Source organism: Impatiens glandulifera, chromosome 4 (assembly GCF_907164915.1).
Source record: "Impatiens glandulifera chromosome 4, dImpGla2.1, whole genome shotgun sequence".
Classification (NCBI taxonomy): Eukaryota; Viridiplantae; Streptophyta; class Magnoliopsida; order Ericales; family Balsaminaceae; genus Impatiens; species Impatiens glandulifera.
Genome location: NC_061865.1, coordinates 3,010,959 through 3,073,614, shown reverse-complemented (window position 1 = coordinate 3,073,614; position 62,656 = coordinate 3,010,959). Strand labels below are relative to the sequence as shown.

The 62,656-nt window shown below is 27.8% G+C and overlaps 6 protein-coding genes and 1 pseudogene across 7 annotated transcripts; 1 reads left to right on the top strand and 6 right to left on the bottom strand.

Moving 5' to 3' along the window:
• The first annotated feature begins 8,030 nt into the window (after positions 1-8,030).
• LOC124933841 (cysteine-rich repeat secretory protein 1-like) lies at positions 8,031-8,528 on the top strand. Its single transcript, XM_047474282.1, has one exon. It carries the CDS (start codon positions 8,031-8,033, stop codon positions 8,526-8,528), a length of 498 nt encoding a protein of 165 aa, XP_047330238.1.
• A 1,827-nt stretch (positions 8,529-10,355) lies between these two features.
• On the bottom strand, positions 10,356-13,006 carry LOC124936030 (annotated as a pseudogene).
• A 5,284-nt stretch (positions 13,007-18,290) lies between these two features.
• On the bottom strand, positions 18,291-19,384 carry LOC124935799 (NDR1/HIN1-like protein 26). Its single transcript, XM_047476226.1, has 2 exons — positions 18,781-19,384; positions 18,291-18,707 (listed from the first exon to the last, which is right to left on the bottom strand). Exons 1-2 carry the CDS (start codon positions 19,198-19,200, stop codon positions 18,375-18,377), a joined length of 753 nt encoding a protein of 250 aa, XP_047332182.1. The 5' UTR covers positions 19,201-19,384; the 3' UTR covers positions 18,291-18,374.
• Positions 18,800-21,103, bottom strand: LOC124935798 (pyruvate, phosphate dikinase regulatory protein, chloroplastic-like). 2 transcript variants are annotated; one of them, XR_007099076.1, is made up of 4 exons: positions 20,625-21,103; positions 19,820-20,453; positions 19,582-19,744; positions 18,800-18,934 (listed from the first exon to the last, which is right to left on the bottom strand). XR_007099076.1 is itself a non-coding variant. In XM_047476225.1 (3 exons), exons 1-3 carry the CDS (start codon positions 21,066-21,068, stop codon positions 19,641-19,643), a joined length of 1,182 nt encoding a protein of 393 aa, XP_047332181.1. In that variant the 5' UTR covers positions 21,069-21,103; the 3' UTR covers positions 19,533-19,640. The 2 variants fall into 2 exon arrangements, 1 of the variants encoding a protein (XP_047332181.1); XM_047476225.1 differs by lacking the exon at positions 18,800-18,934 and having other exon boundaries at positions 19,533-19,744.
• A 1,415-nt stretch (positions 21,104-22,518) lies between these two features.
• LOC124933840 (gibberellin 2-beta-dioxygenase 8-like) lies at positions 22,519-23,422 on the bottom strand. Its single transcript, XM_047474280.1, has 4 exons — positions 23,343-23,422; positions 23,059-23,148; positions 22,830-23,007; positions 22,519-22,749 (listed from the first exon to the last, which is right to left on the bottom strand). The coding sequence occupies exons 1-4, from the start codon at positions 23,420-23,422 to the stop codon at positions 22,519-22,521; spliced, it is 579 nt and encodes a 192-aa protein (XP_047330236.1).
• Positions 23,423-24,361: 939 nt separating this feature from the next.
• On the bottom strand, positions 24,362-24,829 carry LOC124936531 (gibberellin 2-beta-dioxygenase 8-like). Its single transcript, XM_047477036.1, has one exon. It carries the CDS (start codon positions 24,827-24,829, stop codon positions 24,362-24,364), a length of 468 nt encoding a protein of 155 aa, XP_047332992.1.
• Positions 24,830-30,137: 5,308 nt separating this feature from the next.
• Positions 30,138-34,080, bottom strand: LOC124935703 (gibberellin 2-beta-dioxygenase 8-like). Its single transcript, XM_047476122.1, has 3 exons — positions 33,587-34,080; positions 30,687-31,008; positions 30,138-30,599 (listed from the first exon to the last, which is right to left on the bottom strand). Exons 1-3 carry the CDS (start codon positions 34,048-34,050, stop codon positions 30,369-30,371), a joined length of 1,017 nt encoding a protein of 338 aa, XP_047332078.1. The 5' UTR covers positions 34,051-34,080; the 3' UTR covers positions 30,138-30,368.
• Positions 34,081-62,656: the final 28,576 nt, after the last annotated feature.

Sequence of the window (62,656 nt, the reverse complement as noted above, 5' to 3'; positions counted from 1 at the left end):
ATTCTATTATTATTATTAATATTTATTATAATTTTTATTATTCTTTTTATTTTTCATATTTTTCATATTTATTTTATTATCTTCTAAAATTCATGATTTGGTAGAATTATACTCAAAATGTACATGTCATTGTCATTCTTCTTAATAATACTTTTAATTCATATGAATATAATAATAATAAATTTAATAAATATCATAAATATAAATATAATAATAATAATAAAAATAAAAATAAAAATAAAAATAAATGAATTGAATATCAATCAATATTAATATTTTATTTTTATTATTTTATTTAGTATTATTATTATTATTATTTTTAGTATTATTTTTATTATTATGTATTATTATTATTATTAATTTTATTATAATATTTTTTTATTATTGTATTTTTATTTATTATATTTTTATTTATTATTTATTATTTTTATTTATTATTTTTATTATTATATTTATTATTATTATATTTATTGTTTTTAATTTTAATTTTATTATTATTATTATTTTAATTATTTTTAATATTATTATTTTTATTATTTTATAAGAAATATAATATTAAATATAATAATAAATAAAATAATGATAATTATAAATATATAATAATAATATAATAATAAATTTATTAAATTTAATAATAATAAAAATAAATATCATAAATATAAATATAATAAATATAACAATAATAAATATCATAATAATAAAAAGTACCTACGTTCAGTCTAGTAATAAAAAATACATACGTCTAGTCTAGTTAGTTGTACAATTAAATACGTTGAAGTCACGTTCTTTTTCTTTTCAGAAGGTTAAAATATATTGCTAGTTTTATTTCGTTATACCCTATGTAAATCCATCATTATTCTAATCATCATTTGTCGTAGATAGGGACTAAGCAAGAAGAGCAAGAAGAGTTAGTTTGATGCTATATTTACTGGTGGTAGTGCATGTATCCACTATGAAAGTGCCACATGTACAAAGAGAAAAAAATTAACAAATAAGAGAAGTGATGCTTTACTTTGGTGTATAGATGTCACTTAATGAGTGAAATACAGGTAGTACTTCTACATGTAGTATTGAATTAACCAGCGAGAAGAGACGATAAAAGCCGTCTTCTTTCCGTGTTGCGCGATAGTTTCCGCGATAAAGACTCATGCAAAATGTTGAAGAAGTTATTACCAACCAAAAAACCCTTAAAAGAGGTATGAGTTATCAATCAATATTTCTCCTACACTTCGGCATCATTTCCAGCTGAAACTAATTCAAGATAGAGTGTTTCATTTAATTTTCTTTGAATATCCAAACTCAACTTTTTTATACAACTCTATAATTGACTATGAAACACGGTTTGAATGATAATTGATGCCACGTAAACAAATGGATTGAAAGTCAAACGGTCAATGTAATATTCAATTCAATGTTGTAGAAAATTTACAATTAAATCCAGGCCTTAAAATCTTTTACGACATCATATCTCTTGTTATTTTTTCCCCTTAGTATAGCTATATAATTTATTTTATTTGAAAATATAAAATTAAACTTCTCTATAATAGTTAAAAATGTTGTCAAATATTGTCTTAAGCCTTTTTTTAGAGGGCTTTCGGATAGTTTGGTACCGGCTCTCGGTAATCTACGAAAGAATCTCTTGTCGGGCTTGACAGCACCAAGTTGACTTGCCGCTCGATCCAATCTTGCGATTTCCGATGATGAAACCAAGAAGGTCTAGACTGATTCGACTGCTCTCACTGGCTCAGCTGCTCGATAGAATAGGAAACTGTTCCAATCACTTCCACTTATGCGGGACATTCACTCTCAAAAGAATGATCGTCACTCTAACTCGTGTCAAATGCCTCTCTTGAAAAAAAAAAATATATATATATATATATATATATATATATATATATATATATATATATTGTCAAATTGATCTATATCATAAAAAAAAAAATAATGTAGGATAATAGCATGACCCTTAGATACATAATTTTATTTAAGACGTTATAAGTGAGTATTAAATTCGTGAAATTTGATTTCTTAAAAATTACTCTGGTCACTTGAGCTATCTTACTGGATTAAATTTAAAATGGCCAATGTATAAGTGAGCTATCTTACTGGATTAAATTTAAAATGGTCAATGTATGTATTAAAATTAGTTTAAGCAAAATGACAATAAGAAAATAAGGGAAAAAAATACAAACTTACACAATAGATTATCAAGTTAGGAAGTTATTGAAAAAAACGAATAACTCTTTCAATATTACTCTGTTTTTCTAAAATAAATATAAAAAAAAATTCATCAAAATAATAACATTATGAAATGATACGAATCACACGACTACAATCATTTAAGGTTCGACGATTTCTTTTCAAACTAAATATTTCACTAGAAAACAATCGAGATGGTAACCCAAATATATATTATTCTCGTATCAGTTATCTCTATTCAAACTTCAACTACCTAAAATTGTTTGGAAGATTCAATCCGTCAATGTATTGAAATGTCACTAATTCACGTTGAAGAAAATGAAGCATGCAAACCTATGCTTTTTATCAGATTAAATTCAGAAATTGCTGAATCATAACGAACATTTGGATTTAGAAGATGACTTTTCCCTTCTCATCTCTGTCCACGGCATAAAACAGAGGAATCTTTCTCTCACTAGAACAGAGGAATCTTGCAGCGCATAATAGCGCCGCTAATATGTTTCGACGCTTACATTAATATTTAGCAACGCATGATTTTCTATTTATGACTTTTTTAAGAAGCTGGGTTTAATACAATGTTTTAATACTTATTTTTAAATACTGTTAATATTTAAAGTATATATTATAATTGAAGATGTTTTTATTAATTTCAATCATTAACAAACAAGATAAAGTTTATGTATACTAATTATAACAATTAAATTTTATATAATTAAACTTGTTTATATAATTTATGCATTTCACTATAATTGAAATTCTCTAATATATCTTGATTTGCTCATAACTACAAAGTATTGAATTTGAAAACCATTTTCAAAAATTATAATTGAAATTATTTTTCACTGAAGTGTTCTCCAATCGTTGGTAAGTTTTCAGATTCACTGTAATTCGATTTGTGATTTGAAATTGAATTTTTTCAAGTTTGATCGGGTTGATCATATTTAGGGTTTAATTATGTAGTTTTTTATTTGAAATCATTCCATAGATGATTTATAAGCTTTCTACCGAAAAAGATTTGACCAATTCAACATAAATCGAAAAAACTCAAATTTGATTTGAAAATCTAGAAAATTTGAATTGTATGTTCTTCAGCTTTTTAGGCTTAAATTTTGATTCAAATAGTTGCTAAACATGTTAGGATGATTTCCAAATTATAATATCAACATACCGATCATGTTTGATCCAACTGAAATAAAAAAAAAAAGATTTGAATTTCAGTTTTAAAAATGGTTAGAGAGCTTGATTGATGTTCTTGTTTTGGTTGTGTTCGACTATAATCATTTTTTCAAAGCTGGAACAAGAATTAGACTATGAGATGCCTAATTCAAAAGATCCAAATTTTGCCCTAAAAACGAATTTGAGAAATTCTTTGTAGAGACCGATTGATCGTGAATAGGGAGAGATGTTATGATCCCTACATTCATATAACAGATCACGATTTCATAGTCTGAATAAAAAGATACAAATTTGCAATTCTTCATACCAAATGAAGAACAATCGGTCCTACAGGACTAGGATCGAGAAATAGGACTAAGAATCCTCAATCCTAACCGAGAATCCTTGGTCCTAACTAAGACCGATGACCGAGAAAATTGACCTAGAACCGAGACCAAGGAATGATATTCTTGAGTTAGGACTGAGACTAGAGACCGATGTTCTTGAGCAAGGATCGAGGAGTCTGACATAGGTTTTTAGCCTAGGACCGAGACTCCCAGGTCCCACGACTGAGAAAACTAGACATGGGACCGATCCTCCTAGACCAAGGACCGAACAAACTAAGTTCAGGACCGAGCCTCCTGAACCTAGGAGTCCGGTCACTTGACCATGTATTTTGAGCCCTAATCTAGACCACCACAATCTGGACTAAGCCCGTCCGAGCCCATATCGATCATAACTGAACCCAAGCCCTAGGACCCCGGTCCTAAGGCCTGTTTGGTTCCAATTTTCAAAATCTAAAATTATTTTTTTAATTTTGGAACCAATATTCAATTTCAAAAAATCTCGAAAAATCAGAAAATAAAATTTAAATATTATTGGGATATTTCTCAAAGAAATAGTATGGCCAATGCCTTGTTTGAAATTTATCTTTAAATTCTAACACTTTTCTGATATTTTTCAGAATTTTACCCAGTGTTATATCAACACAATCGCAAATACCCTTTTAAATAATTTTGTAAAATTATTTATATAATTTAAGTATATCCTTACATAGATACTAATTAAAAAAAATTATATGGTTATGAATATATATATGGTTAAGAATGGTCATCTGAATGTTAAAAATTCAAAATATGTTGAGCCAAAATAGTAATTAATTAGTTCACATGAGGAGTTTATCCTCTATTTGAAAAATAAAAATTAATAAATTGAAATGCCTTTCATTCTAGTAAAAATATTAGACTTTTAACATTTTGAACGAATTACAATTTCTTTTATAACTAATTAGATTAGTTAAGGTGTAACATAATTGTAGATTTTTGCTAGTTTCTTTTATTTAAAAAAAAATATATATATAATTCATCACGTTGGTTCTTTAAATTTTCAAATAGCCTCCGTACCTTAGGTGGGAAATCAACAAAGCCCCTAATTTTGGAAAATATGTACATGACGTGCCCAATTTTGATAATAGGATATTTGAATGTAACGAGTTATTTAGAATTTAACAAGTATTTGAGTCAAGAGAATATCTTTTAATTCTCCTTAACTAAAAATAATAATTATTTAAGTCAATTAATTTTTTAATAATTTAATATATATATATATATATAATTTATTTGATGAAGTACATATTACTTTATAATCAATTATTTAATTATTTCTAATAAGTTTTTAAAATACTAAATTTGTCTAGAGAAAGAATGAACAAGTTAGGGTGACTATTTTAAATTTGTATTCCCTTTTACGATAATATATAAATTAGTACATCATGATGTGGAAAGGACTTGAAGGAGTAGTAGTCTATTTATTTTCCTTTCAAAAATTATATTTGCCAATTAAATATTTGTACTTTTAGTCATTTTTGTTGGTTTGAATCTTATTTTTTTAGTTAATATATTTACCCTATTTAAAAATAAAAATTAACTCTTATTATGACCTGTAAGGCCTTGTTCTCTTTGAGTTTTTTAAAAAACTCATCCCAAATTAATTTTTCAATCAATCACTTTTCAACAATCACATCACTCATTTCATTAACTAAAATACTAAAATACCCTCTATTTTAAATTATTATTTTTTATTTTATTCATATATATCAATACCTTTTAAGTCTTTTTACCAAAAATAATCATAACATCCTTAAAACCATCACCAATCATTACAGGGTTTTTTTTAAAAACTCCAATCCGAACAAAGCCTAAGTTTCATATATATATATATATATATAATCAAACAACCAAATAAAGTATGCTCAATTGAGACTCAAATTCTCTACTTAGACTTAAATATTGTGTTTCATTTGAAAATCAAACTGAAATATTAGTAAACATTTTAATTAAAGTTACTTACCATTAATCTATTTGAAGTATAGAAAAGTAAAAATTTATGTCAAGAACTTATTTAATAAATAAATTAAATAATAAAAGTCAATAACATATACATGAGCTTTGTTTTTGTCCTTTTATTGGTGGCATATGTTAATGTAATGATAGTGATTATCTAATTAATCTTATGTTTACTTTAGTCATTCAATAATTGTTCTTTTAATAACTTAAATTAAATTTATAATAATATATTTTCAAAATACAAAATTTGTCTAGAGAAATATTGAACAAGTTAGGTGACTATTTTAAATTTTCATTCCTTTTTAATATAATATATTGTACATCATGATGTAGAAAGGACTGAAAATAAAAGTCTATATATTTCCCTTTAAAAAATTATATTTGCCAATTAAATATTTGTACTTTTAGTCACTTTCTTTCTTTTGTATTTGTACGATCTAAAACAAAATAATAATTTTATTCTTATCTATTTATCGACTCATTTCCGCCAATCAAATAACATACTTCAAATAACATACTTCAGTCAACTAACAAACTTGTTTTTCCGACAAACAACAATATTATTCTCACTCACCCACCAACTAACTTCCGTCAACCAACTAACATATTCATTAATACTTCTTCATAATTATTACAAATTTACATCGGATGAGATTCGAACTCTCGCTCTTTATTATGTAGAATGAACACTTAATCATTTCACCACTTAATATTGATTTATTTTATAAGTTTATGTATAAATATATAATTTATATGACTAACAATTATATAAATATATATAGAATGTTATATATATATATAATAAATTATATAAACGAATTTAAAATATTATTAGTTTAATTATTTAAAAGGTTGAAGTTATATTATTAGAAATATTATACGTTCATCATTTTTAAGTTATATTTTAAAATATAAAGTGGTATTAGCCTAGTTGGTTAAATTGTTAAATTTATATATTGAGGTTACAAGTTTAAAACTTGTGTATATCACATTTTTTATTTAATTTTTCAAACTTATAGGTGGAAGGATTAACTCACGACCCGACTCAACAATCCAGACACTTTAAAAATTATAGATGATGTAATTAAATTTCTTATTTGGTTAAAAATATACATGAATACAGTCAAACAATTAAATAAAAATAGTATTTAAGACTCAAATTCTCTTAAGGTAACCCTGAAATTAACAATGAAATTGGATTTGGACGGTCTAATTCTAATTTTAAGTTTAGTCAATTTTTTAATATTAAAAATTAGAATTAGAATTTTAACCGAATTCAATATAGCGTAATTTTATCATTCTCAATTTAAATTTTTTTAAAACAAAATAACTTAGTAGTAGTTCGATACCTTTCATTCATAATGTTTTCATTCATAATGTTATTACTACACCACTTTCATATTCGTTTCGAAAAGTCGGTAAAGTTATGAGTTTTCTTTTTTAAGATTCTGTGTTATTTGGGTAATTTATTTGTGAAAGGATCGGTTGCGTGACAGAGGACATCACATTACCATTTAGTATATAATTTCAGATTGATGCAAGTATCTGGATTAACTAATTAAAATGACTTCTCATTTACTTCTTTCCAAGGTTTTGAAAACCGTTCCGGTCACGACCCGAATTTTTTTAGCAAACTTCGGTCCGACCGGTCCAACCGGTTAAACCACTGATTGGACCGAATTTTAATTATCTTTAAAAAATAAATAAATTTAAATATATTAATACGTAAATTGTATATATAATCATTTATATATCTAAAAATAATCAAATATATACTAATTAAACTAAATATTTTAGAAATTAAATTAATATCTCTATAAATACATAATTTCATGTAATCAAAACAAAACAACTTAGGAATAATGATGGGAGGTGGTTGATATGTCATAAATGGGACATTGAAATAACCGTCATTGACAGGTTCATTTTCACGTTTCATCCACCGAACGCTTTCTCTCTCTACCCTCGCCGCCGAAGATCTGATTTAGAGGAAGAACTATCAGGTCGCCGAATTAGAGGAAGAACTATGTCAGGTCGTCGAATTAGAGAACTATCCAACATATTGAAACTAGAATAATGACCTTACGAACCGGAAATTTCCGGCTCAGATTTTCGGTCGAACCGAACGGTCGAACCGGATTTTGACCGGTTCGAAAGGTAACTGTATTTAAGGTAAAAACCGGACCGCTCATTCAACCGTATCGCGGTCGGACCGGTTAGACCACCGTTCGAACCGCGTATTTTAAAACCTTGCTTCTTTCTCTCCTCCTCCTTATGGTCGAGCTCCATACTAATGTCGCCCGACCTGCTCTATATCCAAACGCGTCCATAATGTATTGCTCACAGAATGAAACAATTAGCAGCGAATACATATCTAACATCGAAATACTTTTCAACTCTATGTTAATGAACGGCAATTTCGTCACCGGTTTCTCCAATTCGAGTTCCGGCACCGGTGAAGCTGTCTACGGTCTCTTCCTCTGCCGCGGTGACGTGAGTTCGTCAACCTGTAGTAAATGCTTGTTCCTTGCGACACTCACTATTTGTCGCAAATCGAAGAAGGCTGCAACCTGGTTCAACGACTGTATGTTGAGATACTCTAACGAATCCACATTCACAAAGCTGGATCAATCGGTAAATCCACATGTTGATGGTTGGATTGAAGTAACGAATTCAACTCGGTTTATGGAGGTGCGTGAAGATGTGGTGAATCGAGCTGCGAACAGCGGACCGTTGAAGAAATCCGCTGTGGGAGAGGTTAATTTTACGACGACTAAGGTTACCGTTCACGGACAATGCACGCCAGACATTTCCGCGGCTGACTGTTAAACTTGCCTTCGAACAGCCAATGTCAGTCTCAAAGAAGGGGTTATCGGAACATTTTACCCAAGCTGTGTTCTGTCGTTTGATTCCGAAGATATTCAATTGACAGGTTTGTTTTAAATTAAACATGTTATTATATATTACTATATATCTTGATATATAACACTGGAGTTTAATTATATACTTTATATTAGAATTTCCTACAAGAGGTGGTGTGAAGAATTCAACAAAAAGATTTGTACCGGCTATAATTGTTAGAATTCTTTGCTGGTTACATCTAGTTATAACTTTATTATGTACTTAAAAAAGAATAATGAATGGTGTTAATTTTTCTGTTATTTGTTAAGTATTAAGATAATTTAAATAATTAGTTTATTTTTTAATAAGATTTATATTTTAATTTTATAAATTTCATTTAGAGTAATTATTTAAATATTTATTAAATAAATGCGCTAAATTAATAATAATTTAGAATCTAATATAACAAACACAAAAATATGAAGAACATAATACAAAAACGAACCCGTTGACCCACAAAAATATCAATTTACCGACAAAATTTACATCTTAATGGACATCATTACTCTTTATTTTTCTTCATCAATGTGAAGCATACACCAAAAATCAGCGGCTTGTTTTTTTCTCTATAAACAAACTTAGGGCACTAAAACACTATTACCCCCTTCATCTCTAAATGGATTTTCATCTAGTTAAAATGTGGTTTGACACAAATTAGATTTTTTTTTTCAAAGTTGGGAGCCCAACAAAAAATCCAAACACATTGAAGAAGAAAGTAACTAAATATGAAGAGACAATAAAAATCTATTTACCTTCTTCCCCTGTATGCGACAATTCCCGCACAACAATGACAACCACAAAATTTTAAAGAAGTTATAGATGAAGAAGCTATGTGCCCCTAATGTGGTTTGATTTTCATAAAACTTAGTTCGATACAATTTAGAAATGTGTGTTCATGGCGACAATAATGAATGGTGTTAATTTTTCTCTTCGGTAAGGGAGACACACCTTGAATTGAATTTTTAAGTTTATTTATTTCTCATGCTAGTGGAGCAAAGATAAAGACTTGATTGGTCCAGGCGCTCCAAGATTGTGGGAGGAATAGCGCGAGGCCTCCTTTATATTCACGAGCTTAAAATTATACACGCGATATATATGAAAGCTATTAATGTCCTACTAGACTCATATATGAGTCCAAAAATATCTGATTTTGGCATGGCAAGACTATTTAGCATTGAACAAACACAAGCAAATACCAATAGAATTGTCGGGACATATTGAGTACTTTCTTATTCAAATTTGTCAATTCTTTTTTCTTTTCTTTATGCATGATAATTTTGATTGTATCATGAACATTGTTACATGTCTCGTGAGTATGTAACACATGGATATTTCTCAACAAAGTACTATGTATTCAGTTTCGGTGTTTTACTAATTGATATCGTAAGTGACCAAATAAATAGAAAGTTCTACCCACCCAAACCAGCGATGACCTACTAAGCCACGTGAGTTGAGTCGAGTTTCTACATTCTTTTAAGTTAATTTTCCATATCATGATTATGATCTTCCCTTTGACGGCCTCTTTCTTAGAATTTGTGGACTCGATGTTGGGAGTTTCGTATTCGATTATCATATTGTTACTCCTTTTCTTAACTTAAAATGGTTTGTTTTGTATAATTTCTTATGTAATAATTGAGATTGGTTGAGAATTCGCTTTCATTTGTCAAGCTCAATCTTGGTAAAGAAATCAATTACCGTTTCTTATGTAATAATTGAGATTGGTTGAGGATTCACTTTCATTTGTCAAGCTCAATCTTGGTAAAGAAGTCAATTACCGTCGCTAAAAGGTTATTGTTACTAAAACAATCTGCCAATTACATAAGAGGTGGACACTTGAACAAAATTAAGGAGAAAATTAAATATATTACAAACCAGTATGAGTTGACACTATGGTACTAAATTTGAATTGAAATTGTTCACAAACTATCTTGGATCTAGTTCGGTAATCGATACCTCGTTACCCAAAGAGGGCACAGAGCTACTCGTCAATGGCTCAAAAGTCGACATCTTTCCACGAGTAAACGTCGCAGGTTGCTGAGGCATCGACATTGTGACCGACTGACTGCTCAGCATTATAACCACCTTTGCCATCGAAGGCCTCTCAACCGCCACTTCCTGAACACACGACAATCCTATGTGCATGCAACGAATGATTTCGTCGGCCGAATACTTATTATCATCTATACTCGAATCCACGAAATCCAACGGTGTTCCGTCTTTCCAAAGCTTCCATGCCTACATATAAGAGATCCCATTAAAAAAATACAGAAAAATAACAAATTAGATGCATGCGTTTTGAATCGCTTACGTAGTTGAGGAGATCGTTGTAACCCGTCATGCTAAAACCGCTATTCTTCTTCCCACTTATTATCTCGAGAATCAATACGCCAAAACTAAACACGTCTGACTTCACCGAGAAGTACCCATACAATGCATACTCAGGAGACATATAACCGCTAATCATAAATAGCAGGAAACAACACTAGTCAATAGATTATTTGGAGTTTCTTTGAAATAATACAAGGTTTTTCAAATAAAAAGTGAATTTTTCGAATAATCAAAATTTTCCAGCAAACTTACTAAGTTCCAACAACTCTACGCGTCTTCTCTCCTGTTTGATCCGCATCAAATATCCTCGCCAAGCCAAAATCCGAGATCTTAGCATTCATCTTGGAGTCCAACAAGATATTACTAGCTTTGAGATCACGGTGTATGATCCTAAGTCGTGAATCTTCATGAAGGTAAAGAAGGCCTCTAGCTATTCCTACTACAATCTTATACCTACTCGACCAATCCAACTCTTGTCGTTGCTCAACATCTAGTGTTACATTAGATCAACAAACTCAATTCCACTATATCGCGAATTCAAATAAATAGTCTCTTAAGAAAGACATACCAAATAGGAAGTAGTCGAGACTCCCATTCGGAACAAATTCATACACGAGTATCTTCTCGGGCCCTTGCAAACAAAATCCAAGCAACCTCACCAAATTCCTATGTTGAAGCTTCGCCATTAAAACTACCTCGTTCTTGAACTCCTCTGCACCTTGTTGTGAGCTTGCAGATAATCTCTTCACAGCCACACCTTCACCATTAGGAAGTTTACCCTATCATAGTAAAGAAAACATCAATTCATCATTAAGGATTAGTTCATCAGATTGAAGATCACCTTGTAGACACAGCCGAAACCGCCTTCTCCTAGCTTAGTTTCGTTCGAGAAGTTATTGGTAGCTGTCTGAATAGTGCTCAATTCGAACTGTAAGGATTCTATTTTAATAATTTCAGTATCTACATGAAGAACAAGATTCGAATCAACCCAATTACAGATAGAAATGAATGGGAATTGAAATTTACAGATGTTTTCTTACCGATGGTATCTTCTTCCTCGACCAGGGGTGATTTCTTCACTCTCTTCCTCTTGTAATAAACTACAGATATGAATAGCAGCAAACCCACAACTCCGATCGGGATAATAATGGCGATAAGAATCCCAGTTGGATTTCCTTTCTTTTCTATTGATGAACAGAGCAACCACCATTTTCAGAATTCAGGGTTTTTTTACTACTTCAGTTAAATTCAGGAATTGTTCTTACCCGAAACGATTTGAGGCGGCGGCGGTGGCGGTGGTGGGAAAGCGGTGGAATTATAAAATAGGTACATCTCGTACCTTAAATTACAACTGGGTAACAGAACCCTAACGCCGCGGCTGCCGGAGCAGCAGATTGGGAGGCTGGAAATTGCGTCCTGGAGACATTTGGTGCAGCCGGAGACTGTAAGGTCCGGCGTACACTGAGCCATGACGTATATTGTCTGCAAGGCTGAGTAATTCAATTTCCCTAACGCGAACTTCTTTCCGTTCAGAGAATCGCCGCCGCTCGCCGCCCGCGTTTCGACGTCTCCCAACACCTCCGACAGAGCTAATGAGAGTCGTCTTGGATCCGTTACGTTCTGGGTATTGAAAAGAGTGGGGCGATATGTAAGATCGGCGAAAGAGAAGATGGGTAGATCCGAATAACGAAGCATACATTCTTCGTACCAAATTACGACCCGTTTTTCTTCAGGGCAATAGGATTGCACCACCTGTTTGGTGGCGGTGGAAACACAATCCTGACAAACGGACGAGGAAAGGTCGCCGCGGCAAAGGAAGAGGCCGTAGACGGTGTCGGAAGTTGATTTGCCGGCGGTGGCGTTGTAGAAGCCGCGATTTAGTGTTGCGTTTGAGGAAAGGAGGGAGAATATGGCGTTTAGGTTAGCTTTGAAGGTGCTGTTTGGGTTGTAAGTAGTTGTGTTAGGGCAGACATGGTAGGCGTAGGTTGGAGAAGCTTTAGATACAGAGCTCAACAAACAAGATACTAACAGAAGGAAGAAGAAGAAGACTGTACATCCAAACTTCACCATTTTTACACACTCTCTCTTTCTCGTACTATATTTTATTTATATTATTAAAAATTTGTTTGTTTTCAAATACAATTTGTATAGTTATATATAATGTATTAATAGCTCAATTATATTAGTCATATGTTTTATAAATAAAAAAATGGTCAAATGGTCAATTCTCACTAAGGTAAGAACAATAGTTAATTAAGTTTAAATGAGACTATAACTCTTCAAATAAAACCCTTATTATAAATTTATATTAGTGCAAAATGATATAAAGAGTGTTAGATTCATGATAAATAATTATAAAACAATTGAGAGAAAAACAATAAAAATCAGCTTAATACAAAAATGTTCATCAATTGAAAAAAAATAATTTAAAAATTATATAAATAAACAAAACATAACAAATTTTAATTAATGTTCATCAATGGAATGAAAGTCATCAAGAAGATAATCGAATTTCCCGACCGTCTCAATTGATTTACCTATTAAAACCTTCTCAATTTTCATAATAATAGAATTATAAATTAAATGAATCTGACAACAACGTGCATTAAATATCCTACGATTTTTCTAAGTCATGGTTTATCAAAAGATAAACGGGATAGAGACTCAAAACAATTAACGATAGACTCCAACATAACTCGCTAGAATTGAAAGCATTGTAAACAGATAATTCATTTACGTTTTTAGCTTTTATTCAGAATGTTACGACTTCAAAATCATTCTAGGCCTGTCTAGAATGATCTCTTAAACTCGTGGTTTTTTTTTCCCGTTTTTCAGGAACTGGAATTTACCGTTTTTTAAACTCACTAGAATTGAAAACATTGTAAACAGATAATTCATTTACGTTTTTAGATTTTATTCAGGATGTTACGACTTCAAAATCATTCTAGGCCTGTCTAGAATGATCTCTTAAACTCATGGTTTTTTTTCCCGATTTTGGGATTTTTAATGAAATTACGTTAAGTCGTTTTCCAGTCATGTTATATAATAGGCTTCAAATTGCAATCACTCAATCCAATCTATGATTGTAAAAGCAAGTGAGACACCGACTCCGTTTTTTTATGTCACATTCAGTAACGACTCACCATAATACACTATTTTTTTCATGAATCTATAATCTGTTAAAATTTCACTGACACTCCATCCAAATAGCGAAAATTTCGATATGAATTTAAAATTTCATATTTTCTCTCATATGAGGTCACAAGGGGCATTTTCCGTAATTAAAAAGTAATAATGACCAACCTAAAAATTATCAATATTTTGTACACTTAAATAAAGAAAGATTAATCTTTTTCTGCCTCACCTCGTTTTAACACTTTATCATGTGACTAAATAAATTAGAAGTAAATAAGATATTTTTTAAAAATACCGTGCAAGATTATTTGCTTACAATATAAACTCATTTTTTAAGTCTAAAATTTTTTATTTTCATATAATTCTGAGCTACTAAACTACTTTCTAAATTTCTATAAGGACTCATTGTAGGTGATTTAAAATAAATAATTAATTTGAAAATAATATTTTATGAACTTATTTCTAAAATAATTAAATTTTAAACTAATTTTAAATAAAATTAAAATATAAAAAATATATAATTAAAAGAACAGACTAAATGAAATATATATTTATTACTAATTTTATTTGTATTTGTATTGTATAAAAGAAACAAAAGGAAAAATAAAAAATATATAAAAAAAACGTTTGATTAAGCTCTAGGATTTGTATTTTGTATTTAGTTTAGGGCTAGTCTATGCTGCTTGCATGAGTTTGGTTCTAATAGGTATAGGAAAACTTTTTACAAGCTTAGAAATTGAATTGGGGTAAGAATTTACCGAATACGTTTTCATGCCAATATAGGGTTTTTTGGTTCAAGCTTTAAAAAAATGGGTGTCTAAAGGTTTAAGACAATCCCTTCCTCGGCCAAAACTCACATTCACTTTGCGTTCGAGTTGATTCCCGTGGTTCGCCTGAGCATCGAGCCAGCTTGCTAACCTTGTCCGCAACCAAGACATTAGCCAACGACCAATCAGTGTCCACACGCGTAACCTCCTTCCCAACTGGAGGCCCTTCTCCCGTGTTGACATGGTCTTTGGCCTGTTGACTGCAAGTCAGCCCACGCCTAAGCCCAGAGTCCGTGACCAGCGATCAAAACAGCTCGGGCCATTGGCCCTTAGGACTTGTTTGCATGCAACCTATATTTTAAATGTTTTTATTATTTTAAGGCTTTACTTGAAATTTTAAAAATCTCAATAAATATATATAAATACTTTAAAATAATTTTTAAAACAAAAACATAACAAAAGATTTTATTTAGGATCATTTTGGTTCCTTTTATTTCTTTTCACTTATTGTACATATTAATTGCATTTAAAAAATTTCAAAAATCAAAACATGTGATTTGTTTGAAAACTAACTTTTGTTGGTTTATTTTTCAGGTTAAAGTTTTGATCCAATCCTATCTACATGTATATTTTAAATTATAAATTTCAATATTTTTTAATAATTTCGGATTTGGATAAATTTTCAAAACTAAAAAATGTAAAACAATAATTTTAATTTTTTTTTCAAAAATTTGAAATAGAAGCAGTTAATCTCACAGACAACAGACACACAACAGACACGGAGGACAAAACGCGAAATTTGTTTCCCGTGTAAACAAGCTTGACCCATAAAACATATTCTAAAAAAATGATGTTTAATAAGCAAAATTTTCTTTCTAATTTTTTAGGAAAATTAGGTGTCAACTCTGCAAACCTAAAGCATAGCTTAAGTCAAATCTCTCCACCTATACAATTGAAAATAAAATTTCAAGTTACACTTATCAAAATTTCACTTTTAAATTTTTTACATTAATAAGGTGTCCTTTGAAGGAGGAAAATTAACCTAGAATAAATTGACAATAATGAAGCTAGGAACATTAATTAATATTGACCATTTATGGTTAAGAATTGTCATCTAATTGTTAAAACCTCAAAATATGTTAGACAAAGTAGTAATAATTTCACATGAGGAGTTTAATTATCATCTATTTAGAAAATAAAAATTAATAAATTGAGATGTCTTTTAAGTAAGGATGAGATTGAAATTGTTCTGGTAACCCAATCAAATTGTCTCATTTTTTGGAGATTTATCCCCGGTTTAACCAATAATTGACTAGGGATGGTATTTGTGTCTCTCGTCCTAAACCGTCCCGATTTCACCTCGATTATGTCTTGAATATTAAAAACACAATTAATTATATAAAATCACAATATATTTATTTATTAATTATATTTTATAAGAGTTTTAAGTTTATTTTTTTATAATAATATAAATTTTTAATATATTAAAATATATATTATATTAAAAAAATTCGTTTATATAATTTGATTATATAAAAAAATTATTTATTTTTGAGAATATGATATAAATTGTGTCTCGCGAGAATTCTCCGAAACTGAATGAGTCGGATATATTAATAAAAAAATTCTCGAAGTAAAAACGAGAAGGAGATAATAAATTCATTTCCTACCTCCATTGCCATCCCTAATATACTAGTCAAATAATTAGACTTTTAACATTTTGAATGAATTTTAATTTCTTTTCTAACTAATTAGATTAGTTAAGGTGGCGTAACATAATTGTAGATTTTTGCAAATTTCTTTTAATTAAAAAAATAATATATATAATTCATCACGTTTGTTCTTTAAATTGTCAAATAGCCTTCGAACTTAAGAGGAAAAATCAACAAAGCCCCTAATTTTGGAAATTATCATTTGTATATGACGTGCACAATTTTGAATTGAATATATAATATATATGGGATATTTGAACGTAAATAGTTATTTAGAATTTAATGGTTATTTGAGTCAATTAAATTTTTAATCATGTAATTGATGAAGTACATGTTATTTTATCATCAATTATTTCAAATAATTCTTATCAGGTCTAGAGAAATAATGAACAAGTTAAGTGACTATTTTAAATTTTCATTCCTTTTTAATATAATATATTGCACATCATGATATGTAGAAAGGACTGAAAATAAAACTCTATATATTTCCCTTTCAAAAATTATATTTGCCAATTAAATATTTGTACTTTTAGTCATTTTTGTTTCTTTGAATCTCATTTTTTTAGTTAATATATTTACTCTATTATATATAATTTAGATTAACTTTAATAAAAAAAAATTAATTCTTATGACCTGTAAGTTTGAGATATAATTGTTGGATGTCTTATTTGATTAAAAATCTATATGAAAACAATCAAACAAAAGTATGATCAATTGATACAATATTTTCAATTAAAATTTTCATCATTCAATGTTTAAAAAAAATGTGACTAACAAATGCCAAAGAAATGTTTAATTTTCTTATATATTTTATAAATATAACTCAATTAATATGTGATAGAGACTAGATAAACAAGTCAACTGATCTTTTACTTACTTAAATATTGTGTTTCATTGAAAATCAAACTGGAATATTAGTAAAGTAAACATTTTAATGAAAGTTACTTACCATTAAACTATTTGAGGGGTAGAAAAGTAAAAATTGATATATCAAAATTAAATCTTATTTAATAAATAAATTAAATAATAAAAGTCAACAACATATACATGAGTTTTGTTTTTGTCCTTTTATCGGTGGCATAATATCAATGCAAATGCAAAGTTTGTGTTTATGTTAATGTAATGATAGTGATTATTTAATTGATATCAATTAAAATATATTATACTTCATATCTAATTAATTATTTTGTATTTCATTAAATCAATGTTTACTTTATCCGTTCTATAATTGTTCTCTTAATAACTTACATTATTCTTAATAATAAATTTAACTTGTAAATTTTGATTTATCTAACTCAGTTAGGTTATATTACAAATAAACCAATCAAACCATGAAATTCGGTTCAGTCTGAACCGAATAATCGACTATTTATAAAATTGTCAAGCGGAACTCAAAGGTTGGTTCGGTTTAGTGACGATCTGGCGGTCAAATTGACACACCATACCTATCCTAATTAAAATTTAAAAAATACATAATTTAGTTAAATTTATAGCTGATACTTATTAGTTGATATAAGTTTTTCAAAACAAATTTAATGTTTAATAATATATTATTTAGCAATAATTCTTGACAAATGAATTAAAGTGATAAACTGAACCAAACTAATAAATCAAAATCGATCATTTAAAATTTTCTTCAACGATTTGATTATACATTTCGATATATCTTATACCCATAAGTAATACAATTATGTAAAGATATTTATATTGAAAAAATAAAATGATTGATAATGAATCACAAGTGCTACTTAATACATTAAAATTAACCATAATAATCAAATAATTAAAAAACAAAACAAAATGAAAGATAGAAATGAGATACAAACAGTAAATCAACTGAAATAAACAGGGCATTTCTTGATGTTAATATATCTAGGCAAAAGCAATCCATCAGGACCAACACCAACCTCGCAATTAACGTGTATCTTATGGCTGTGACTATTCCAAGAAGACACCTTGAAACGAATTGTCGACGACACACTAAGCCTGAAAATAACCGCTCCTTTGGCTCGATCAGCCTGAAACTGCATCCATCTCTGGTTGTTCATCAACAAAGTTGGCCCGCTCAGAACCCCATAGAGAATCGTCTCGTTCTTAGGCTCTTGAAGGAAAGGATGCAACAAAGTTGTTGATCCAATATCCTCATCTTGATAATACAACACTACCTGCATATACAAAGTGCGATTCTTTTCACTTATCCACGTTAAACTAAAAGCAAATTTATATATATATATATACCTGCATGGCGTCGTCGTAGTAATACCCGACGTTCAGATTAGGGTTACGGGCAGTAATGTTGAAGATTACTTGAGCGCCATCGAACCCGTTTGCTTGAGCCAAGGCTGGAATGGAAAACTCGCGAACGTGGAACTTGGGTCGGTGGGGGCGAAGGCTGAGCCAGAGAATGAATGTTAAGATGCTGATTATGATAAGAAGACCGATGATTACTGCACATATCAATTTGGAAACCCTTGTTGTAAGGGTGTCATGAACCCGATCTATGTAATATTTAGCGGAGTGGGTCCTATGAACTTGTCGGCGATCACCCACATTGTTTTTCTGTACTGGTAGCATGTTTCCACCCGAAAGGATATAACAGAGAGATAGATTGTGGAGATGATGAACAGAAACTGGCTTAATTAAAGGAGAGGAGTTCATAAAGGTGACATCTTTGTGGTTGCCCAGAAACCCTTTACTATTTGGGGAAGAAAAGAATAAAAAAGCTCATATTATAGTACTTAGATCACTAAAGAAAGATCCTTTTTGCGCATCACAAGCAAGATGCACACTACTTAGTATCGGAAAAAAATAAGCATTTTCAAATGAGGCTCATAAAATGTAACTACTCTTGGAGTAAACAAAAAGTCATTCCTTTCTTTTTGAAGATAAACTATGCAGGTTTGGATTGATTCTATTCCTATTCCTATTTTCCTTAATCATCAAATCCAGACCTAATATCCAGTGACTTAACCAAGGATGGACAAAGATACTAAACATATACACAGTATATTTCTCCATCAAATTAAAACAGTTATGTACCTCACAACAAAGATACACATCCAAGATACATCTTAAACGCGTATTTGGGGAAGAAATCTCTAATAGCGCTTTGAAATTCTTGGCATGGTACACTTGTTCTTACGATCATGGTAAAGTCTCAGAATAACTGCCGCAGTTTCTTCAATGGCCCTTCCAGTTACATCTATTGATGACAATGATAAATTAAGTCAGACTGAGATTCATAAATTTATTTTTGTTTTTGTATCTGGAAACTCACCAGTGACAGGCCAGAGAGGGTTTTGGGCGAAAATTCTGGAGGCATACTCCAGCTCTAGTCGGACATGGTCCATCTCAGAGTAGTTAGTCCTCACTTCATCACTAAATCCCAAGGTTTTGGCTCTGGCTCTTCTAATAGTCTGTAGGACAACAGGATTTATGGTTGTACCGAAAACCTTACGATAATCTACCTCGAAAATGGTCCTTGGAAGTGCCAATCCCATTACAATTGGCACATTCGCCACTTTGTATCCTTTATGTGCAAGATACGTTGATAATGGTGTTTTCCCAGTTCGCGAAACTCCAGCAAGTATAATGTCTGCTTTGTGAAGATTCTCCGGTAAGGCTCCATCGTCTTGCTTTATGGTGAACTCGATTGCCTCGATTCGACGAAAGTAATCTTCGTCGAGGTAAACTTTCCTAGCACCACGCGGAAGGCCGGAAGGTGTTACACCAAGATGAGACGAAATCGCCTCTGTTATTGGACCTAATACGTCAGTTGAAGGCACACCCCATAATTCACATACTTGTTTGACAGATTCAGCCATGTCTGGATCAGCTAGAGTGTAGACTAGAATTGCTCCTTCTTTGGCAGCTTGCTTTATGATCTCCATAACTTGTTCTAAATCATCAATCTACCAAGTAATGATCATTGCAGAAAACAAAAGTGGTGGAGAGCTAAAGACATCAGATTAGTCAAGTAAAAAGAAATTGAATACTTTCCCAAGTCAAACTAGTACATTTTTAAGCTAGGCATTTCGTCGAACAGTATTGACGCAACAAAATTGTGATTCTTAATTTCTTACCCCAGAGAAAAGGTGAGTACTGACTGAGCACCGCCTATTAATCAAGCAATGATCGAACTGTCCTAAAGCCGCTTGAACCGAATGCTCCGCCGTCCATCCCGTTCCGTCGGAGACCATGTATATCGATTTCCCTGACGCGTCTTCATCTTCGGGCGCGCTTCGCTCTGAGGGTTGCACCAGTGTGGTGAGATCCGCGACGGCAGAGATCCGGATGTTCGAGCGGGCTAACTTCCGGCCGGATCGTAAGGCCCGAGCTCTGGACCAGTGGTTGAGACGAGGGCTAGCCTTAGATGACCGGAGATGTGATTCAGCCTCCGCGTCGGAGTTGGGTTGTTCATTAGATTGAGTAGATTTGCGAGGCGAGTTGTTGATCCGTTCGGAAGTCGCCGCCGGCCGCCGTACCGGAGAGAAACCGGTAATGGACCAGTTAGAAGATGAAATCATGATTCTTTTAATTCATTGGGATTATTGGTCAAGACTTTTATGAATAATCTTCTTTTATTCTTAGCCATTTATTCAATTATCCAAATTCATTTTTAGTGTGAAATTGATTTTTTTAATCATTTTATTTAATTAATTAATTTTAATGTAAAAACTAATTTTACCCTCAATATGAATGACCTTGCTCTCTTATAAACTAATATTGAATCAATTATTTTTTAAATAACTTTTTTAACATCTAGCTATTTTTTTTTATATTTGAATCGTTTTTAATAAATAAGGAACTTTAAATTGTATTAAATAGAATTCGAATTATTAAATTTTTAACCATTTGAGCTTTTTCCAAATTGATAAAAATATTTTTTAAAATTTGAGTATTATTTTTTTGGAGTTACACCTTCTAATTTTTTAAAATTGGTTTGGGTAATTAAAAAATGTGTAATCTAAAAAAATATTTGAAAATATTTAAGAAGAGATAGATTTTTTTTATTTTTTTTTCAAAAAAAATTAAATGGACATAACTTTTTATACAAATTTGGACATATTTTTATTTTAAATTGAGTATTTTTTTTTAGATATACACGTTTAAAATTGTCTAATACGATTTGACAGTTTTAAAAAATATGTAATGTGTGAAAATAATTAAAAAAAATAAAATAGATAATTGTTATTTTATTCTTACAATTGTTGTAATTTATTTTTGAAAATATCCATGTAATGTGAGTAAATGTGGTAAATTAATTTAGAAAAATAAATACTAGGTTCATGCGGTTAAGTTTTTTCAACTTTAAATTACTAAAATTTTGATAATTTGAGTTAATGTTATACAATTCAAAATTTGAATCCATCTTATAAAAAATATTCAAATTTAAACCTAAATAGCAATTTAATCAATTTTTAACATCTAAGTTATCCTACAGCTAATTTAAATAAGATTATTATTTAAAAAATAGTGAAAATTTTATATTATTTTATTGTAACAAAACCAATATTTATAAATAAAACAAATTACTCTAAAATATTGATAAACTTAGGAATATATATATATGTGCAAAACTTTTTTTTTTACTCACTACCTACTGAGCAAACTTAAGACATTATTGCATTATAAAAAAAAAAAAAGACATTATTCCATGCTTTATTTGGAAATGTTAAAAGGTAAAATGAAAATGAAATTGAAGTTGAACAAATAAATATTATTAAATTTATTAAAAATATATATATATATATATATAATTAAAAAAAATATTTTAAAATATCATTTCATCTAAATTAACAACTCAATGAATATTATAAAAAGTATAATTTTTGTTTAAATAAAAAAAAAATAGCATAAATCCAAATCCAAATCCGGAAAAAAGCAAACCGAAGCATTTCAAATCACAATAATATTTTTAAAAGACTGCAAAATATAGAGAAGCATTTATATGGTCTGGTTTGGGCAGGGACATTTTCATAGAATAAACCTAGGAAGCCCAATTTTGTTTCCCTGCTTTTTCACATCATCCTTAATTTGTTGTAGGTACTCTCCAAAGCTAAAACTTCTATAGACTTGAGGCTCACCACAACTTTGTATTATTGAATCCTTTGATGGGGTGAAAAAGTACGCCATCGAGAACCTCTCCTTGTGTCGGTTCGCCAAAACCCTATGTTTCACACTCTTGTAAACGTCGTTGCTCCACGCCTACAAAATTGGATTCGTTTAGATTTATTGAAACGACAATGGGCTTAATATTTTGACAATAAGTTTAGGCTTATGTTTACTTGAAGTAAGTCTCCGATATTGATAATAAGAGCATCCTCATTGGGCTTGACTGCAATCCATCTCCCGTCTTTAACCAATTGTAGGCCTCCAATGTTGTCTTGGTGAAGTATTGTGAGGAAATCGCTGTCGGTGTGTGGCATCAGTCCGATAATCTTGGAAATCGCACATGGTGGGTATCTGTTTAATCGAAGGATACATGTGCTAGGCAAACAATGTTTTTTAAAGTACAAGGGATCTTGACCTAACTTCTCAGCAAGAATTTCTCCTAGTTTTTGTGCCAAGTCCGATATCTTTGTTGCAAATTCCTCTGTTGTCAAGCTGAGAAGTGAATACTCTTAATATTAGTACAAATTTCATTTAAATAAATAACAAATCAATTGAAGTATTAGACTTATAAATTGACAATGTTGTTAGATATTTAAATATATTTATTCTTAAATAAATAAATAAAAATTGCTACTTATGAAGAAGAAAGTGGCCATGCATCATGCATGCAAAACCTGTAATTTTACGTACTCCAAGTACAAATTAGGGCATGACCACGTGGCATCAAATTAGTGAATGATTCCAGCTTTGGTAGGCCACGTGGCATAACCAATATAGATCTTGTTTAATGAAAGGATTATTTTTAGGTTTGATGAAAATTAAAAAAAAAAACTAGTTTTTGGGGTTTCTTGACCAAATTACCCATAAATTATTTTTTTTCTCTTTTGAATAAATTAATTTTAAATAATTAAATAAAAGATAATTTTAATATTTTAATAAATAAATGAATTGATACTTAAATATTGAGATATAAATGATTAAAAAAAACTTAAATAAATCTCAAAATAACTCATTTTTTACTAAAATTCTTAAAATAATCCTACGACCAAACAAGTCCTAGGAAAGAAGGATTATTTAATAATGAGTGTCAACTTTATGTCTCTAGCTAACTAAACATTATTTCATTAATTTTCTCATTCATTCTATCACTCAATTCATTAACTAAAATAATAAAAACATCTTATATCTTAAATTATTATTTTTTATTTTATTTATATATTTTAATACATTTTAAGTTAATTTATTAAAAAAATAAAATAAAATTAATCACACCTCTCATTATTTTTCTCTCTATCCAAGTTATTCAAATAATACCAACCCAGATAAATGATTTTAAAAAAAAAAAAACAGGCTCTTTAGGTTCATGAGAATGAGAAGATATTTCTTCTTCTCAAATGAAAAAAAAAGTGAGAAAAGATTGATTGAAAGTGATGACGATTAATCATTATTTATCATTTAATTGCATTTCCATTTATGTCGATATTAATCATCGTATCATTTTTTTCTTTGCCCGCAAAATTACATTTATTATAAGATTGGACGTACCAAAAATAAAATCTTAGCATAAAAATGATTTCCATGATTTTTATTTTTAGTGAATTCATTAATTAATTTTCTTAACAGAGCATGCGGTTTGATAAGAAATATACGAAAATACCAATATAATTAATAGGTAAAAAGGAAAGAAAAAAAAGTAACTTAGTGTTTACCTGGGATTGTCCCGACCGGTTAAGCAAGATATGTTAGACATAGGCACATGAAAAGCTTCCGACCAAGAAAGCTGACTCAGAGAGGTGGCATTCGGCGATCCCCACCGGTAACTTCCCACCGGAAAATCCATGCATGCATCATTTACTTTCTCCATAAACGGCCTTCGAAAAAGCTTCACTTCTTCGCTCTTCATTCTCTCCAAAACTTCTCGAGAAATTCCATGGTTCACTACTTGAAAGAATCCCCATTCTTGTGAAGCCAAAGCAATTTCTCTTTTGCATTCTTGTTCCTCCTTTCCTCCCAAGCTCAAACGCCCGAGGTCTATAAGTGGCAATTCCATTTCCTCCACTCCCTCGGTATTAAAGGTTCCTTCTCCGTGTTCAACAGTATCACTATTCGAATACTTACGAAAGAGATCCTCGTATTTCTCTTCTAAAGGTGGTTCTGATGTTAACGATCCCATGACTGTCGGGCTCTGAAAGTTGAGAGAAATTTAGAAACTATAAACAAAAGACAACTTACTTAGTGCTATGGAGAACTAATTTTGCATTTGGGATCTAATTTCTTGTTATATCTTTCCTCTTCAATGATAATGATAACTCTAAACATTTGAACTGAATTTTTCATGTGTCTTGTTCTATATAACGTTCTTATAATAATTATAATATTGATGAGTAATGATTAAGAATAAACAAGTCTGCGCATATTCATAGTCAACCAAATCAATTTAAAAAAAAAAAACTTAAAAGATATAACTAGCTAGGACATCATACAAGTGATCAATGGAGATATTATCAAGGAACAATATGTTTCCCAAGCCACTTCACCAAAACAAATGGATAAATGTTTGAGATTTTTTTGAAAAATCTTCTTACACAACTTGCTTATATCAATTCTCCAACAATTAATTAGATTCATATCTCATACTTATATGGTTGTTGATCCATTTATGAAATTTGTATAAAAAATAATATGAAGTTAAACAAAACGTACCAAGTTCGAGTTTGATACATCTCTATTGTACATTCTTTTAGCAACCAAATTTTTGGGAATTGAGGAGGGGAGAGCAGAGGAGAGGAGAGGAGAGGAGAGGAGAGGAGAGGAGAGGAGATAAATGATATATAGAATCTACATTAAAAGTAAATAAAAATAAAATAAAGTATTTTAGTCAAATATTTAATATATATCTATAAATATATATATATATATATATAGATACAGATATAAATATAAAGATATATAGATATACGTTTGACAAAATTAAATTCTTGATTTTTCTTGATAAGGTATATAGATAAAAGATTATATATATAATAAATAAATAATAATTTAAAACTATTATTAATTAAATTTATATAAAATATATATAATAATAATAATAATTTTTTTACTAATTAATCTATAGTTTCCGTATTAAGACAAGTAAGATAAATTGTAAATTATCTCTCATATAATTCTACTCATAATATAAATATATATTAACTCTCATTAATAATTATATTTTCTCTTTTCATCTTATTATCTTAAATCACACACACACATATATATATATATATATATATATATATATATATATATATATATATATATATATATATATATATATATATTTTAATTATTATTTTTATATTTATATAAAATTCATTTTAAACATAAGGTATATAACAATAATTTTAAAAATATATAATAATTTATTAATTATATACATGTATATATTAATTTAAAAAACTCTACAAGCTTTCATAAAACCACTTCTCTCCTAATTAATTTATAATTTATTTTTATATTTTTTTATCATAATATAATAATAATAATAATAATAATAATAAATTTATCAATTAATTTACTAGCTTTCATATAAAGGAACTTAAAATAAGGTAAAATATCTATATAATTTATAAATTTTTATATATTTTAACTCTCATCAATAAGTATTTTATTTTATTTTAATTTTAAAAAATATATATAATTATTTATTGATTATATAGTTGTATATTAATTCTAAAAACTTTATACGCGCGTTTTTCATATAAAACCACTTAATATAAGAGGTAAATCTTCTGTACTAATTAATTTATAATTTTATAAATATTTTTTTCTCTCTTAATATAGATATATAATCAATAATTATATTATATATATATATATAATTCTTTTAATATTTTCTCTCTCATAATATAAATATATATTAATTATATTATATGTATATAATTTTTTTAATATTTTCTCTATTATAATATAAATATATATTAACTTTCATCAATAATTATATTTTCTCTTTTCATCCTATTATATTAAATCACATATATATATATATTATAATAATTAGTTTTATATTTATTTAAAATTCATTTTAAACATAAGGTATATAATAATAATTTTAAAAATATATAATTATTTATTAATTATATAATTCTATATATTAATTTAAAAAACTCTACAAACTTTCCATAAAACCACTCCTCTCCTCTCCTAGTTAATTTATAATTTATTTTTATATTTTTTCTCTCATAATATAATATATATAAATATATATATATAATAATAATAGATTTTTTTATCAATTAATTTACGCTCTTTTCATATAATGGAACTTAAAATAAGGTAAAATATCTATACAACTTATTAATAATTTAAAAATATATATATAATAATTTATTGATTATATAGTTGTATATTAATTTTGAAAAACTTTAAACGCTTTTCATATAAACCACTTAATATAAGAAGTAAATTTTCTATACTAATTAATTTATAATTTTTTTATACTTTTTTCTCTAAATATTTTATATATATATATTCTCTAATCAATAATTATATTATATATTATATATATATATATAATATTATTTAAGATATATATATATATATATATATATATATATATATTCTCTAATCAATAATTATATTATATTATATATATATATATAATATTATTTAAACTATGGTTAATTTGAATATATATATATATGAGAGTAAATTTATACTTTAGTCAGGGTTGAACAGCCCATAAATTTAAAATGATTAAAATTATAAATTAAAATACTATATCTATGTTTAAAAGTTAGAACATAAAAAATAAGTACAACCTTTAACTAATTAAGTTAATAAAACTTTATATTTTAAATTTAACACCAAATTTGATGAAACGTAATATTCTTAACCTACGATATAAGTTAAATTTTTAACTAACTAATATATATATATAATAATAATATATGTGGTTTATTTGGATCTTAGCGTGAAAATAAATAAGTACTAGTATGAGTGGTTTGAACAAGAAAACAGATAAATTTTTTTATAATCGTTCTTTTATTTCTTTCTATAAGTAATAAATGAAATGATTAATCAATATTAACAATTTAATAAATTTTAAAAATAAAAATTTAATTTAATTATATTAGAATAATAAAGGTTCATTAATAGAATTTATATATCATTTTATATCATTTTTTATAATTATATAAATTCTATATATTTTTAAAATTCTATAAAATTTTATTCCTTTTTCATTTCTATCTTTAACTAATAAATAAAATATTAAAAATTCAATAATTATTCAATTTTAAGAATAAAAAATTAACTTAATTATATTAACCTAATAAGTATTCTTTCTTTTATATATATATATATATATATATATATATATATATATATATATATATAACCATCTATTTAAAACTTAATTTGAGATATATTTAAATAAAAATAAATTCAATAGTTAATTAATTTTAAGAATAAAAAAATAACTTAACTATATTAACTAAATCTTAATTTGAGATATATTTAAATAAAAATAAATTATTATTTTTTATTATTGGTTTACAATTTATATTTGATGGGTAACTAATATATTTTATACTAAAAAATATTTTAAAATTAATTAATTTTTTTTATTATTTATCTATATTTTATATTTAACACAAAATGATAAATTATATGGTTTGTATTAAAAATATAGTTTTAGCTTATTAATGAAAATGATAAAATAAGGTATAAAAAGGAATATTCTAATTTAAGAAGGAATATTTTAGTTAAGGAAAGAATATTCTAAATTAGTGTAATTAATTTGTACTTCAAAAATAATTCCTAATTTAGTACGTCATAAGTCCTATAAATACCTAAAAGATATTACATTGTAATTATCAAGTATTTAATATAATACAATTTTTATTCTCAAACTGTTTCTCTCTCTAAGTGCTCTTCTTGCATTGTCTAAAAGACTTACTAGTTAGAATTTGAGTTGATCTAGCTTAGTGACACACGGGTCGAATTTTAGCTCGTGACAAGTGGTATCAAAACAAGGTTGTGCTTCCGCATTCAAGCTGCAAGAGATGAATTCAGGTGCTATCGTCACTATCCGTAGAGTACATTGAATGTACATAAATGGCTATAACAGAGTTTCTCTTATTCGTATTAACAACTACTATAGGAGGAATGTTTTTAAGGTTTCGACCGGCCAACATAATGACAAAGGATCCAAGAGGGATAAGTTTGTCGAGGGAGGTGCTTCCATGGAAGCGCGGGTGACCTGGCTTGAAGAAGGCATGAACGAGCACCAAGAAGCTCTTGAAGTGTTTAGCGCAGTGGCCGATAAAGTGATAATGTTGGATGAGAAAAGTGAAAAGTTGGAGAATAAGGTCATGAAGATAAATAACAATTCGAATCGTAACATTCGTGAAGAAGTGCTAGGATCGATTCTAGAGGAGGTTAATGATATCCGACAAGAAGTTCTCGAGACAATCCGAAGAGAATCCCATGAGATTATTGACGCTCTCTTGAGTGAAATGATGGGGAGGCTCAATGCGATGGATGATCAGATTGGGTGGAATGGAGGGGAACTTCGAGGTGTGACACCTCATCGAATGGATATTCCCAAGCCAACTTCGTTCAAATGCTCGAGGAGTGAAAAGGAAGTTGAGGACTTCCTTTGGATTATGGAACGGTATTTTCAGGCATCAAGCATACTTGATGATCACACCAAGTTGCAGATGACCCCTTTCTTTCTAATAGAGATGTCGCTATTATGGTGGAGAAGGCATGAAACATACATTGAACGATGTACGTTGAGGATGGAAACATGGGAAGACTTCAAGACTGAGTTCAAACATTAATTTTTCCTAGAGAATGCCAATTTTGAGACACAGAAGCGACTAAGTCAACTTGTGCACAACATGACCATCAAGCAGTATGTGAAGGAGTCCAAAAATTAATGCTCGAGTTACAGTCTCCTAGAACATGAGACATTGTTCGCCTTTGTTAACGGCCTAATGACATATACGTGTTAGAACAACGACTTACCATAATGTCACAAAAATAAAGACAATATATGTCACAACTAAAAGTTCTCAATTCATAGATTCTTTACGATTCACTGATTAATTTTTTGAATTAACTTTTTGAATTTCCAACTCGCAAAAACAATATATATATACCACAATCAAGAGTTCTCAATAGTGACTTAATGACGCATCGCATCATTTTTCATAAACGTTTAAAACAAATTCTTAAAATCCATAAACTTAATATATGCCGAATTTGTATTTTTAATCATTTTATATTATAGTTTTATTTCATTTTTTTATTATAAATTTTATTTTATTTTATTTTTACACCAAATTCTTCGCACATAAATATAATCATAGTCGGATTTAAATAAGTTTGTGAAAAATAAATAAAGGTGAAAATATATAAATAAAATAAATGACTCTAAAATATTAAAAATAGTAATATATATTCATTATCCTTGAATATATATAAATATATATATATATTGGCAAAACTTTTCATTTTTTTCTTGCTCACTACATAGGAAGCAAACATAATACATTATTGCATTGTAGCAAAAAAATAAAAATAAAGACATTATTACATAAAATATAAAGCCCTATTAATATTGTTATACAAAAACAAGGGGCTGTTACAAATCACAACAATATTTCTATAGACTGCAAAAATATAGAGAAGCATTTATACTGGGCTAGTTTGGGTCGGGCCCATCTTCATAGAATAAACCTAGGAAGCCCAATTTTGTAGCCCAACCTTTTCACATCATCCTGGACTTGTTGCCTGAACTCTCTAAAACTAAATCTTCTATAGACTTGAGGCTCACCACAACTTTGTATTATTGAATCATATGATGGGCAAAAGAAATACGCCATCGAGAACCTCTCCTTGTGTTGGTTAGTCAAAACCCTATGTTCTACGCTCTTGTAAACGTCGTTGCTCCACGCCTACAAAATTGGTTTCGTTAGAGATTTGTTGATACGACAATGAACATAATATTTAGTTAATAAGTTTAGGTTTATGTTTATGTTTACTTGAAGTAAGTCTCCAATATTGATAATAAGAGCGTCCTCATTGGGCTTGACTGCGATCCATTTCCCGTCTTTAACCAATTGTAGACCTCCGATGTTGTCTTGGTGAAGTATGGTGAGGAAATCACTATCGGTGTGTGGCATTAGTCCGACAATCTTGGAAGAGACCGCACATGGTGGGTATCTATTCAATCGAAGGTAACAAGTGCTAGGCAAACAATGTTCTTTAAAGAACATGGGATCTTGACCTAACTTCTCAGCAAGAATCTGCCCGAGTTTTTGTGCCAACTCGGATATCTTTGTAGCGAATTGCTCCATTGTCAAGCTGAAATGTGAATACTCTCAACATTAGGATAAATTTAATTTAAAAAATAACAACTCAATGTAAATATTAGACTTATTTAAAATAAATAAATAAAATTAAAAGGCTACTTATGAAGTCTTGTCAAATTAGCTGTGCTGTTAGGTCAGACTTAATCGATACATGTGACATTTATTACTGACAACTAGGAGAAATAAAGTGGCCATGCATGCAAAACCTGTAATTTTACGTACTCAAGTACAAATGGGGCATAACCACGTGGCATCAATTTATTGAAGGAATCCGGTTGGTAGGCCACGTGGCATAATTAAAGAGCTTGTTTGTTGAAAGGATGTTTTCAAGGTTTTATCTGTTTAATGAAAATTTTTAAAAAATTATTTTTTAGGTTTGTTGACCAATATACTTTAATATTTTATTTTTTTAGGTTTATTGACCAATAGGCTTGTTTGATAAATGAGATATTGGAATAAAATTTAGTTTTTATTCAAAACTCAATTATCACATAATTCATCTAATTAATATATTTGTCTCTTAAAATATCAAAATTATCCTTTACTTTTTTTTTAATATAAATTAATTATTAAATAAAAATTTAGAGAGATAAAAAATAATTTAGTCAAAAATAAATAAAAATCAATTTTTTCCTACTTTTAATCAAACAAGAATTTTTTGGAAAAATTCAAACAAAAGTATCCAAAAACTACTTCCTCAAACAAGCTCTTAAATTAAAAAAAAAAAATCTAAAATCCCAAAGATCAAACAAGCTCCAAGTATTATCAGTCATTATCCGACACGTGGCAGCCAGGTACACATTGGTTAGTACAATGGATATGGATGAGATTAACCATCCATGTGACGGGTAAAAGTGATAGAATTAAAAAAAAATGGGATTTTAAAAATATATTTATTTTTATTATATAATTACTTAAATCATTAGTTAAAATAAAAAAAATACTTTAGTCTGTACAATAATTATAGATAAAAAATTATAATAATTAAAATTTTAAATAATATAGTTTCTTATCAAATATTTATAAAAAAGACATCAAACAAATAATATATCTAAGAGGGTACATGTGAATTATTTGAATTAAGTTAATTATAGTAATCAAATTAATTATTTATCAACTAAAATATTCTGAAATACAAAAATATTTTAATATATCTTAAACAAATCTAAAATAACTGATCATATTTTATTAAAATTCTTATTATAAAGTTCTAAGATCAAACAAACCCTAAAAAGGAAGGATTATTTAATAATGTTTGCCGACTTCATGTCTCCCCTAAAGAAATGATTTTGTGAATGAAAAAGCAGGCCGACATGGTGACGTGGTCTTTCAAGGTTCATGAGAATGAGAAGATATATATATTTTCCTCTATACAAAAAATAATAGCGAAAAAATTGATTGAAGTGATGGCAATTAATCATTATTTATGATTTAATTTTATTTCAAATTTATGTCGATATTAATCATTGTCTATCATTTTTTTTCTTTGCCAAATTACATTTATAAGATCCATGTCGACATAACAAAAAATAAATATCCCCCACCTCTCAACCCATCATTATTGAAATTTACTTTTTTTTTTAAAATAAAAATAAAAATATTTGGTTGATAATTTGAATTTTGTGATTAATCTAAAATAACCCACTTATCAAATCAATATTGATGATAAGTTCTATATTGTTTTTGTAGAATTTTTGAAATTTTATTAAAAAATATTATTTAATGAAAAAATAAGTTATTTGAATTATTTTTTAAAGATAAAGTAAAGATATTTTAGTATTTAGTTAATGAAAGGAATGATTTGATGGTTAGAATGATATTGAAATATAATAAAGAGATAATTCATATAAGAGGAATGATAGGAATCACGACTTTGGAAAGCGACTCGTACAAAGAAAGTGACATCGCTGTTATACTAAAGTGACCTCGTTGTTATACAAAAGTGGTTGTTATACAAAAGTGACATCGTCTCTTTTGTATAACAACGATGTCTCTTATGTATAAGAGCGATGTCACTTCCGTATAACAGCGATGTCACTTTTGTTGTACGAGTCGCTCCCCCAAAGTCGTACTCCCAATCATTTTTCTTTATTTAAAATTTACAAAAATTAAAAAAACCTATACCAAACTGCTCTTAGGAGACGCAATGTAATTATGAAAATATGAGATATATAAAATAAAATATATGATTAGAATTATGAATTTAAGTAAAAACTTAGTATTAAAATTTAAATGTTATAAAGAATAAATATGAATGGTTTGATTTCTTTTTATTGATGAATTGAGTGATGCAATTAAAGAATTAAAGTTGATTAATTAGTGTATTAGACTATAATTTATTTGAAATTAATTTCATATAATTTATTTTCTTGAAATGGTATTTCAAATATATATGAGATAATTCAAAACAAACATGGCCCCAGCAGATTTTATGTCTAATTAATTTTATTAACAGATAGATGCTAGCATGCGTTTTGATAAGAAATACCGAAATGACAAATATTAATAATTATTTATTTAAATTAAGGTAAAAAAAAAAGAAAGATAAAAAAAAGTAACTTAGTGTTTACCTGAGATTGTCCCGACCGGTTAAGCCAGAAATGTTAGACATAGGCACATGAAAAGCTTCCGACCAAGACAGCTGACTCAGACGTGTGGCAGACGGCGACCCCCACCGGTAACTTCCCATCGGAAAATTCATGCATGCATCATTTACTTTCTCCATAAACGGCCTTCGAAAAAGCTTCACTTGTTCGCTTTTCATTCTCTCCAATACTTCTCGAGAAATCCCATGGTTCACTACTTGAAAGAATCCCCATTCTTGTGAAGCCAAAGCAATTTCTCTTTTGCATTCTTCCTCCTCCTTTCCTCCCAAGCTCAAACGCCCGAGGTCTATAAGTGGCAATTCCATTTCCTCCACTCCCTCGGTATTAAAGGTTCCTTCTCCGTGTTCAACAGTATCACCATTCGAATACTTACGAAAGAGATCTCCGTATTTCTCTTCTAAAGGTGGTTCTGGTGTCAACGATCTCATGATTGTCGGGCTCTGAAAGTTTAGAGAGATTTAGAAGTTATACCAATTGTTTAATTTGTGACAGAGAACAATTAACACAAGATATGACTATAGACAAAAGACAACTTAGTTTGTGCTATGGAGACAACTAATTTTGCTTTGGGGATTTAATTTCTTGTTATACCTTTTCGTCTTCAATGAAAATGCTAAAATTTTGAACTGATTTTTTCATGTGTCTTGTTCTATATACCGTTCTATAATAATCCTCCACAACAATCTTATAATATTAATGAGTAATGATATATAAGAATAAACAAGTCTCACACATATTCATAGTCAACCAAATAAATTTATAAAAAAAAACCTTAAAGATGTAACTAGGACATCATATCAAGTGGTCAATGAAGATATTATCAAGGAACATGATATTTCCAAAGCCACTTGACCAAAACAAATGGATTTTAATTTTTTTTAGTACCAAATATCTTAATTATGTGGTTGTTGATCAATTAATGAAATTTATATAAGATAAAAACATGAAGTTAAACAAAACTTACCGAGTTCGAGTTTGACACTCAATTAATGAAATTTATATAAGAGAAAGAACATCAAGTTAAACAAAACTTACCAAGTTTGAGTTCGAGTTCGACACATCTCTAATGAACATAGATGTTGCGTCGGCTTCTTGCGGTGAACACCATTCCTTATGCTCGATGTTTGGACAATAACCCAACATTCTTTTAGCGACGAAAACACAAATTTTTGGGAGAGGAGAGATTGAAGAAAGGAAGGAGAGATGGATAGTGAGATACTCCTAGAAGACTGGAGGAGAGAAGGATTTATATATAGGACGGGGGAGGGGTCGTCAATGATTGAGAAATTATATTATAAATTTGTGATTTTTATTATGATGGAATAAAAATAAAAAAATAAAAAAAAAGGAAAGCAACTACGCGGCTCCAAATGGCATCATAGAAATGTACAACTGGCATAACCTTACCTTTTGAGGTCACCATGAGTCATCCATCCTATTGTATTATTTAATTTAATGATCTTAGTCAAACAATCGGTTTCTTTAAATATTATTAATTTGAAGACTTTATGTATTATGGAATGTTTAATTTTTTAATTATATAAATTATATATAGGTCTTTCAGTTTATTATTATTATTATTATTATTAGTTAGATCTTATAACCTCAAACCAAACAATATCCACTCATTAGATTAAATCAACTTAATTAAACCTGTTTTCAGATAAGGTTTTTTTTGAAAAAAACCTAGAGTTAGAGTTGGGGAGGTATTGATATTTTTGAATAAAAAGACCTAAAAATTATTCATATATCTCAAATAGGCATTTACATATGAATATTTATATTTTGATTAGGTCTAGATTTTCAAATGAACTAAAGACATTAATCATTATATATTAATATAATTTAAGTTAACTAGCATGTATCCCGTGCATTTGCACGAGTAATAATATAAAAAATCGTGAAAAAAAATATTACGGTAAAATTTTTATGGGCGGGTCAACCCATAATCCGACCCAAGTATCAATTTACTCTCACATATATCCAAATTAACCAAAGTTCTCGACCCGGCAATCCGAACACTTTAAAAATTAAGCATCATTATATATATATTTCTCAAAATTAAGTCGAAACAAGATTTTTTTTTTTCTTCAAATAACCCATAATCAAACAATCTCCATTAGCAGCTGTGAATGCACATGTGAACTAGCTAAGAGCTTTCAAATTCAGAGTCGTCCCTCTGACAGTTGACGTTGGGAATCGAGTCTTGTTTGAATTAGGAATTGTAGTCAAGAAAGTTGTTTTCAATTTGAAATACGAGAACAAGGTCGGTGATTTTGGGTATAGAATTAAATATATTAATAATATAAATAATTAAAAATTAAACCATTTTTTTTTTTAATAAACAACCTCAAAAAGCTAGATATTTGAATTTGTAAGATGTTTTCAATTTGAAATATGAGCACATGTGAATTAGGAATTGTTTTCAATTAGAAATATTTTGTTTGGATTCAAATTATTTGAATAATCTTATGTTTGTACCAATAACTGAATATAATAAATAAAAATGAGAATTCCTAATAATTATATATATAAAAAATGAGTTGTAAAAGTTTTTAAAAATAATAAAGAATAAATCAAACTAGTCCTAAAAAAATAAAAAATAAAGTATAATAATAGTTTGATATTAAATAAACATATTATAAAAAGAAAATTTAATATATAAAAAAAGTATATATGAAAATGGGTTAAGATATTTGATTGATTATTATTTAAAAACCAATACCTGGTGGAGATTATGCCACTGTCAATTTTTTAAATAATCCTTTTGAAATAAAGATTAGAGATAAGGATGATTAATGTACATTAGGTAGGGTTGAAATTAATTGATAAATTGATCCACATTTCTTGTTTAGCGACAACAAAATGTGGATATCCCTAGCCTACATGAGGTACTGAGTTCCCACGGGGACTATTCGCATTCTAAAAGAGAAGCGAACCAGCGTTCTAAAAATAAGAAAAACTGATAAATTCACCCAGCTTTTTTTTTCCTTGTAGAAATGTAACATGAACCCTATGTAACATATTTTTTCCTTTAATTTTTTCAAACTCACTCAAATACATCCCCGAGAAAACATTTAGGGTTTGAAAGAGTAGATAAAGAATATATATAGTATAGTTACAATCAATGAAGATATTTTGATCAATCAATTGGTTAATATTGAACCATGTCTACCCATAGAAGGAGTGATTTCATTTGGTTCAAATTGTTCCAAGTCTCCACCTTCTCATTCTTTCAATATCTCTGGAGAAAACAGAGCACATGAAAAAAAAATGCATGGACCCTCAAAAACTGTGAGAATCATATCATATCGATTCATGATCAGTGTACTAAATAACCCATGTCGGCACAGAATTTTTTTTCTGTATACGTGGCATAATCTCAGATATCCATATGTGGGGGGCTATAATCACATGCATGTATCATCATCTTAAAAATATACATGAGATCAGATCCAGAGATGATCAGATGGGGAATATTGAAAGTAACTTGCTAGCTAGCTATACCTAGCTAGTTGCATGTGATTTGTTTACACTAAAATAGACAATCCATCGATATATATTTTCTCTTTCTACATTATTGGTTTTTTTATAATTATTTTATTGATTCATTGTATCTCATTGAAATTCTGAATCCCATGTCTTCTACTAAGACATTTGCCCTTTTTCTAAATAATATATCAATATTTATTGTATTCAACTTCACAAAATAAGTGTGTCCTTCTAAATTGGTAGAGATTATTATTATTATTATTATTCCCCAAGTATTCCAATAGGGTGAGAATGGGCACTATTGTGCCATTTTAGGGTGTGATATGAGATCATGATATCAAGGAAGAAAAACGAAAAGAAAATTAATTTATGTTATGACGAAGATATGAACTAATGAAAAATCAATATTCATAAAAAATGGAATGCTAATTATGCCCACAACCCTGTTTTTTGAGATATAACAACACAAGTTTAAATTAAAGAAATTTGAGCTACTTAGCAAAGTTGATTGAAAAATCAAGAGAAGTACAAAATTAAGAATTGTGAAAGAGGGCTTTAAAATTCATAGCATGCTGAATTATGATAGCAAAAAAGGATAATATATATTTATGTGTATCTTCCGAAACACTCTAGAGTACTATAGAACTGACATGGTTATGCATATTATATATATTAATCTAAGATATTCTAGAAATGTCTAGTAGCTGCAACACATTTCCATGACTCCGATCTTGTCTAGGAAAAGTTAGAATGCTCACTGGTGTAGTGAGTATTAAATAAATTAGCTAGGCTTACCTTGACATTAATTTTTTTAAAACAAAACTCATTTTAAAAATAACAAACAAAAAAAGATCAACTATTTTTTTTGATCTAAGTGAGTGGACCATTGCAATGTCGTTGAGCTCGAGAAAATAAGTAGGTTATTATTTAACTTAACAGAATACGACATGTCTAGGAAAAAACAAGAGAATCTTGACAATATAAGTAGACCCAACATAATTTGAAGAGTTTTCTTTTAACCACCTTGCAGAGACTAGGATGGGCATCATCGTCATTTCTGTAGGGTGTATCGTGATTCTTTTAAAGGAGATTAGAAAAAGTAAGATATTGGGGTTGTATTTTGCCGCCCATTTCTTATTTTTGAAACATGTGTTCAAATGATTTGTCCCGAATTTTTTGTTATTGTTTCTTCGGTTTCTAGCCGGTTCGTCACGGATCACTAGATGACTTCATGTAGTTAAACAAGTGTGGAAGTTGATCACGAGCATGTGAGGTTTTTGGTTTTTGTCATGTCGTTCGCTTTTGGTTTTTGGTTTTTGTTAGACGCTTGTTAAATTATGGTGACCTATATGAGTTTTGACCGAGGCTTAGGCCTAGCTAAGCTCGTAGTGCAATAAAAAATCATAGTTGTTTAATATCGGGTCTAATTATGTGACCTATAAATATATGGTCTTAATTAGAATCATAGTTTTCTCTTCTTATAAGAGTTTGTTTTCCAACCATGGGAAGTTATCTTTTAGACATAGGAGTTCTATATTAATTAGTGGAAAATGAAAGAGATCCCACGTTAGGCATAATGGCATGCATAGAAGATTATCTTAAGAATTTCCGGTTAAGTTTCAAGTCTTCTCAAGATGCACCATTTTTTTTTTTAATTTTTTTGTACAATTGTATTCCAATTAAAACAAATCTTCTCCAAGTGATTTTTTCACATGGAATGTACAAACTATTATGTATTTGTAGACAGAGTTTTTGCTTTTTGTTGTTGTCTTGAACAACTGTTTTGTTGTTGTTCAAACAATTATTTATACAATAATGTGAATCATATTTAATATATAACTTTTTTAATGTCCAGAGTTTTAATTTTTATGTGCATTTAGATAATATTATTAAAAAAAATAATTGCACAAAATAAAACAATAAAAACTAGCTAGAAAACTAAGAAAGTAAATTAAATATATTATCGACGCTTAATTTATCTTTATCGACGCTAATTTATTAATCACTAAAACCTTTTTCCGATTTTTTTTCTGGCCATTACTCCTAAACGATTATTTAGTGTAATGGGTTTTAATTAAAATGAATTTCATGGGGTTTTATATATACTTTTATTTTATATCAGATTTATTCTGAGTATAAATCTTTTAGGCTAAATTATTTCGACTTATACTTGAATTAAATGATATATGACTAATTACAAATAAATATTCATTCTCTTGGTAAAGAAAAATTTACCAGAGTAATTAACAAAATTAATATTATCACTTTCATAAACTTTCTAAGAGAGTATCCTATGTCAATAAACAACTTTACTTCAAAAATATAAAACATGAATTAGGTGTGAAGTGACAATTTTGTTTGGACTTCTCGATTAATTAAGGAAATCTTGTGTAGAGAAAGGCAAAATATATAGAATCTTGCCTTTTTTTGGTTGACAACATTGACAAGACTAGGAAATAAGAAATGGATTAATTTAGTTTAAATGAAATAAAGTTTCACTTTTAGTAAAAACTCATTTAAGTTAACTGTGATCATAACTGATTATCGTACTAACTTTAGGCCTACAAGACTTCTTTTGATGTTCAAAAATGATAAAATTAAGAGATTAGGTTTATCTAAAAGTTGGTATGACATAAATTGAAATTTTCAAATGAATCATTTGATCTTAGGAGTGTTAACGATGTGGTTGAAATGGAATAAGGACAATTTCCCACCTAAATAATCAAACTCTAAATTAATCATGATAAACCTTAAAACTCCAAATAATTTTACAGAAAAAAATCTCACTTGATTCCAAAATAAATAACCCTTAAATATTTAAGGCAACAAAAAAAACACGAAACGTGCATACACAATTACACAATTAGTGATTAGAAACAAATGGACCCCAAAACCTAGGTTGAGCTGCAATTAAATAATCCAAAAATAGTAGAAAAAGAAAAATTATTAACCTTTAAAATCGACCAAGGATCTAATAATTAGATCATGTCTTTATATTTGTCATAATTTTGTTTTATTTTTTTTATACAAGGTGAATAATGCATAAATTGTTATTTTCTAAATATTGTTTTTCTCTTGCAACTATATATCTTCATTCCAACAAATTATTTTTAAAATATATAATAATATGAAATGAAAGTCATGATTGTAATGGTTTTAGTTTCTTAAACTTAAAAAAATAAAAATAGAAGATGTCCAATTATGGACATTCACTGCATTATTATTATTATTATTATTATTATTATTATTATTATTATTATTATTATTATTATTATTATTATTATTATTATTATTATTATTAAATAATTCATGTATATTAGAGAAACGATAAGAACCTTTTTAAATAAAACGATAAAAGAATGAAATAAGAAAGTAAAAAATAAAATACAAACACATCGTCCAACAAATGATCGAACTTGTAGATCATCGAGAATGACAATTAACTCCTCGACTGTTTGCACCGATTTTACCGAACGAATCTCAGAGTAATAATAATAGTTATAAATAATATACATCAAACGACTACGATCATATCATTGAAAGTCCAATAATTTATTTTCAACTAGATAGTTATGATATATTATTCTTATAAATAAAATAACTTCTTCAAATAACTTTTTATTTAACACATTCCAAGTTAATATTATGTTCTTTTGGATTGAGTAATTTTTTATATTTTTTTTTTGTTTTTTTTTTTTTTTTTAGAAAACGTAACTTCAATTAAATAAAAAGACACAAAAGGGAAATGAGTTACACGAGTTCAAAGAAATCGGAGTAAAGACAAACTAAATGAAGGACAATAAAAAAATGAGAGATAACAAATGAGAATTAAAGTGCAATGAAATCAGTGGTATGGTAACTTTCTTGTAAGCGATGTTCCAGTTTTGACAGATTAACCAATTCTTCTCGCATGTAGGAATACGCCTCAACGTTCGGAAGAGAGAGTTGTCGTTGATGATAATATTATTCCAAACTATGTCCATATTGTTGCGGACTTCTGAGAAGACTCTAGCGTTCCTCTCCATCTAAATGTGATAAACAATGTTGGCAAAGAAACACTTAAAGGTATTGGAGTTGAAGTCGTTGCCCTTGGTCTTTGTAATGGCGATGTCCTTGATGTCGGTCAATTCGTTTGGGAAGCTAGGGAGGATCATTGATGCGGAGAATCTGCGCCAAAATAAGGAGTAGAAAGGAAGTTCCCAAGGAGGTGTTCAATGGTCTCCCCATTTCCCAAGCAAATGAGGCAATTAGGATCTGGGATGCTCATGTACTATTGATCCGATCATGGGTATTGAGACTCTCGCGGAAGGCGAGCCATAATTGAATTGGTTTCTTAGGATCACTTTGGTAGACCATACTAAGTGGGACCATGAGACCAGGGGCGGAGCCACGTTCAACCTTACCTGGGCTGTAGTCCGGGTAGCCCAAAACCTTTTTTATGTATTTGCAATAACAATGGTAAAATACCATCGTTATTGATGATTTCCCATCACAAAAGTGTAATAGCTACAGTAAATTTGTTTTATTTTGATTGTTTGCTTGATAATAGCCCAAATAGAATTTTTGAAAATAATTTAGCCCGGGTAGCTTTCAAAACCTGGCTCCGCCTCTGCATGGGACAACGTTCCCATGATCACGAACACAATCCCAAACAGATCTTGAGTCGAACCTGCCATTGTTCTCGACACTCCAAACACGAGCATTCTCATGATTATTCAGATGATAGGATGAAAGTGCGTTAAGAATTCTTGCACTTTCTGGGTGTGTCAAAACTTTAACGTATTTTCGTCTTTGTAACGTGAGAACATTTGAATTGTGATAGTTGATGTTGTTCAAGTAATTATTTATCACATGTGAACATTTCAAACAAAATAATGATGAATTTATAATTTTTATTTATTGTTCTCACACTTTAAAAGAAAAATAAATGATTATAGATACTTCAAATATTTTGTTTTGAAAATGGTATTTTATAGAAAAAAATAAAATGAGTCGTCCACATCATAAAATTTGAAAATTAAAATAAATAAAAACCATATATTAACTAAAATATAGATACTTAGAATATTGAAATGCAAGTTTATATTTTTGTATCAATGACACTACTGTTCATCATATTTGTATGAGTCGGTAAGACTTTTGAACAACGCTTCTAATGCCAGAAAAAAAAAAGCCATTTTAAGCATTGTAAAATTATTTTATATAATATTTTTTTAAACGTGTGATTTTTATTTAGCACCGTTCAGTCTCTACGATCTAATGGGTAAATTTTGAAGGTAAAAACTCTATAACAATACACCATGAATAATTTGTCATTTCAGAAAACAATACACCATGAATAATTTGTCATTTCAGAAAACAACCCACCTCAAATATTGTAAGTCTTACAAGTTTCCAAATAATTGAATTAAGCATCCGTTCGTCTCATTGAAAAATACATTGGTTCTGTTTTTTTCCAAATAATCCATAGTATGAATGCAAAGGCTGACAATAGTTCTTTTCTTTCTTCCTATGATTACCCAAAGACCATCCATTTCAAAAAGAATTTTAATGCTGTATTGATTCATAATTTATGTATATCAATTTAATATTTGTGAGTAGTTATATTTTGTATGTACATCAAATTTTGAGTTCTACACTTCTACTTAAAGTGATAATTGATTACAAATAATTTACACTTTATTTGTAAGGCTTTTTCTAAAATTAAAATAATAAATTCAAAATTCAATAACTAAGAAATGTTGTCATTGTCATCTTTTAAAAAAAATGAGAGTATCCAAAGGCAAATATCTATTCAAGTTTACTTTTGTTTGGTTGACAAGACAAATCATATATTTTTTTAGATTTGAATCAACTTGCATTATATATATTATACAGGATTGGTTTGATTTAGCATTTAAACGCTACGTTTGAGTGTTCGCGTAATAAGCTATTACAGTAACTTTGCGTAATAAGTTTACGCAAAAAAATTATAATCAAACACATTTTTGCGTTTAAACTTAATTTTCTCTCTACCTCCCTCATCAGCGTTTAAGTTTAATAATCTCAGTTTTTTATTCATTCTCTCATCAATTTTAAATATTTTATTGTTCATTCTCTCTCATCAATTTCATTTCTTTATAATTATTTTATTAATTCTCTCTCATCTATTTAATTTTTCTAATCATTTATTAATCCTCTCTTATATATTTCATATATTTTAAATATTTTTATATATTTATATAAAATTATTATAATAATAAAATATACATTTAAATACATTTTTATTTATTATTTATAATATATATATCTTAATATATAAAATAATTTAAAAAATATAAAATATAAATACATTTTATTTTTTTTAATTTAACATACATAAATAAGTGATATAGAAAAAGGGTGAGGTATTCAAAAATAGAATTAACAATTAAAAATCAGAGGAGGGTGAAAAAGTAAAAACATAAATAATAATAATAAATTACTTTTTTTTATTAAATGAATTATAAATATTTTAAAAAATAATTAAAAATAAAAATGTAAACAAAAGTGATTTTTAAATAAGATAGAAGTTTCTATAAAATTTAAAATATTATTAAATAGTTTTATATATATTTATATATTTTTTATATCATATATATTGAATATATTTAAAATTATATATTTATAAAAATTAATATATTAATATCATTTATTTTAAAATATATTATTTTTTAATTTAAGTCATTTATTAATATTTAAAATTAAATATTAACAAAAATTAATATAATAATATAATTTATTTTCAAATAAGTTATTCTTTAATTTAAATCATTTATTAATATTTAAAATCAAATTAATAAATATATATATAATATTAATTATTAAATAATATTATAAATAGAAAAAAAATAAACTAAGCCTATAAGTTGAGTCAAACCTACTCAAGTTTAACGATTAAATAAGTTGAGATCGTGTCAAACGTACATACAAATAAGTTGAATAACTGAATAAATTAGCCCTTAATTACAATAATCTATATCAACATAGTATTAAGGCTACCTTAATGTATAGCAAAACTGGCTGAACTCGAACTTGATTCGAATAAGATTTTATTAGTTCGGCTCAAAATCGTGCTCAAACGAGTTTGTAAATTTGAGTTCGAATTCGACTCAATTATTTTTTTATAAATTCAAATTCGACTAAAAAAGTTTGAATTTTAAAATTAATTTTTCAAGTTGAAGCTCGAGTTTGAAGTCAATAAAAAAATCAATTTTTAAAATAAAAATACAATACTACCCTAACTATTCAACGTACATGATATTTTAAAATGAAAATATTAAATTACATGGACGTTGATTAAAATTTAGAGGAGTGTGTTGAAATTTAAAAGAGGTTTATTTTACATTTTAGGTTTTAATAATAAAATTAATATATTATATATTGTTTGGCTCGAAAAAAACTTGACAAATCAATGAGTAATACATGAGTTCGAACTCTGTTCAAATATTAAACGAGTAGCTTGAACACGACTCGAACTCGGCAAAATTCAAGCTCAAATCGAGTTTTGATCGAACGGCTCGCTGGACAGATTCTACATAGGAATCCAATTTCAATAATACCGAAACTTTGTTTTATTAAATTGAATGTGGAGACATCGACCAAGATTGCCAGTATATGCCAAACTGAAAAACTGTAATTAGTTGTTCAATCTATTTCACACTAAATAATTCAGATACATCACATCCCTAAATTTGATTCCTCGATGAGAAAATAGATAGAATAATGTTTTCAAATGAAACATTTGATCCTCGAAGTGTTCATGTTAGTCTTTTGTGGCTGAAATGGAATGCAAGGAAGAGTTGAGGAACTGATGGGAAGAAGGGAGAGTTCATTAACAGAGAGAATTTCACCCAAAAGCATAAGTTTCCCCCACCTAAATAATCAAATTCTAAAATCATGATAAACCCTACAACTCCAAATAATTTTAAAGAGATTCCAAAACAAATCACCTCAAATATTATAAACATGTAACGTGCAGACACCAGCAAGTGGTGATTGGAAATAAATGGACCCAAAAATAGGTTGGGTTTCAATTAAACAGAATGTCCAAAAATAGTAAAAAATAATAAAAACTCTTTAGCCTTTTAAGGATAATATTATGTCTTTATATTAGTTAGGCACATACCTAGGTCAAAATTAGTGACACAAAAAGAAAAGTCCGGTGAAGTAGTAATGCACCCAATTTAGGGTCGGGTCATAGACAACCCAAATGAAGATGGAGTTCATGTCAACTTTACCTGATGCTCTTTTTTTCTCAAAAGTTCGGCTCCTGTTCTTGGTATAACCAATTAAGTATTAAAACAATAAAATTGTAACACAGCTAGGGACAATTATAAGACGGTTGGTAAACGAGTTTAAATAATAAAATTATAAATACATGATAAACTTCTAAGAAATTTGGTCTTTTGGAACTACTTATTATTATTTATTTTCTCAGAATTTTGAAATAATATAGTTTCAACCATTGTCTACAATGTTTTAGTGACACTCATCTAACTAATTTGATCAACAGTTACCAAAATTGTTAAGTGTAGGAAATTTCATACTAGGCTTTTAACTATTAAAAAAAGGAAAATATGTCTAACTTAGGACATGATCGTCACATGAGTTAGTTGACCCGTAGCACTAATATTGAGTTTCGACTTTGATATGATCTTATTTGGATTTTTTTTTTAAATTAATGACTGAAGATTCTCATTTGTAGTTGATGATGGATAAATTGTGGGATTAGTGTGTGTTTGAATCACATGTATTAAAAATGGTCAATATCGACATAAACAACGGTTTGCATTACTGTCACATTGAACCAAAATAAATAGTAATCAACCGTGACAGATGAAATCAATAGCCACGATCAGGGGCAGAGCCAGGATGAAAAATTACCTGGGGCTGACTCCAACTTGCATCTCAGATTTAACTTTCTATGCTCCACTTTTTTTTCAATAAAATTTTCACGATTAATAGAAGATGGAGACTCGTCATGCCCTCTCAATGCACACGCTTGCAAAGTGAGCCACCGAGTGATTTCAATAGTTGTTGTAAGCCGTAATCTGTTATTTTGTTTTTCATCTGAAGACTGTGCATTCAGTAATTTGTCAATATGACAAGGATATTCAATAAATTATCAAGATATTCAACTGCCCTATTATGTGGTGAAATATTACATCCTATATGCATAACAAAAAGCATTTATCCCCATCATTAACTCGCTTTCAATATTTGAATCCATCTATATAAATGTAGGTTTTTGGGGTTGCTTATGTTCAAACAAGAAACATGAGAAACAAAAAGCAGTATCTTTCAAAAGAGAGTATTCTAACCAAGTAAATTTCTTAAACCAATGACTTTGGAACCGTCGATTTTGATTTCCAAATTTAGTCAGCGGGTACTCATCTTTAATAGGTTGATATGACCCCATCTTGATATAAGCTCGTCTAATTTCATCCATTTGATTAAAATGATATTTCCATATCGGAATACGTAACGCTGGATCAAGTTTAAGAGAACTTACATCAACATCAATTCTAGGAGATTTGTTAGGTTCTTGAGTAGATTATCAAATTCTTTATTTAAATACCGAACCAAATCAATGTAACTATTTTAACTTGTTTATTAATATTAATTTATATTTTCTTATAAATTTTTGAAATAATTTAAAATTAAGAAATATAAAACACTATTATTATTTTAATTTTTATATTTTACCCTTATAAATAATTTGTAATATTAACTACATTGAAATAAATAAAAAATAATGTATAATTATTATATAAATATAATTTTAAAATAAATAATATTATTATATGATTTACATTATTTTATATATAATTTTTTATATAAATAAATCTTATTTATATATTAATTAAAATTTATGTATATTAGAAAATATTGTTAGTATAAAATAAAATAATTATTATTTTAATAAAATTATATAAGTTTTTAAAATATAATAAATTAAAGGTGAAGCAGGGTTTGATCACCTACCTAACCCCAGGTTTAAAGTTTAATTATATAGCCAACTAGGTTATGAGTCACATGTTAAACATATATAATATTTTTTTTAATTTTTAATTTAGGTGGGACTGGAACCCACCCTAACCTATGCGTGGCTCCGTCCCTGACCACGACCAGTGACAAGACCAAATAGAGTGTATTGGTCTTAAGCAACATATATTGAGTTCAAAAGTAAGAACTAAGATTAATAAGGCCGGTATTAAATAAGTTCTTATTAAAATCCTAAAATCAAACACATTTTTTGCGATAAAATGTGTTGATTAATGATTATCTTGGAATGAGACAGATTATCTTATAACACAAATAACTATGAAATATGAATTCTTTCTTACATCCATCTCCATATCACTTTCACTCATACCATGTTTGAAAAGTAAAACAATGACCAATATAGAACTTAGTAACACAAGCACGAATTAAGATATATGGACCCGATGTATTATTGAGCTACTAAAAAATGAATTATTGAGCTACTAAAAAATGAATTATCTTGATTTTAATGAATTTGTGAAATTTTCTCAATATCATGCTTAGTTTTGTTGTGTTTAAACGATTTTCACTTTTTAATAATATATTTATCATTTTTTATAATTTGTTTATTGCTTACATACACTATACTAACACAATTAGTGACAATTATAAGACTGTTGCTAAATGAGTTTAAAAATAATTAATACATAATAAACTCTCGATAATTTGTGTCTTTGAATTACATGTTATTTTTTTTTCAGAGTTTTGAACAAATACACTTTCAACTATTGTTTATACCATTTAGTGACACTCATCCAACATCAAATTAATAAATTTCAATAGTTACCAATATTGCTAAGGTAGGAAATTTCATAGTAGGCTTTATAATGCAAAAAGGGGGAAATGTGCCTAACTTAGGAAGTGATCTTATCAATGCTATGAGATCGTTGACATGGAGGACTAAGATTGAGTTTGGGCTTTAATCATTATAAGATCATATAAATCCTCTATTTATTTGGATCTTGTTGGCTCGAGTGTTTTAATGACCTTAGATTCTCATTTATAGGTGATGATGGGTAAATTGTGGGATTAGTGCGAGTTTAGATCACAAGTATATAAAAAGGTCTATATATAAATATATAAATTGTTGGAATATCAGGAGATCCAGTATCCCTTAATGCAAGAACAATAAAATTATCGAACAAATGCTGGAACGAAAGCAAACAACTAAAGAACGCAAACACAAGATTTATAGTACGTGGTTCGGCCAGAACAGACATACATCCACTTTCGAAGCATAAGAGGCTCTCAATTTTATTATCAAGATTGTTTTAAGAGTATTACAATGATTATCTCATAATGAAAGTTCACACACAACTCACAATGAAGCGATGTTATTAAGGCAAAGACTTATTTTTCTAAAGTTGACGACTACACCTTTAAATAAGCCACAATTAGGTCAATATCAATATTTTGTCCAAAACTCTCAAATAGACTTTCCAAAATATTCTTATCATATTTCTTAAATATATTTCTATAACAAAAAAAATCTAATTTCTTAATATCAAGATTATACACTAAAAAGATATAATTTCTTTTGGTTAAATATATCATTTTCTTATATAAAGACGGTGCATCATACAAATATCGTCACAATTAAACCAAATAAATAAAATATTAATTTATTGATCAATATCACAACTGGTGACTAAATAGTGTTGACATTGATCTTAAGCAAATCATCGTTAAGCTAAAAAATAAAAACTAAGATCAATAGCATCACTATTAAATAAGTTCTTATTAAAACCTAAAATTTAATATAATTTGGAACATAATAGGCAAATTAATAATTATCTTGGAATACAACTACTTAAAATAATAAATTTCAATTGTTATCTCTATTAATGACTTTCACTCACCATGCTTGATAAATAAAGCAATAAGTACAAGTTAACAAATATTGGTTGAAAAATATGGACCGATATATTATTGGGTTACCATTAATTGAATTACCAAAAAAGGCTAGTGTTACAAAATAGTAAAAATTTTGAACCCTTAAAATTGACATTTAAGATATAATTATTGAATTGTTTTAAAACGACAAAACTTAACCTGAATATTATTATTATTTTATTTATAGGCTTTTCAATATTTTTGGAAGAGTAAATAGTAGGTCCCCTCCACTAAGTCTACTTTTATTTTTATTATCAAATTAAATTGTATTCAATTATATCTATACATAAAGAAAATAAGCAATTCTATATATATGACATCTTAGTTGATAATTGTATATGATATCTTTATAAATACAAATAATAATAAATATCACCCTAAGCCAAACAAGTGGACATGGTCCACGTGGAGATAAAAGTAATATTATTATTATTATTATTATTAAATTATTTTCCTAAGAAGTCACAAGAAGGAAAAAAGGTATTGATAAAATAATCATTTGTAATGATCTTGAAGGAAGGAAGAAATATATATATATATATATATATATATATATATATATATATATATATATATATATATATATATATATATATATATATATATTGTATAAAGACTGTCCTAATTGTTAGGGCAGTAGGAGACTAGGTCATTAATTTAGTGCGTGAGTATGGGGTCCCAATTTTTTTTTAATATCTACCACGGGCCGTTTGTTTTGCACTTTTTAGTTCTTAGTTATTATTATTTTCTTATGGATGGGCCGGCCAAATTTGGGTTTGCCTTAAATTAATTTCATTTTTTTTTCTCATTAGTTTAATTTAATTTTAGTCAATTTATTTCAACTTATTATTTTTATTTGTTATAAACTATTTAATTTATTTTCTAAATGTTCATTTATAATTAATTTTGTTTATATGTGATAAATAAAAGTATGTTAAATTTTAGATTTTATTATTTAGAAGAAAAAAACGATTCCATTTGAGAGATAATAAATAAAAATCTGCAGGTGAAGAATTAATTGTTTGTATCTAAATGTGAACCTCATTAATTAGCTTTAACTTCAACCCACAATTAAATTGATGTTCATATTTCAAACCTCAAATGTACCTATATCACCCCATCATTTCAACATTTCTCATCTATATTAATAAATATCATTCTAACACCTTATATTTAAAGATATTTGTTTTCTTATAGAGAATTAAGGCCTCGTTCGATTCAGCGTTTAAATATTATGTATGTACGTTTGTGTAATAAGTTGTTACGGTAATTATACGTAATAAGCTCATGCAAAAAATTAAAATCAAACACATTTTAAATTTAAATTCAATTTTCTCTCTACCTCCATAGTTTAAGTTTATAATTTCAATACTTTTCTCTTTCATCACATTTAAATCTTTTTTATTATTCTCTTTCGTTATTTCATTCATTTTTAATCATTTTATTTATTCTTTCTCATTTATCTAATTTTTTCTAATCATTTTCTATTCCATCTATTTCTATATTTTTATATATTTATATAAAATTATTATAATAACAAAAAAAACATTTAAATATATTTTTATTTATTATTTATTATATAATAATAAAACAACTCACCACTAAAATCTTTATAATTTCTTCCTAATAAAAATGTAAAAATGTAAAAATGTATTTATATCTTAACTCTTTAACCATATATAGCAGTAATACTAATAGCCTTAATTTGAAAAATTAAAATTCATTATTTCATTGTATCTCTATAATTACAAGGTTAAAAGGGAAGTTTGTACTCTCTCGACACTAAATTAAATTTTATTATTTCTTACTCAGCCAGTTCTAGATTAAATTTCATTTTTCACAAAGTTTGTATAATTTCATATATTTTTATCAGTCATTTTATTAATATATGTAGTGTTATAATCATTTGTGTATGTGTGCATCGTTATACTCCTCATGTTTCGAATGTAATTTTTTTAGTATAGAATATATATGGGTTGAGAATCTTAAAATTCAACAACTTTTTTATGTCAAATCTAAGAGGAATAGAAAAAAATTAATATTCTACTTTAATCTAATAATTGATAATAATTAATTGAGTCCTTCAAAACAAATAGAATTATTTCTAATTAGAATTTAGAATCTCCTTTTAAAATCTCAAAGAATTGAGTTTGATAAATTATTCTTGAACGAGATCATGGATTACGTATTTTTATGTGGCGATAACTTATTAATCATTAGGATGAAATTAAATAAATTTACATTAAAATAAGACCATATCAATATATTGTCGGAGTATCCGATCTGAATCTGAAAAGCAATGACGCCGATTTAAATACTCAACTTTTATCTGTATTATATTAATTTTTGTATGAATGTTTTTTTATCCCGGGTATGTTTTATATCCTGGCTTTGTCATTGGGCACGGTACAATCAACACTGTGGCACGATAGGGAAAGGCGATACAGCATGATCGACACGGGCGACACAATATTGTCTTGCGCCATAAATCATCAAATCGTCGCCAAAATCACCATTGATCAGAGAAAGCGTGATCAGCACGGACGACACGATATTTTCTTGCACCGTAAGTCATCAAATTGGCGTCGGAATCACCATTGATAAAAAGAAGCGCGATCGACACAGACGGCACGACACGGGCTGCACGATGTGCACATGTGGCAAGGCACGGTCGACATGTTCACAATATTGTCTTGCATCGTAAGTCAGCCATTAAGTGTCACAAGTCTAGGGTTTCTTGTGTTAGAACTATCCTAATTATATTCTAATTTAATGTGTAAGAAATTAAAATTTGAATGCGGCGGAAGCGTACCTTAATTAATCGCATGAATATTCTTTTTCCTTGTAATAGAAAAAGTCTCTAATCTCTCTATCTTTAGACTTTCTTTTTGTGGAATGGTTCTTCCATTTGATGAGTAAGTCAATAGATTTTTCTCTTTGTTGATGGGGACGCAAAGGAGAATTGACCTTATATCAAATGAGGACCATTACCGTTACATATAACCAACAATAAGTTAGTTATTATGGTTTGACAATTTCTAATTTAGCCCCTTCATAAAAATAGAAATGTCACTTAGGTATCCTCACTTTATATTCATGACAAATACACCCATAAGCCATAAACTTAATTTCACATCAGATCACATTATTTTGGCTTATATTAAATATGACATATGCACAATTATTTATTATACAAGTGACCCTAAAAATTCTAACATCTTATACATTTGTAAGTGACGTTAGAATTTTTCCTCGATTGCTGTTTATCTGTGATCAATTCTTAGGATTTCTGCAATCACACTATTCTACTACTCTATTTCTGCCATCATAGAGAATAGAGGAAAATCAAAAGTAATAAATCTAAAGAAGTCAGTGAATTTGTGCTGGAAAAATTAAGGAAGCAACAGTAAAAAAAAATTAAAAGAATTACTAAAAAAGTTAGCAAAGAACAGCATAATAGCAACACAAGTAAGCAATCTCCTCCAACTGCTGTTGGGAAAATTCTTGTAAAAAATAATACAGGAAAACAGGGGATAATGAAGGAGCTAAGAAGATACGTTATAATAAAAGAGCTAATTTGTTTGGGCTCAAGAATCATATTACAAAGCTCTTTATGCATGCAAAAAAATAAATAGAATTTGTCATGAATAATTAGAAAGCACATCATATTACAATTTAACTCAATATCCACTATCTTCAAGACTGAAATCTGCTGAAAAAAAGAAGAATATAAAGAGTTTTTTTAAAGGTCAGTTGCTACAATAAAGGAGCTGATAAAGGCTCCCAAATCTAAGTCATATACTATCAGGAGAAACTCGACATGGAAAACTAATGAAGTCTAAGAACACCAATGCAAAAAAAAGTTAAAGATAATGCCTATAAAGGGAAAATCTACCTGAGCAATACACAAATAAAAGTGGAGGTACTGAATTCTCCATTTGAATTTAAATTGACTACTAAAGTATAGGAAAATGTACTTGTGGGAAACTACATAAAAAAAATATAGTATCCTTCCTAATTGCTAAAGAGACACTATTGAAACAATGACAAGGAAAATGGTTGGAGAAGATTTCAGCAAATGTACATGATCTATATTTCCTTAAATTCAAGAAGTGATCTAATTTGGAGGAAATTCTAGGAAATGGACATACATATATATATGATTCAACTATATAAAGTTTGAAAAAGGATCTGAAGACTTGAACCTATTGAGTAAGCAAAAAAAACTGCACATATATGGCTTAAACTTTATAATATACCTACACATATGTATAATTCTGAAGTTTTATTCATTTTGCAAATTTATTGGGTAGACCATTATATATAGACTCAATTACAAAAGGAGAAGAACACTTATCATTTGCTAGAATTAGCATTGAGGTGCATCCTAGAAGCACACTATCGAAAAGTATGATAGTAGTAGACAGAAATAGAAAACCTACTGTCATGAAAATCATTTATGAGTGGAGGCTATACAGATGCTCTTTTTGCAATAACTTCCAACATGTAAGCCAAAATGTGATTTGTTTAAGGAAGAAAATCAGAAAATTCATAAAGGTCATAAAGTAAAGATGAAATAAAATGAAGCATAGGTGCATATAACAAAAAGAAAAATGTGGTTAAAGAATAGGAAACAAAAGATAATGAAAATTTTGTACAAGAAAAAACGGTACGAAGAAGGAGGTGGAACTTCAACCTAGCCATAATGAATAGATAGTTGAGGAATCACAATCAAATCAAGTTGAAGTGGTTGCTGATGAAAACAAAGATGAAGATACTCAAGTTAATCAAGAGAAATAAGAGAATTCCAAAGTTGATACAGAGAAATCTAAAGTTGTCGATGATTTCAAAGTTGAAGAAAATTAAGTAGTAAATAGTTTCTTATAATGTTAAAAATAAAATAAAAATAAAAATAGAAGTTTATCTAGGATGATTGAAAGATAAGACCACGTAGTTCCCTAATTGATATTGTCTTAAATAATATGTGATCAATTGAGAATTAATATCAAAATAAATTAGTCAATCATCATATTGACTAATTTTCTTAATCTATGAATAAAATATTTAACGCAATTAATTGTTTTTTCATCCATTGCATTGAGAAGTTTCAATGTAGGTATTTAATTGAAAAACTTCACAATTGAATATTGATATTAATACTTCATTTAAATTGAATCATTCAATTAAAATTTAATACAAATATATAAATCTATTTTTGATGTCAACTAAATGCATTTTGCAAATAAGTTAAGGTCACTTGTATTAATGAAAAAAATAATAGCAAACAAGGTTGTTTTTTATTTTATAAAATTATTTCGATAAACTTTTTAACTTTAATTAAACGACAAGACTAATATAATATCATATTAGATATGATTTATCCGTGTAATATAAACAACTACATTTTACTATATTTTTTCAATGCGAGACAAACCACTAATTTGATTTTATTTTTTAGATTAACCCTTTCTATTTTATTCTTGAATTCTCATTTTCATTCAAAAGAAATCATCTTCAAATTCCAACGTTAAGTCGAAAGGAAAGTTGTACGGTAGAAGATAACTTCTTCATAAAAATAAATTTTAGTTTTCAAAAATCAACTTTAACCCCAATTGAGTACTAATACCTTAAGCTTGGTTTGAATTAAAGAATATGATCTTGTCATACCTTTATTCATTTAGATAAAATGAATGGATAACTTTACAGAGAATTTTAGTCCAAATGTACATTTGATTGAATGACCTTCATTTCTAAAGGGATAGATATAAGATTAATCAAATGTTGCAACTTGCATATAGCTTAATGTATCAAAAAAATATTAAATCAACATCTCCTCGTACAGCTATTTTTCCTTACAATAATTAAACTTTGCATTATAGAATAGTGGAGAAGCTTCATATATTGCAAATAATTGTACTTTTGTGTTTTGTTATTGTATTCAAATGTCTAATTTTTATATATATATATATATATATATATATATATATATATATATATATATATATATATATATATTGGAGTGGAAAAGCTTCATATATTGCAAATAATTGAACTTTTGTGTTTTGTTATTGTATTCAAATGTCTAATTTATATATATATATATATATATATATATATATATATATATATATATATATATATATATATATATATATATATAACCATTTAAAATAAGAAAGTTACCAAGAAATATATCAAATAATGTACAATTAAAATGGAATTTCCAAGCTAAAAACATCTCATTTATTTAGAAAAGTCACATTAGTGTCACAAAAAAAAAAGATTTGAGTGTAGAAAAACTATGAAATCAATTTCAATGGAAACAAACAAACAACTTATGAGTAAGGCAATTGGAGAGATACATGATTCACAAATTTATCTCGTACTTTTGAGTAAAGTTTGTAGAAATGTTTACGCAACGTTTCAAACACATGTATTTATATGTTAGTTAGGATAATAAACCGAACTACATAGTCATTTCTCCATCTTAGGTGACTTCTCAACGTGGACATCACACTCTCCCCAATTTATAAGTGTCTCGTAATTTTATGCGATTTTTCAATATGAACAAACCCTTGCCGTGTTTCATTCGTAGTTTCAATTTTGCTCAAGATTAGGACTCTAGAATTGACTCTTGAAACAATTTTTATGGTGATGCAAGAAGTGATCCCGTGTTGCCTCTAATACTATTTGTAACGCTTTAGACTTGAGTATCGTTACGATGATGAAGAGAATAGGTATGAGCTTTATTTGAACATTTTTTTAATTAAGGAGAACTAACATGATACCACTAGTCATGACTCGGCCCACTGTTTCCTTTTAAAGTGTTTCCGGTGAAAATCAAACCTATAATTTTTTAATCTCTTAAATCGACTCTTTCCACCGGGACTTTGAACATTTCTTATTGAGATCTAACAATAGATTTGAGAGAGTTCTTTTATACTTTTATTTTAGTTGAAAGGAAAAAAAAATAGTTATTTTTGAGGAAAAAAGCTCACTTAGACGTATGTACTTGTACAACTAGCTCACTTAGACGCATGTACTAATAAAATGTCATTTAAACATATGTACTATCAAAAATGGGTTCATTTAGCCTCTTTTAATAACCATAGTTAATTTTTATTTTTAAATTTATATATTTATTAATTAAATATTAATATATTTTCTCTCTCCTTCTATTTCATTAATTAAACTATGTAATTTATTTTATTCTTAAATTTTTTTTATTTTAATATTAATTTCTCTTTTATATTTCATCTTCTTTTTTTATTAGTTTTTATTTTTCATATTTCTTAAATTCTCATTTTTTTTAAAAAAATTAACAACTTATTTATAAATTTTATGTTTTACTATAATATTTTTTTTTTTGAAGGTTTTTTCTATTTAATTTAATATAATAAAAATGAAAAAAGGTTTTTTCTTATATAAATAAAAATGAAATTAATAATTTTAATTTAATCTTTATTCACTGTTTATATTAGTAGTAAATGAATTGTTTTGTCTAATATTTGATTATTACTTTTTTAGTGTTTGATGAATGATTTTTATTACTATTCAATTCTTAATTTTAATTTATTTATTTTTGTGTTGAAGAATTTTTATTGTTGAAAGAATTTTTATTGTTATATTCAATTATTGGGATTAAACAATTTTAAAATAATTAATAATTAATGTGAATATAAAAAAAATATATAAAAAAAAGAAGAAATATAGAATTAAAATAATTAATAATAAATACTCATATATATATATATAAAATAAAATTAAAACAATCAATCATAAATACTTATATAGAAATAATAAAAAAATTATAAAAAATAAAAAAAAAAGGTTTATTTATTAGTAATAAATGAAATAATAAATAAAAAGGAAAGAGAGAAAATATATTAATATTTAATTAATAAATATATAAATTTAAAATAAAAGTTAACCATGGTTACTAAAAGAGTCTAAATGAGCCAATTTTTGATAGAAGATACTTTAAATGACCTTTTGATAGTACATATGTTTAAGTGGTCTAGTTGTACAAGTATATACGTCTAAGTGAGCTTTTTTCCTATTATTTATTTATTTTTTTGGTCATATGATATATAATTAAGAGTTGTTTAATCTACATGATAACAACATACAGAACAAAGAGTCTAAAATACCACAACAATTTAAACAAAACAAAACAAGAAATAACAAAAAAAAATGGTTGTTTCTCTTGATATTTTGTGTTAATATTTTGTTGTGTTTATGATAACCATTTTTGAATAAGGAGCGATAGGGAAGAGAATTTACAAAAATGAATGATATGTCACTTGTTGAAAAAAAAAATAAACAGTGAGAGAAAGAAAAAAAGAAAATTTATTATTTTTAAAACAAATCATATTAGGTTAGTCATTATTTTTCAAATTTTCTCTTCAAAATTCTCTATCCCAATCATTTCTCTTTTTTAATATAAATTTTTATAAAAGTAAGAATATATAAACTTTTATGTAAAGTACTGGCTGACATGAAAAGGCTTATGGCCTACTACCTTACTACCTTTCTTCGAGAATATCCCAGGCCCATTTGTCAAATCGGGCCATCATTTCAGGTTCTTATTAAATATTGAGTTATGGGCCTATTTACTTATTTTATTTAACTGGTCCGCCTACTTGCTAAAATAAACAACAAACGTCTCATCTCATTCTATTATTATTATTATTATTATTATTATTATTATTATTATTATTATTATTATTATTATTATTATTATTATTATTATTATTATTATTATTATTGAAGAAATAATATAATATAATTGAGGCCCCGGATTTTAAATTTAGCTATTCGTTAGAAGAGTAGTTTCTTGAATTATTATTTTTCTAAAGTAGTTAAAAAAAATACTGTTGTTTTTTAAATTTGAAATATTTAAATAATTTGTTTGATATCTGTTATAAAAATTAAATTATTTAATGAAAAAATTACATCCATTAATATTTAATAAAAAAAATATTTAAATATTTTTATTATGAACGATAAATGATTGATTAGATTTATAAAATGATACATGTAAAGTGATTAATTATTTAAAATTATTTACTAAATAGTCTTAATATAAATAATAATAATAATAATAATAATAATATGATGTTTAATTGCAAGTGAAGTGATGTTATTAATTTAGATTTAACTTGGAACATAATATTATATATGTAACTCTGACCAATTAACTTATTATATTTTAAAATCGATCAAATAATTTAATAAAAATACAATCAACCATGTTTTTATTTTTTATAAATTTATTTTGTAATGTTAATTAGAAAAGGTTGTTTCTTATTAATGTGAAAATTGATATTAAAAAAAAATTTATTGTTGGTAAATGTATTTTGGAGATGGTATGATTTGTGGCCTATATTATTTTATGCAGTATTATTTTTTAAATGTGTAATTTTTATGTTGCACCATTCGGTCTCCACAATCAAATGGGTAAATTTTGAAGTTAAAAATTCCATAATAATACAGAACAACAAACCATGCATAATTTGTCCGTTCTAAGAAAAACAACCCACCTCAAATATCGTAAGTCTTAATCGTTTCCAAATAATTGAAGCATCCGTTCACTTCGAAAAATTTTGGTTCCATTTTGTCCAAATAATCCATAGTATGAATGCAAAACGAACGAATCGAGTTCTTTTCTTTCTTCCTATGATGACCCGATGGCCATCCATTCCAAAAAGAATTTTAATATTTGAACCTCAATTTTAATATTTTGAATAGATATAATGCAGTATTGATTCATAATTTTATGTATATCAATTTAATATTTTTGTGTATGTACATCAAACTTTGAGTTCTACACTTCTACTTAAAAGTGATAATTGATTATAATAATTTTCACTTTATTTGTAAGGCTAGCTTTCTAAAATTAAAATAATAATAAATTCAATAAATAAGAAATGTTGTCATTGTCATCTACTTTAAAAAAAAAAAAAAAAAAAAGAGTATCCCAAAGGCAATATCTGTTCAAACTTTTACTTTTGTTTGGTTTAGAAGAGAAAAAAAACTGTTCACATATTTGTTCGAGTTAGAAACAACTTATTATAGTAACTCAATTTCAAATAATAGTGAAACTTTGTTTCAAAAACGAACTTGTATTTAAATTAATTTATGTAAGAGACATCGACTAAGATCGTCACATATGCCCCTATATAGGCCAAACTGAAAAACAGTAGTCAGTTTTTCAATCGATGCATGTCAAACTAAATTCAGATACACCGCATTCCTAAATTTGATTCCTTGATGAGAAAATCGATAGAATAAATGTTTCCAAATGTAATATTTGATCCTCAGATGATTCATATTAGTCTTTTGTGGTTGAATTAATGGAATGGGCATAAGAGTTCATGAGTCGGAGAATTAATCGTTCTTCTTGAGACCTCCGAGTTTGATAACTTATTAACTAACGTTGTTGCCTTAATTTTTTTTCTCATATAATGTTTTATCGTTGCGTTTGAACGACTCTTATTATTTTTAATATAATTAAAAAAAAAAATTGAGTGAAATGATGGAGTTCATTAATAGAGAGACAATTTCAACCAAAAGCACAAGTTTCCACCCAAATAATAAAATTCTGATAAACCCTACATATCCAAATAATTTTAAAGAAAATCTAACGTGATTCCAAAACAAATCTTATAGCCAATACAAACATGGAATCGTGCAGACCAACAGTGACTGGAAACAAATTATGGACCCTTTCCAAAAAGAGAGTCTGGGTTTCAAAAAGGAATTTCCAAAAATAGTAAGAAAAACTCTTTAACCTTTAAAATAACCAAAGGGTCGAATCATTATATCATGTCTTTATATTATTTATAATCTTATTTTCTTAATTAAACAGGGTAATTTATGCTTAAAAAGATTGACAAGAGTATATATACAAAAGAGAAGTACAACAAAGCAATAAGATGCAAGTACCAGAGGCAATTTAAGTTACTCGAGAAAATCAAGATTAATGACATAAAAAGAAAAGTTGGGTGAAGTAGTAATGCACCCAATTTAGGGTCGGGGTCTAGGGTAATGCAACATAGGTAACCAGAATGAAGATGAAGTTCATGTCATCACCTGATGTTTCTTTTTTCAAAAGTTCTGCTCTTCAACTAAATGATTCATCATACCATTTTTATTTTACAATGTTTTAAAGAGACCAAACTAAACATGCCCAAAGCTCTTAATAGAATCAAACATAACCCATTAAGTATTTAAACAAAAAGAATTGTAACACAACTAGTAACATTTATAAGACGGTTGATAAATAAGTTTAAATAATAAGATTGTAAATACATGATAAACTTCTAGACAATTTGGACTTTTGAACTAATATACTTTTAACCATTGTCTATACCGTGTTAGTGACACTCATCCAACACCAAATAAATTTCAAGTTACCAATATTGCTAAGTGTAGGAAATTTCATAGTAGGCTTTAACTATAAAAAAAGGGAAATATATGTCTAAATTAGGAAGTGATCTTGCTAACGTCACATGAGTTCGTTGACACAGGGACTAAGATTGAGTTTCGACTTTGATATGATCGTGGGAATCCTCTATTTATTTGGATTTTTTGTTGGCTCGAGTGTGTGGATTATTGAGAAAATTAATGATTCAAGATTCTCGTTAATAGTAAATGATGGATAAATTGTGGGATTCGTACTTATTTGGTTCACAGGTATAAAAAGGACAATAGCAACAGAAAAACGGCTTGTATTACTGCTACAATTGGGCCAAAATAAATAATGATCAATAGCGACGGAATAAAAACAATAGCGACGCCTAGTGACAACACCAAAGAGCGTCGCTGTTGATCTTAATCAACTGATATGGAGCTAAAAAGTAAGAACTAAAATAAGGCCACCCTATTAAATAAGTTCTTATTAAAATCTTAAAATCAAACATAGTTTTTGGGAAAAAAATGTGCTAATTAATGATTATTTTGAAACAAGACAAAATGTGTCAATTAATGATTATCTTAGAACACAATTAGGTAAAAAAAATAATCTCTTCTAACAAATGTAGTAGTTATCTCTCACACTAAAAATCTAATCCTTCCATAACACTCACACCATGTTTGAAAAATAAAAAGCAATGATCATCACAGAACCGTCAAGTTACCCAACATTGATTGAAGATATATGGACTCGGTGTATAAATATGCAAATTAACAAACATTGATCGAAGATATATATGAACTCAATGTATAGAACGTACAAACTAACAAACATTGATTGAAGATATATGAATTCGATGTATAGAATATGTTCACGTTACCAAACATTGATTTAAGATATATGGACCAGATGTATTATTGAGTTACCAATAAAAGAATTCTTAAAAAATGCTAGTAAATGTTATGAAATATAAAAATCTTTATAATCGACAAATAGGTTTTATAATTATTGAATATTTTCGACAACGACAAAAACATAAAGATGAATGATTATTTTTAATTATAGGCTTATCACTATTTTTGCGTCTATTTTTGCGTGGTCCATCTACTAGCCCAAAGTAACTTACTTTATTTTTTATTTATAGTATTGTCACTATTTTTGGAAGGTTAGTCGTGGTCCCTCTACTAGTCCCAAAGTAATTTACTTTTATTTTTATTTATAGGCTTGTCACTATTTTTTGAAGGTTAGTTGTGGTCCCTCTACTAGTCCCAAAGTAATTTACTTTTATTTATAATTATAGGCTTGTCACTGTTTTTGGAAGGTTTGTCGTGGTTCCGTCCCATAGTAATTTACTTTTATTTTTATTATCAAAATAATTTGCATCGAATTATATCAAAAAACTAAGATTCCACTAAAAAAAATAATATACAATTCTAAGAGATTTTTTAACATTTAGTTGATTATAAGGACAAAAAAGGAAGTGAAATAAGTAAAACTATGACATAATACTAACTATAGTTCAATATGACACATTTATTTACTTGAAAACATCTATGGATAAACTTCTATATTGACACTAGTTGCACCACATCGTCACTCGTCGCGATATTCAATACCTTATTCAATGAAATGACAACTATAATTGAATTCGATTACTAAAGAATTTATGACAAAATTTTTTACTTTTATTTTAATATATAAAGCTGACACCTAAAACGTTTTTATAATATATTGCCTAAAATTGATAATCGATATAAATATATATATATATATATATATATAATATTATTTTTAACTAATCACATGTTTTTATACCAAAATGTACCTAGTAACAAATTATCTTTTTTTCTATATGCATGCATATTTGTAAATGTGTCAAAAGGTCTTCAATTGGATAAAACTTGTGTGTAATTTTTTAACCTAGAAAATATTAAATAAACCAATAAATCATTATTCTTAGAAATCTTCTAAAATAATTGGAGTATGATCAGAATTTATTATTAGGATTAATCTTCTTCTAAAAATAATTAAGAATAACAACTTAATTATTAATAAAATCCTGATTTAATCAATGTTCCAAATGGTGTTATTGATCTCAAGCAACTAATCGATCATTGAGCTAAAAATGTATAAATTAAGATCAATAACATTGCTATTAAATAAGTTTT

What these genes read in the sequence shown, in the direction of transcription:
- LOC124933840 (XM_047474280.1), bottom strand. Translation starts at nt 23,422, where the DNA reads ATGCCACGTGGCCTACCAAAGCTGGAATCATTCACTAATTTGATGCCA. An exon ending in CTAATTTGTACTTGGAGTAC is followed by an intron (nt 23,149 to 23,342) that starts GTAAAATTACAG and finishes TTCACTTCTCAG; the next exon opens with CTTGACAACAGAGGAATTTG. An exon ending in AAGTTAGGTCAAGATCCCTT is followed by an intron (nt 23,008 to 23,058) that starts GTACTTTAAAAA and finishes TCGATTAAACAG; the next exon opens with ATACCCACCATGTGCGATTT.
- LOC124933841 (XM_047474282.1), top strand. Translation starts at nt 8,031, where the DNA reads ATGTATTGCTCACAGAATGAAACAATTAGCAGCGAATACATATCTAAC.
- LOC124936531 (XM_047477036.1), bottom strand. Translation starts at nt 24,829, where the DNA reads ATGGGATCGTTAACATCAGAACCACCTTTAGAAGAGAAATACGAGGAT.
- LOC124935798 (XM_047476225.1), bottom strand. Translation starts at nt 21,068, where the DNA reads ATGATTTCATCTTCTAACTGGTCCATTACCGGTTTCTCTCCGGTACGG. An exon ending in GTACTCACCTTTTCTCTGGG is followed by an intron (nt 20,454 to 20,624) that starts GTAAGAAATTAA and finishes ATTACTTGGTAG; the next exon opens with ATTGATGATTTAGAACAAGT. An exon ending in CCCTCTCTGGCCTGTCACTG is followed by an intron (nt 19,745 to 19,819) that starts GTGAGTTTCCAG and finishes TGTCATCAATAG; the next exon opens with ATGTAACTGGAAGGGCCATT.
- LOC124935703 (XM_047476122.1), bottom strand. Translation starts at nt 34,050, where the DNA reads ATGAGATCGTTGACACCAGAACCACCTTTAGAAGAGAAATACGGAGAT. An exon ending in ACCGGTCGGGACAATCTCAG is followed by an intron (nt 31,009 to 33,586) that starts GTAAACACTAAG and finishes TTCACATTTCAG; the next exon opens with CTTGACAATGGAGCAATTCG. An exon ending in ATATTGGAGACTTACTTCAA is followed by an intron (nt 30,600 to 30,686) that starts GTAAACATAAAC and finishes CCAATTTTGTAG; the next exon opens with GCGTGGAGCAACGACGTTTA.
- LOC124935799 (XM_047476226.1), bottom strand. Translation starts at nt 19,200, where the DNA reads ATGAACTCCTCTCCTTTAATTAAGCCAGTTTCTGTTCATCATCTCCAC. An exon ending in ACTACGACGACGCCATGCAG is followed by an intron (nt 18,708 to 18,780) that starts GTATATATATAT and finishes TTGTATATGCAG; the next exon opens with GTAGTGTTGTATTATCAAGA.